We start from the raw sequence: 72,089 nt of genomic DNA, 5'->3' as shown, positions 1-72,089 counted from the left end.
CCTGGCTGGGGTTAAGCTGCCAGGTCAGCTTGGAAAAATTTTATTTCCATTAACTGTCTTAACACATTTTCCATTAGGATTTTAATTTATTTTCTAATTCGTTAACTCATTCTTCATAACGGATTAAGTCTGATTCGCTATCTGATTCGTTACTTTGTATTTATGAGCGGATATAAATGTACGTGAACATACATCTTAAGCTAGCTTCATTTACGCGAACATAACTTAAGCGAACTTAGCGTTAAGCAAATTTAGTATTAAGCGAACTTAGTATTAAGTGAAGTTAACATTCAGCGAGCTTAGTGTTCGGCGAACTTAGTGTCTTGCGAACATAGGGTCCGGCAAACTTAGTATTCAGCGAACTTGGTGTCCGGCGAACTTAAAGTGGCGAACTTGCTCAGCAGCGAACTTATACAGCAAGCTTGCTGTTGCGAGCTGCTGCTGCCAGGGTTCGTTTTATCAATTCAAACATGCATTTCGTGCCCCTAATTCGCTTATTATGGTTCGGTCTCAGTCCCACCCACTTCCTAGACTGATTGCGGACCAAACTTGACCCGAATGAATCATAAAGTTTGATCTTTTAAGCTAAAACGTTCCAACTAGGTTCAAGGGTTTATTACACTCATGTTTATTATCAAGTTTACAACTTTATGTTTCGTTTATACCCGATCTATTCTAGACTCAAGTTTCAAGGCTAAACGTTTATAAAAACGTTAAGATCAAAACATAACTTTTCGTATTTTTTTGGCTTAGTTATAGACTTTAGATCTTGTATTTATCTTGTGTATTAATGGATCTATCAAGAATCACGTTTGCTTGGCCTTGGATCTCACTCTCTCTCTCTCTCTCTCGGCCGTGTATACATTGTAGGTGTATGTGTGTGTAGGCAATATGAAAAGATGGTATGAGGATTAGGGTTTTAGGTTGGTATAGAAGGTATTTATATCCCTTAAAGCCCATGAACCTAAGGCACATTACCCTTTAATCCACCATAATTAACCAAGTCCATGATCTTTCTTTATTTAATATTTATTAACTATTAACACACGATAACTAAATGCGACTGTCTTTAATTATTTAATATTAGAATATTCTAGGATGTTACACAAGCTACATGGTATTTTACCCATTACACGTATGTGTTGGAATTAAGTTAACCACAGGTAGTTATTTGTTCCTCAAATAACTTGGTTTCTAAGATTCTCTTTAAACAAATATCATAAAACTCTATACGAGTCTCCACCGTGTAGCTCATATTAAAGGGGTGTTAGACTTGGAATAATAAAACTTTATACAAGCCAGCCAACTTGTATAGCCTTTGTTACGGGGAATCCTAACGTCGTAGACGGTGAAGTCATTTCAACAAACAATTCCACAACTGATCAACATATTTGTTATATCGTATATAACTTGCATACTCACATTTATCTTGTACTTCTATACGTATAGTTCTGAAATGGCATATACCATGTGTATAGATAGTGTACTAGACCAGTAGACCAAACCATATTTTGGATCAACACTCTAAACAAGTCGATTTGGTTTAACTAATGCTCATTTTGCGTTTTGAAGAATCGGCTCATAAGTTATATATATAACTTGACTAGTTTGAATGCTTGTCTCACGCTCACTTTGTTCGTTTGCTTTTTTTTCTATTGTTTTTCTTTTTTTTTCTTTTTTAACCAAATATTTCTAATAAGTCAGTTTCAGTAATTCTCACTTCAATTTGTGACAATGTAACAAGAACACATAATGGAAAACGTAATATTCATGCTTTTCGATTGACAAATACGTTACGAAGACTGAACCATTTCTAATTTTAGATTTCAAACTCATATATAGTTAGCTAAAAATGTCTTTTCCTTTCTACCATTTTTCTTTACAAGTATGAATCCCCTATAAATATCCTAGAAGTTCACAAATCATACATGATAACGTCATACTTATGGAGATGAAGCTAATATCTATAACATTGGCCAAGAAATCCTAATCACTGTTATGTTTGGTTGAAAGGAATGGAATTGGAGAAGGAATGGAATGGACAAAGGAATGAAATGGATCATTACCATTCCTTTGTCTTGTTTGGTTAATATATGAAAATGAAATGAATAATTACGTTATGTTGTTTGGTATTCGAAAAAAATTTTATGAATGAAATAGAAATAATTAAAATATTCCTATCTCAAAATATATAAATTTTTTATAAAAAAACCCCCCTGAAATGATGACGGTGGTGGTAGCTCTGGAGATGAAAATGGTGGTGGCGGTGGCGGTGGCGACGGTGATGGTGGTGGCGGTCAGGCGGGGGGGGGGGGGGGGAGGGGGGTGGTGGTGGTCAAGCGATTGTAGCATTAGTAGTGATGACGGTGGTAGGGTGGTGATGACGGTGGTAGTGGCCAGGCAGTGATAGTGGTGGTGGCGGTTATGGTCGGTGGCGACGGTGACAATGTTTGTTGTGGTTATGGCGACGATGGTGGCGGTGGTAGCTTGAGTGGTAAGGTGGTGTAGGTGGTGATGGCGACGGTGGCGGCCAGGTGGTGGTGGCGGCGGAGGTGGTGGTGGTGGTGACAGTGGCGGTGGTGGTCAGATGATGATGGTGGCTATGTTAGTGGTGGTGGTGGTGGTGGCGGTCAGGCGGCCGGGGTGGTGGTTGTGGTGGTGGCGGTCAAGCGATGGTAGCATTAGTAGTGATGGCGGTGGTAGGGTGGTGATGACGGTGGTGGTGGCTAGGCAGTGATAGTGGTGGTGGCGGTTATGGTCGGGTGGCGACAGTGACAATGGTTGTTGTGGTTATGGCGACGATGGTGGCCGTGGTAGCTTGGGTGGTAAGGTGGTGGTGGTGTAGGTGGTGATGGCGACGGTGGCGGTCAGGTGGTGGTGGTGACGGTGGCGGCGGAGGTGGTGGTGGTGACGGTGGCGGTGGTGGTCAGATGATGGTGGTGGCTATGGTAGTGGTGGTGGTGGTGGTGGCGGTGGTTGTTGTTCGATGATGGCGTTGTTGAGAAAGTTGGTTGAAGGAGGAATGGAATGAAAAAAAAAGAAGGGCGTAGGAAGGAATGGTTTTGATGGAATGAGATTCCATGTGTAATGGATGATTCCATTCCATTGTGCAACCAAACACCTATTATTTCATTCCCACGTAATGAATCATTCCATTCCGCCTGTCATTACTGCATAACAAACGCTACCTATATGTAACCGGGAATGGAATAAAGTAAACATCAAATAATTGAAAGTTATTACAAATACGCGTGTACGTATAAATCATATGCACGTTTTCTTCTGTCATCATCTGGTCATTGACAGGAGGCTACATTCTATGGCCAGCAAGTAACATTCGCTAATTCTCTTGCAACAACATAAATACCAATTGTGATCTTTGATGTTTACCTTAATTTGAACTATTGTTTACGAATTGATGGAGAGTAGCTGTGCATTTAAGCCGACGTTAATATGTAGAGAATTTCGGAGTTGTCATGATAAATAAGTTATTGAACGTACTTAATCGTTTTGGTCTATGAAGAAACACTAAGTGACCCCGGGCAGATTACGGATAATCTAGGGGCTAAGTAATGTTTCCCACGAGGGTTAGGTCCGGAAAAGGTGGATGTTCTTCAGATGACCTGCAAAACAGACACCGTGAGCTCGTCACTGAGAAGTGGGGGGTTCCTCCTTGTGACCACCCTCCGACGTGAGAATCAGACTAGATTGCTCTGAATATAAGTGTATATTGAGAGAAATAGCTAGTGAAGGTAAGATGATGATACCGTTCCAAGGTGTTGGAGTATTTATAGCCGAAGGTAGGTTTCCAAGCAGGTACAGCCAGCTGTATAATATTCCTTTTCTACCAACTGTGGGCTACTCACGTGCCATGCTGGTTGGTGGGTAGGCAGCGGCTGATAGTGACAAGGCCGGCTGTGTACTGTTCCTTTTCCGCCGGCTATGTACTATTCCTTTTCCGCCGGCTGTGTACTGTTCCTTTTCCACCAACTGCAGGCTATGTACGTGCCACGACAAGGGTTGGTGAGTAGGCAGCGGCTGATAGTGACATTTTGTACTAGAGCGTGCTCCTCCTCATACTGTTGTCGATGAGCTGTCACCCTGTGATTGGTTCATGGGCTGCTCTGGTCAGATCTTGTCTATTTTGTCCATACCTTGGCAGGTATAGTACAAAAGACCTTCCAGAAGCGTACGGACTGGCTCATTTGGGCGGGAGTATTCCCGCCTTGCTCATTCCTTCAGGTGACACTGAATTATTGAGTTAGTGCCTTGTGCGTGTAGCCTTGCTATTAGTGCGGGTAGCCTTCCTTGATGGCTTGTATCCGCAGCTGCGGGAACAGGCGGGGTACTTCACCATTGGGAGGCTTTTCCTGCGGGAACAGCTGGCGTACTGCGCGTAAGGTCTTCATCTCTGAGCATGGTGGGTCCTGCGGGACCAGTTGGTCCTTGCGCAGATGTCCCTCTTCAAGGTGAGTCTTGCGGGTCCAACTGGGCTCTGCTAGGACCTACCTCTTCAGTCTAGAAGAAACTTATACTTGCGGCTAGTTTTGAAGTATTAATTTGATAAATATGCATTGGAGAAGTGGTCCAATGGACCCTTTATTTGGATTCAATTTGTTGTGAGGGTTCTCAAGTCCATACTACAACTTCATTGCATTACAAATCCATTTATTTCTGTAAAAAGTTTATATTATGTGTTACTTATTACTTATTATGATATTAAATAATAAAATTAATGATATACAATTAATAGGATCACCATGCAATGATACCTAACATTGTGATTATATTTGTAAATTGATTGTAGTTTAAGCACATATTTGACTAAATTTAAACCCACGGCAGTGATAAGAAGAAAGTTACGTCTATATTCAAATATATTAGTTATATATAGTTTTAGGGGTTGTTTGTTTGTTTGGTTCCATTAAGATATTATATAGGTCAAAGGTAAAGTGTGTTTGATTCACTAAAAAGAGACATTTAGTTCTATTAAGGCTTTTAATAGGTAAGTTTTAGAAACATGCTGAGTGATTCTAAGACTACTTCTTAATCGGTCAGGCTTTTTAATGATTTACACTATATTGCCAAACTGAATTAGGGGTTGTCTACCTGTTTGGTTCCATTATATGACTATATCTGAATTGGTCAGAGATAGAGTGTGTCTTGTTCACTAAAAAGACACATCTAATGGTTCATTGAGACTCTTAATGAGTAAGTTTTAAAAACATGCTGAATTATTATGAGTCTTCTTTTAATCGGTCAAACCTCTTAATGATTCAGCACAAGATTGTTAAACAGCTTGCTTAGTAGTGTATATATCAAGTGCAAATTCAATCTACTTGTCGGTCGGGTGTAAATACAGCCCCATATAATGTATAGTTTTAATGGATAACAAACATCTATGTAGACATTTATGTACATGTTTCTTGTGTACGAGTGTATGTCTTTTGGTTGAATGGTTTCATCGACATGGGCCTAATTTCTCTTATTTTATTATGGTAAAATACTACAACCACAAAAATATATAACCATTATCCATATGTTGACCTACATTATTGGATAATATGGAGTTCAATGCATTTGATGGAAGTGACAATACAATTGTTTGGTTTACTAAATAAAAAGCTTGGGAGTATAATATGTATCTCACGAAGAAATCAAAGAAGACAGCCGTAAACGACATACGTAATTAGCATGTTGTAGTTATATGAAGAAACTTATTAAATGATGCACGTATCTCCGAGTTATCAACCCTCTCTTTCTTTTCAACATTTAGTACTCTCAACTTTGACGATACTATTAAGAGAAAATCACTAAAAATCATTAAACGGAATTTTACATTTATATTATAGCCCTAAAACATGTAAACTCATTTAGCATATCTACTTTATGTTCATGTGTGATCATTATAAATGACTTTAAATTTACAAACTTATCTCGCCTTTAAGATTTTTTTTGTTTATACATGCATTTCAAGTGAAGTATTTCCTTTTAAATATCTACTTTGTTAAGTGAAACAAGTTTATAAGACCACCCGTAGTGGCAAAGTTTTCCAGGCGTTTCGGGTTATAACGCCGGGGGCACCCCCCCCCCCCTCCGGCGTTTTGGTATTTTTTTATGCGTTATATATATAATGCGTATATTAGCTCCAAAATCAAGAAAAGTAGCCGTTAAAGTTACCGTTGGGAGAGAGTTTGGAATTTTAAAAAAAAATTATTATTATTATTTCCTATATATAACTAACTCATCTCCAATCAAAACTCATCAAACTTTTAAAAAATTTCTTTCAACTCTATATTTCATCACACAAAATTCACTATATAAATGGATCCTCCATCTATATATAAACGGTTTTTCGGGCCCGACCAACAAGCCGACTACGAGGCGGAGGAACAGGCGGTTACGAGTGCGGTTAAGCTCGCGACAACTTATATGAGTTCCGTTACGAGTGCGATTAGCTCTCCACCACCCCCGTTTCAAAAAGAGCATATATCGAACGAGATCGTACCGAAGCCAACAACCGGTTGATGGCGTATTACTTCTACGACTCGCCGAGATACAAAACCCGAAGACCTTTAGGCGTCGTTTTCGGATGTCTAAAAATTTATTTATGCGCATCACCAATGATTTGGAGCGTGAGCTTGATTACTTTAAGCAAAATCGGGACGGTCGAGGGACGCTAGGATTCACGGCTATTCAGAAGGTTACGTCAGCTGTACGCGTGCTCGCCTATGGAAACACGGCCGACATCAACAACGTGTATTCAAAGATGACCGATAAAACAACTCGGGACACCTTGGAGTATTTTTTGTTACGTTACGTTTTTTTTTTAAATAATTTTATCACTTGTTTACTTTAATCAATTATTTTATAAAAGTTGTGTAAAATATAGAAATATTGAAACTATAAGGACCACATTATCTGAGAGAGCCCAACTGTAACAATCTACAACGTCTTTACGAGGCACATACAAGGGTGCATGGTTTCCCTGGCATGATAGGGAGTGTAGATTGCATGCATTGGGAATGGGCTAATTCTCCAACTGCATGGCGAGGTCAATTCACACGAGGTGACCAAAAGGGACCAACGGTCAGCCTTCAAGCGATTGCTTCATACGACCTTTGGATTTGGTCGGAAATCTTTGGTGTTCCCGGTTCCAACAATGACATAACCGTCTTAGAGCAGTCTCCTGTGATGGAGAGTTACATATCTGGGGCAGTTCCCGTCGCTTCGTTTTGGGCTAACAATAACTTCTACCATCATGGGTACTATATGGGTGATGGAATATATCCAGAGTACACGATAATCGTTAAAACATTCAGAGACCCGATGGATGAAAAAAGACAGTATTTTAAGAAAATGCAAGAGTCTGCGAGAAAGGATATCGAGAGGTATTTTGGTGTTCTTCAACAACGATGACATTTTGTTAAAAATCCTTGTCGTCTATGGTCTTTAGAAAGAATGAAATGTGCTATGTATGTGTGTATCATAATGCATAACATGATCATCGAGGACGAGGGAAGAGCAATATGTCCAACTTTCATACCGGACCCGGATCCATCACGGACTCCGGCAAGTATGGAGCAAAGACTCGAAAACTCGGATTCCGTGCGGTCAAGAGAGATACATAACGCACTAAAGGAGGATTTGGTCCAACATCTTTGGATGTATCGGCCTTTGTCTGGTGAAAACGATAATCAAAACCAGGGCAACAATGAAGACGAGGATGAAGACGACGATGGTGAAGTCGATGAGGACGAAGAGGGCGACGGCGACGAGGACGAAGAGGGCGAAGACGACGAGAACGACAACGATGAAGAGTAGTTTTTTTATTTTAATGTAATATTTATTTAATAAAATATTATTGTTATTTGATTATTCTTATTAAAAAATTAAAAAAAAAACAAAAAGAAAAGTGACTGGGCGCCACGTGACGCATAAAGTCTGGAGGTGAAGAGTTTTGACTACACCCTGTTTTTGTAAAAAACCATAACTCTGACTGGGCATCGTGGCGCATAATGCTATGGATGGAGAGTTGTGACTACTCATGGTCCAAACTTTAAAATGTTTTCAATGGCACGCAAAGACAGTTGATGTACCGAATTCGTTTGCATATTTATTAGCTATAGAGAGAATTAAAAAAAGTGCCTGCATAACTAATAGGCTATTAGCATATAAATCTACTCAAAACTTATTATTTTTGTGATTTTATGTGTTTTTAAATGCATTAAATCAGTATATTGCTTGGAAAATGCTCTACGAGTACTACATTGGGCTATATATCTCAAAGTTTGTATCTATGTGGCACCAAACAAACTTGGGGAGGGTTTAAATCAACCATTGTGGAGCTTTGAAGTTTGTGACAGGTTTGTCTCTTCAAACTTGCAACAAATCTGCCCCCCCCCCCCCATTTTTTAATATGTTTGTGAAGATTTATCTAGCCAGGGACAACTACAACCTACACAACATTCACGACTGAGTTGGGTCCAATTTGGATCGGACTCGGTGAGTTCAATCGGTTGAAGTGGTCCAAGAAATACGAATGTGTGTTTGGAATGCATCAAGGTATTGAAAGGTGTAAAATGAAGTCGAAATTAGTGGGCCACTTTATGCTTAATTGTGTGCAATGTATAAAGTGGTCCTTGGAAATATGTGGGTACGTTCCTAATTAAAATAATGGCTAGAGATTTAAATGCATCAAAAGGTGACCGTATATCCACTTTATGTATCATATTTTTCTATTATTTAAAACAAAAAGATTTTATTAAAACCATCTTCTTATTCTTTTTCTTGTTTTTTTAATCCCCCTTTTTTTGTCAAATAATTAAAACCATCGAGATCGCCTTATAGTTACATCCACTTTTTTTCATCTCCTTTTGAAAATCATGGGTCACATACTTACATTCCATCTAAGTTCTTAAATGGATTGTGTTCACTGGTTTGTGGGCAAATGCTAGAACCTCAATACGAGAAGAGTATTCACGGGTTAACACGAATACTTGTTTAACAAATAACAGATATTTTTATTTTATTTTTAAATTAAAACTCGATCAGTAAAAAAGAAAATAATCCAAACATATTTATAAACAATTTTGTATAAACATAATAACTTAATGTTCATTTATCTTTTTGTTTTGAAATTTAACAATAAATAATCGATAATTTATTTTATAATATTGATTAAATATATTTCCTTAGAATTTATTAGAGTAAACTACGAACTTGTCAGACAGACCGGAGCATGCTTGTAGCTAAATGTGTTCGACACTTACATGTTAGATTTATATATCGTATCTTTTTTGTATTGTATGATTTATATCGTATATTTTATGTATTGTAAGTTTGGTATTGTGTTTTTCCTGTAATGTGACAGTTGATGGCCTTAAATTTCTACATTTAGCATTGATTTTTGTTTTGTAAAAATAAAATTCTTTAATGGGTGTTTTTTACTTGATAACCATTATCACATTTATATAATTTTGATGTATTGGGTTTCATTTGGAAATATGAACATTATTGACGATGATGAATACGCAAAATATTTGGAGAAAATTTAACGATTAAGTATAAAAGTAGAATAATGCTACGCAAAGCGTTCGTAAGAAACTTGATATCTATTTCTAAATCTAAAAGCTCATTTAATAAACAAGTGCTATTGAAGTTTTTAATTGGGCTCGATTCCAAACTTCACTTGTCAAGCTCGAATATGATCACGAGCCTAAACAAGCCAATTATTTAGATAACTTTTATTTAATATATCAAATATAAATATATTATATAAATTATATTAAAATCCTGAAAAATAAATACTGTGTGACATATATATAAACACACAAATATATATAACGCATAAAAATTATAATTATATTTAAAATAGTAACAAATGTATATAAGTTTAATAAGATATATATAATTAATGAATAATATATGAGCACTGCTTGGTGCTTGAGCTTCATAGTATACGTATGAGCCAATCTCGAGCTTGAACTCTCTTAACTTATACTCAAGCTTACAACTCAAACCCAACTCAACTCAACTCGACTACTTTACACCTAATTAACGCTCCTAAAAATCTTTTAATAAAGAAAGATAAGACAATTGTTTGAACTCATGATAACCCACCAAATAATATATTTCTCTACTTCATGTTATGGTGGGGATCTTAATGAGTTGGTTCATCCCCTCTTATGAAGTACGTCTCCACTAGTTCAAGAAGAATGCACCCCGCCCATACCATCACGTTTGTATAAAATTTTATTGTAATAAATAACTACAACTTTAGTACATGTATGGGGATTTATCAGCGTATTCCTGCGTCGCTCATGCGTTAAGTTCAACCCCAATGTACACACGCCCGCCCAACGTACACACGTCCGCTCAACGTATGCATACTTCGACTTGCAGATAAAAAATATGTTAAAACTCAAATGCTAACAAATTTGTTAATACTTAAGATAGATTCATTTTAACAAGGAATTCTCTGATTTGTTATAATTTAAAGAATCTTAAATATATATAAACAGATTTTTTAAAAGCTCTCTGGCTAATTCCAACATCCACTCAAGCCACCAGATTGTTTAATTTGTAAATGGAAGCTTGTCATGCATGCATTGACCCTAATTCACGGATATGAGTCTCACAAAATCCAGATAGCCCTTAAACGGGTTATAACATTTCATTACATTAAAAATTAACTTGACCAAATATTTTATATGAAAATCATATGAAATAAAGATATACTAAAAATTAATATCCAATTTAATTATAAAAAGATCATCATCATCATCGTACTCAGTATATCCCACTAATAGCAAAGCTATGGTAGGGTCTGAGGAGGGTAAGATGTAGACAGCCTTACCTCTACCCCATAAGGATAGAGAGGCTGCTTCCGGTGAGACCCCCGGCTCGATAGTAGTTTTGCATCAAGCCTTGGACATAAGGCACATAGCACTCAATCATCGGGACACCGGCTGATCGGTGCATGTACCCTTGTCTTTCGGCTATCAACGCCACTACATGATGCCTGATTAACCGTCCGTCACTTTTAACGTTTTTTTCACGAGATTAGTAAAATAACGTCAAAATTAGTGCAATTTCACTTTTGCCCACCCGAGGGTTCACACATATAAAAAGATATTACTTATAATTAAAAAACAAATTTACAGTATAAGAAAATAAGCGGGTCATTGGTCTTACCAAACCCAAATGACTTTTAAACGAATTATAACATCTCATTTATTTATAAAACTATTTCGTCATCAAATCATAAGTATATTATTAACTTCATTACAACAAACAAATTTAAAATAAAAAGTATACAAAATATTAGAAACGACAAATGAAAATAACTCCCATAATACAAGGGATAAACCTGGTTGTTCGATAAACAGAAGTCGTGCACTCGTGTAATATGTATATATTTAACAAGGAAATATTTGTTGTATATTTAATGGGCTTAGTAAAATATTTGTTGGGCCATTAACATATATTCAACAAATTGGATAAATGGGCCACAACAAAATTCAAACAGGTGGGCAGGTTCTTGATGCATAAAAATTGGATAGAGACGCTAGTAAAGGTAGAGGTGCATAAAAAATCCGAACCCGGAACCGGACCCGAAACAAAAACCCAGAACCGGACCCGAAACAAAAACCCGAAACCGGTTTTTTAATACCTGGGTTTTTAATACCCGAACCTGTACCCGACCATACCCGTAGGGTACGGATAGGGTATACATTTCGTTACTAAAACCCGAACCCGAACCGGACCCGATTTGCACCCGGTAATACCCGAAAACCCGAACTGGTTCCATACCCGGAACCGGATTTTTCCAATACCCGAAACTGGATATTTCAAATACCCGATGTATACCCGAAAAATACCCCTAAAATGTGCAAACTTTTAAATTTTAAATAATCCAATCTATACAAAAAAAAACCCGGAAAAAAACCCGAAAAACCCGTAAATAGGGTTTTTTCAATACCCGATAATAGGGTATTCAAATACACGGTTTTAGAATACCCTGTTATATACCCGACCCGAACCCGATGCATAGGGTGTGGTTTATAGAGACAATACCCGGCCCGATTATTACCAATACCCGGTCATACCCGAACCCAGTTCTATACCCAAACCCGGGTATTTAAAAAACCCAATTTTTGCACCTCTAAGTAAAGGTGCACTCGTGTCTGACATAGTGACATGTCACATGAGATATCAAGCATTCGATACCATCTTTAGCCCTGTTGCTCTGTAATATGAACCGAATTGTTAATCAATCAAATGGTCCAAGAAATTAAAGAGAATCTAGATAGAAATTAGAGAGATAATTAGATCAATTTTCCATAATATTCATTCATAATTCATTAAATCCACAAAAGATACTTAAATAAGGATTACAAATAAACAACCGCTACCAGAATTGTTAATCAATCAAATGGTCCAAGAAATTAAAGAGAATCTAGATAGAAATTAGAGAGATAATTAGATCAATTTTCCATAATATTCATTCATAATTCATTAAATCCACAAAAGATACTTAAATAAGGATTACAAATAAACAACCGCTACCAGAACTTGACTCCTAAATTGCTAATGAAACATGGCTGAACATGGGAGAGTTTAACCACCCAATTATCCATCCTTAACCAACTCAACAAAACATATTAATTAAAAAGAAACATGACAACTAATAAAAAAACGGATGACTTGGTCCATAAATATATGAGGTTGGCACATTTTGGTATTAGCAAATAGCATTTTATAGCCAATCTTTGTGGTATTGTCTTTAACTAAATAGTGTTCACCTTTAGCTTATATGTAATACTTAATAGTAATAGTAATTAAGTATTATTCGAGCTTTTAGCGAGTCAATCTCAAGTAGCTCACGAGTGGCAAGGCTCTTTTACACCCGTCAATGTGGTGGCCCTTTACCTTTGCTAGCTCAGTCTCACACATTCATCCTTGTTCCGATCCCTCACAAAAACAGTTCCAAATTATAAAATATTATACGAAAGAGCTTGATCGACGAACTATGAAAATGAACACGGTGCACGAGACATATCCGACATTTTTTATTAGGTGTATGCGTGGGAGTGTAAGATTTTAGTTCAAAACCCCACCAATTTTTGTATAAATCGACATCTTGATGAACAAAGGTAATGCATGATCTAACCATGCATGCTAGGTCCTGATCAAAACCAAGCAACTCAAATTTTTCAAGAAATAAAGAAGTGGAGGAAACAAAGAGGATGATCGATGTGCAGTTCGATCGACTAATTCAATCTGGCTAGACATGCTTACCCATTGACATACAAGATTAAATTAAGATAATTATAACTAAGTTGTGTTAAGAATCATTAATGATAACAATATAAACTAGTCATATTATATATATATATATATATAGGTATTGGATCATTTCAGAAGTTTTTTAACAGCGAGAAGTGCGAGAAGTGAATGTGTAACTCCATTAATCCCTAATTTCACTCCCTTTCTTATGTGTAGGTGCGTTGTGTAGGTGCATATGTATGTGTGTAGGTACGTATGTTTGTATATGTGTACGTATGTTTGTATATGTGTATGTATGTTTGTATGTGTGTAGGTACATATGTTTGAATGTGGCTCGGTACATTTATATGTTTGTATGTTGGTTTGAATGTGTAATTAAGACATAAATACAACCAACCTACATATATGTATGTAACATCATATGAAAGGGAGTGAAATTAAGGATTAATGGAGTTATTCATTCACTTCTCGCTGAAATATCACTTCTCGCAAGATTCATCCCCTATATATATATATATATATATATATATATATATATATGGTTAGTATCATTTGAGAACTTCAAAAAATGTTAAGAACTTCTAGGAACTCATAAGAAACAAGCATTTTTTTTTAATTTTTTCATATATTAACATTGTTTAAGACTAGTTTTACCATATTTTATATATAAATTTGTTATTACATATATAAATCACAAGTTTACATATGTGTAAAATTAATGTAATAACAAATTTACATATATGCAGAAAAAAGTTTAGATATGTGCAAAAACTATTTTTCATAATTGTAATCGTAATTATAGATATAAAAAATGATAAAACTACACTCAAATAACACTAACATACAAAAATTTTTGTAAAAAACATTAATTTTCAAGGGTTCATTCAAGTTCTTAAATAATTTAAAAGTTCTGTAAAGATACTAATCCTATATATATATATATATATATTAAACATGAAAGTCAGTGGTAGACTCAACATTAATGTTCATTTTGTTGTACTACTTCTGATACGCGGAGTACAATAAGCATTGCAGGTGTTTAATACTATGTCTTATGCACGGAGTACTACAAGTAGGGCAGGTCTTAAAAAACGTGGCCTTTCATTACTTCTACACGTCTTCATCAACGTGGCTTACAACTGATTACCAACAACCACGAGTTTTAAGGTTTTCTCTTCATCATCCTCTACATTCAAAAGAAATTGCCACTGATTTATTTGATTTTCTCGCCGTTCTACAATTGATTATAATTGTTGATTTCCTTTCAACGATAGGGCTTTTGAGTGGAAGCTTGATTTTGGTGTTTATGAATTGGCGTCTACCATCGCCACTCAATAAACTTGTAATCTTTAGTTAATATATCTATCTTCAATAGACTTTTACCTCCAACAATACCTTGATATCATCTTATCTTTTGGGCTCAATACATGAGTTTAGTAAACCCAGCCCAAAACCTAGATTGTAATTGCAACTTAGATGCCTATAAACAACTTATAAGCTTTCTAGACTTCCATTCCATCCAGATGATTGCCTCATTAAGCTGCTTATCACACTTACTTCCAGGCCCAGACTCAATCAAATGTCAACGTTGACCCAGAATTGGCCAAACATGCTTGACAAGTCAATGCTTCTCCAAATATCATAATTGACCCAGAAAAAGTCAACTGTAACCAAATATTCGAATCTGTCCTTACTTATCTCCTAACTTTGCAAATTGACCAATTTGCCCCCAGTATCACGTATCTTTATATTACATTAATCCTTGGGCCTTCTACACACCAAAGGATCAGTAGCAGACGATCCAGTTATGAAAAACTAAAAGGTTGACTCAAAGAATTGGACTAAGGGATCATGTGCCAGTGCCACTGCATAGAAAGTATTAAAATTCCAAAACTCATTGCCCAACATCAAATACTAAACCACTCGATCAACCTCAATCAAACTTTTAACGATTTGGTCAGAGTTGACCATAAAAGTAGTTCCGCTGCAGACGTTGACTTTGACCTGACTAAAGTCATAATAGAGTGCAGCCCATACCACCACCAATCTGATCAAGACAGTTTATGAGATGCTGACTCCACCAAATGTCAATGTTGACCCGGAATTCGTCAAGCATGCTTGAAAAGTCAATGTTATCAGAAAAGTCAAAATCCTTCAAGGTTTAGAATTGACACTAGAAAAGTCAACTTTGACCAAAACTTTGAAATTGTTCCAAACTATGTAAATTGAACAATTTGCCTCTAGTATAACATATTTTTCATATTCCAATCCTATAATTAAAAGCACTGCAACCAATGGATGGTGTAAAAGTTAGCACTTTTATTATTCAAATTTGATGAGTACCCGCTCCAACCTCCAAATCCAAATGGACATTTGACAACACTAAGGCATGGACATGCAAACGAAAACCTATGATGATTTCGATCCTTTTGTGCCCATGCTATAAAGAACGTACACAATAACAGAATTGGCGATTTAAAGAAGAGGTCCTCAGTAGTGAATAATGGCGGCTGGTGTGGTTACAAAAATGGAGTTTTCAAGTTTACTCACAATGTTGTAATGGTTAATCTTTATATGCTGATTTTTGAATGTATAATAACTCATAATAGATGTGCAAAGTCACCATTAAAACACTTTGAACTATATATATCAACTATATTCAATAGATGGAAACTAAACGAACAACAAGAATTAATATATAAAAAAAAAACATTTGACAGCAGCATTCAAGAATCATATGCATATATTCAATAGGAGTTTGAATAAACAAAACCATAACAATAGTGTAATTAGTTCCTACCTACATACCACCTTAATTACATATATAGACTTCAAACCACATATATATGCTACCTACAAGATACCACGTCATCACGCAACACGATCAATTGCAAAACAAAGTTTCTGCTGAAAGTCCCTAAATGACAAAACCCTTATCACCATCTCTTCCTTGAACCCATTTGTGCACACCACTTGGTTCCAGTTGGTTTTCAGAACATAATATTCTTTACTCATCTTCCACTTGCCAAGATTCAACGCCACTTTTCTCCTTTCTGGATCGAACACGAAGACGCTTATGTTTTGCTTATTTCCGAGTATCAGTTTCTCCTCTCCCGTCAAGAAACCCAGGTTCTTGACTTGTAACACGGGTATCAACAGCCGGCCCAGATTCCCACTCACATCCGACACCGTCAGCCTCTTCTCAACGACCAACTCGGCCTGCGACCCGCCCACGCTCTTTATGAAATCCAATGCATCCTTGGTCTTCTGGTCACTAGAATTTGGGTTTTCTGGAGATACTTTTGTTGGCTGCATGCAACCATTATTATTAATGCTGGTGTTCTTGATCATCGTCATCTTCTGTCGCTTACTAGACACGTTTCTTGAATCTTTTTCAACGGCATCATTAACAGAAGAAACTAGGGTTTCTGAGTGCGGACGCTTATGAAGAACGGATCCACCACGGAACTTGATGATGATCTTTCGAATGGGTTTCTTGAATTGGTTTTGTTGGATTTGAAGGAGTTTGTTTCTCATGATCTTGATGGTGTTTTGAAGATCGGGATCGTGATAGTCCATGGCAGCCAAGAACTGAGCAATGTATTTTCTGTTTTTTTCTTCTTTTGTCATCATCATGGAGTGATCAATCGGAAGAAAATAACAGAAATTAAGACGAATAAGAAGAAGAAGAAAGAAAGAAAGTAATTATAATTGGAAGGCTGCAGGTAGAAATTGGTGTTGAATAAAAATAATAGGGTTTAGGATTATGAACTATCGATCACAACGGCTATAAATCCAACGAATGGAGGTCGGTGGGTGCCAAATTTTAGGGTTTTTTGCATTAATGTTCAGACATTACTAGAAATCTACTTAATGAATATTTAATTAATACTACCGCAAAGTAAAATCTCCATTAATTTCTCTAACAAACTAACTGTTTAACTAATTATAATTATATATTAAAATAAAGGGATTCAATTACAATAAAGAGGCAGGTAAACGGGCAACAAGCTGCACCGCCACCCCTTTTGAATGGCAAAACCGATCCTACTGAAAACAAAGTTATCGTTCTTCGGCGTCGATGAGTTACTGTGCATGACCCGCTGAACTCTTTTTAGAAACGCAGCAGCATCGGGGGCAAGAGACCCAAATGTGTCAAAAGCAAAAGGAATGAAGGCGTGTTGATTCTCCACACACGCCTTCTCGTGTTTAGCAATTTTTCCTGTTTCTGCCTTTAGCACGGCATGCCTAGCAACAAACCCGGTGTCCCTAAGCCCGACAAGAGGGGACACCCCAGTAAGGTCCACACAAGCATGCTTCCCCCCCTCCCCCGACCATCCAAACACAAGAATGTCCGCTGATCTGAGAATAGACCTTCCTTCACGTGAGTGCTACATGTATTTATGTAATTTTAATGTATACTAGATTATTCAAATTAACTATTATCTTTGATTAAAAAGACATAAATTTACGGCTCATGCAAACCGATTTCAAACCTCTATAAACCGTTACATCAATCGTCACCATTAGAGGTGGCAAATGGGTTGGGATGGGTAGAACGAGTCATGGGTTGAAATGAGTCATGGGTCAAAACGAGTTTGGGTCAGAACGGGTCAATTAAAAAAATGTTGTTTTGGTTTGGGTCAGTATAGGTTAGAGTTGAACCGGGTTTTTTTTTTTTTTTTTTTTTTTTTATGAACGAGAATAACAGCGGAAACATTTTGGTTTTTTTAGATATTTCGTTTTTTATTTTAAGTTATGATTTTATTATTATTTTTTTTGAATTTTTTAGGGGTTGATCTAATAAGATCAAAAACTCTAAAAAAGTATTCAAAAATAATAATAAAAAATTATAACTCAAAATATAAATCATAAACAAAAAAAGTAAAAACACTAAAATGTTTCATACGTTGTCCTCGTTCCATAAAAAATAAAAAAAAAACCACCTAGAATCGAATCGAAACTGAAAGAATCGACGAAAATGAAACAAAGAAACAAAAAGCCAAAACTGGACCACATCAATCGAAATCGAAAAAATCAATCAAAACGAAATTAAAAGAATTCAAACCGAACAAAAACATAACTGAAAAAATGAACAAAAACGAGTCCAGAATCGACCAGAAAGAAACAGAAGAAACCAAAACCCAACACGTCACGGGTGAAAACTCGTGTTGGCTTGAAACCTGAACCGAACCCATTCCAATCTGAAACCCGTTTCGTGTCGAAACCTGTCTTGTACGAAAACCCGTTCCGATCCGAAACCTGTCACATTTCCTTAAGACACTAACGCACATCGACCAATTTCTTTGAACTTGTCGACCCATTTTGACCCGAAAATAAAAGGATGGAATTTCAAATGACTCATTTTGACTCATTTAGTTAAAACCTTTTACCAAAATCAACTCATTTAACTTTTAAAACAACTCAAATTGACCCATTTGAAAGGTTTGGGTCAAAATTGCCACCCTTAGTCACCATACGATTTTAAACTTACTTTTAAAATAACTTAGTTCTTCTACAATGGTGCATCCTTTTTTTCAAACACCATATCATCACCTAATTCTACAATTTAATAACTAAGGAATTTGAAGGAATTTAATGTGGGTACGAAACGGGTCAAATAAAACCCAAATGTGTTGCTTGGGAAGAACCATTTCAGCTATTGAGTATGGCGGTCTTATCTAGTTTATTCCCTCTATTAAATTTAGCTATGTTTACCTTCATGGAGTATGGTGATCACCCTGACTCTATCAAACTGAATAGATTTCAACACTTCTTCGAGCTTCCGAGCATTAGCACCTTGTAGAATCTTGCAAATGCATAACAATTGCCACTCATATAATTTTTCCTTGGTATGAATACATCCGCTACCGTTTCAAATTAAGTTCTTAAAATCCACAAAAACAAACCAATATAAACTGACACAACATCCTCATATTCGTTTCCAACTAAAAATGTTTATATATATATATATATATATATATATATATACATAAAAGATCCAATACAATAATCCTTATCGTAAAATAGATACGCGAGTGTCTGGAACGTCGATTTGTGGAATACGCGGTGGCAAGATCGTAAATTTGTTCAAATACGATTTCGTCCCTAATTAAATCCTTCGCTCATCAACCACGATCATACATCGACTCACAAATTGCTGACCAATAACAGAAACCATAATCAAATTTAAATTGAAAATGGAACGGTATTCTCCATCCTTACAATTGATTACCAACAGCCACGAGTTCCAAGGTTTTCCCTTCATCATCCTCTACATTCAAAAGAAATTGCCACTGATTTATTTGATTTTCTCGCCGTTCTACAATTGATTATAATCGTTGATTTCCTTTCAGCGATAGGGCTTTTGCGTGGAAGCTTGATTTTGGTGTTTACGAATTGGCATCCACCATCGCCATTCAATAATTGATTTTCTATGCTCTAATGCTCAAGTTACCCTACGAAAATAATACCCTTTTTGTAGCTTTTTTTTCGTCATGGCTCTACTCTAAGCTTTACTAATTTTTTGGTTGCGATTTTTACGTCGTTGTTTGGATTTGTGTTTTGCAGGTTGGGGTTGCCGAACTGCGGGTTCGTTTTGAAGGTATTGTCAGTTTATGTACGCGGGTAAGTTGTATGATCAAAATGCTTGGCTATTCATATATTTGGTGGAAATGTTTTAAGTCGTCGTTTGGATTTGTATTTTTGCAGGTATCAGTTGCAGAATCATGGGTTCGTTGTCAATTTATTTATGATGCATGTAAGGTGTATGATGAATGCTTGCACTTCTTTCCTTTGAGTTGTGAATCTATTTAAGTGGCTGTTTGGGAGAATATTAAGATGGAGTGTAATTTTTTTTGTTTTTGTTTTTTGTATTTGATGTAATTGATGCTTTAAGTGATAGTTTGGTTTTGATTTAGATGTTAGTGGTTGTTCAACTATGGTTTAAATTTTTTTCAGTGGCATTAGAGGTGATGACCTTTTCAATTTAGGATCGTATTAGCATATTATTTCTCTTTATTAGTTGTTGTACTTGGTTGTCCAGGTGATAATTTTGGTTTTGGTTTGTTGTCACCATAACCTGTATCAGTTTCTTTGAATGTCTTTATTGAATTATTTGGCATACATTAATATTAGTAATATAATTGTTTAGTATTTGTTGAATTATATTTAGCATGTATGATACACTAGCTATTTTAGTTTTACCATACTGCAACTGAGATGCAAAACATGTATCAGTTTCTTTGAACATCTTTGTTGAATTACTTGATATATAGATTTAGCATATTACTCTATTAGTAATATGATTGCTTTGTCTATGTGAAATTATTTAGCATGAACGATACACTAGGTATTCAAGTTTTGGCATCCTGAAAGCGAGATACAAAAAATATACCTGATTATAATATTACGTTGAAAGATAAGATTTTTAAGACAAAAAATTGGACTTTTGTTTTCGTTATATGTTAACTGTTGTTCAGATTTCATTTTCACAATGGTGATTTTGGTTTTCGTTTAGATTTTAGTAGTTGTTTGCATATTTCTTCCTTAAGTGGTTCAATTGTTTTACTTGGTGCTTGAAGTGATCATTTTGGTTTTCATTACATGTTAGTAGGTTTTCAAATTTTGTTTTGGATTTACTGGATGTCATGGCCACCATACTAAACATCAGCTGCAAGCAAATTGTGATTGAAGACAGCAATACTGATCGAAATAACTACACAAATAGGTTAACTGAAACTGTTCAACCTAACAATAAACCTTGATAACTCAGTAATCATCACCAAGGCTACAAACATTATCGAAAATTAAGACAACATCCAACACGATGAGCGAAAAATTCCTCCAGCAACACCCGACCCAAAGACATTAGCCACAAAAATACAACATCTGAAAACACCAGGTATTAGTTAGTTACAGTAAACATATAAAATGAAAAACTCACTAACAAAAGCCTTCTGGAACCGGTTCAAATGAAGCCGACAAAAGAATGAAACGAACTATTACACTGGACTAACGAAGGGTCTAATAAATCTTTAGGTGTATGGATAGAAGGCAACGATTACTAACAAATCTTTTGATGTAATAGCCGTAGCAGAGTTAGGCGAACAACCACATTTTGTAAATAAAAGAGGTAGGTAAAAATACTAGCAAACCTTTTGACAATGCATTATTGAATCATGTGGCTGGTATTGTAATGACTAATATTACAACTTGAAACATAGTGATGATCATCACCCGTCGCGCAACATGGTTTCACAAACCCCCCGCAACGCAGGGGTCGAAACACTAGTTATATATATTATTTATCAACTTCCGTTTGTGAGAGCGTTTCACTATTCGTTGTCCTGGGCGCATTAATCTGTTGTACGTTGTGTATTATATGTGGTATTCTTCCTTTGTCTATACACGTGCATCTCAGATTACTATGTGTCAAGCACATGCTTTGTTTTTCTGACTTTCTGTTCGCGTGTCTTATCTTTTGGTTCCACTTACAGACATTCCACTTCCTTCTTTTATATGTGTTGTGTTTGGTAGACGGAGAAAAAGAGAGAGACAGAGATGGCGAAGCTTTGAGCAGTTTGTTATTGGAGATTTCTGATAATCAGGTTATTGCCTTTTTATTTTGTTTTGAAATTTAGTTTTAGGTTTTGATTCGTCTAATTATATATAATCAATTTTAGGTTTAGGAATGGAATTGAATCGTCATGGTGAAACAGAGACACCTCCTGTTCAACCCACACAGACAACGACGAGTGAATCAGAGGATGAACGTAATCTTCAACGATGGTGTTCGACCCTCTCCGATTTGACATGTACGATTTCTTATTGGCTTAAACTGATTCTTTAACTGGATATTGTTGGGTTTCAACGGTGGTTCGGAGAAAACGGTTAAATCAAATCTAACCCGTTTTAAGTTATATATTTTTGTTTAAGTAATTATTAATCATTTAATAATTAAAACGAACCAAATAAACGCAACGGAAAATACAAACGACCATTGATAACACCAAGAAATGAATTCTAAAATAGAAAAGAATGTACAGAAATTCAAATGAAGCTGTGAAGTTGAAATTTTTAAAAAGAGTCTTTGATTACCAGAAATCACTTTCATACCCCCAATTAGATGTTGTAAGAGACCCTAAGCTAATAAGGTATTTCACCGGAAAGGAAAAAGGATTAAAATCGGGAAATGGGGCGAGCCGGATTTATCACGGCTATTCGATCATTTCAATGTTTGAATTGAAGGTTCATACTGTCAGACTTATTTGATCTTATCAAATGTTATCATTTTTCTCGAATAAATCATGAATTCTATAAGATACTATTAAAGATCTTATCAAAAACTTACAGCAGCTTGCCAAACAAAGGCTAAAAGAAAAAGGAACAGGGGTATGACTGGCATAACATCTACGATTGGATTCAAAAAAGCATAGGCTTCGGGCAATTTGGTGAAGAAAAGACTACTCGGATAAAGGGCAGAATTAAGACAGATCAAACTAAAGATATTAAGCGTAACATACCCGAACTCGGATCCGGTTACAACAATATACGAGTACGACTAATATAAAACACAACCATAGATTAAAATTAAGGTTTTATACCGCGGTTATCGAAACCGGGAAGAGACACCGAGAGCTAACGAAAGGTACTAGATTTGGACACAATAAAAAAACCCAAGAGTTCCGGTGGCTGTTGGTGACGGAAGGCGGAGCTGCGGCGGCGGATGGCGGCGTAGCAGCAATTACGGCGACACAGAGGCAGCAACAATGGAGCTCCGGTAACAGTGTCACGTCGGAAGTGGCGACGGCGCGTTGGAAATACACACAGCAGCCGGCGGCAACCGCAAATGATAGCACGGCGGCCTGAGAAGACCTGCGATGGTGTTTGCGGTGGTTGTCCGGTGGCCTAAAATAGGTCACCGGAAACACGGGTTTACCGGAATAAATGAGCGACAGCTTGTTGCAGCTCCAGACAACAATTCCGGCAGCGTAGGATGACTGCGGAGGTACTGTAGGGGATGGAGGGAACAACGGCGGCGGTAAGGTGGCGACAGCCGGAGATCCGGTGGCCGGAATATAGCTGCCGGCGGCGGTGGGAAGATGAGAGTGTCTAGGGTTTTAATGGAATGCTTGGCCTTAAATGATAAGGATATTATTCTATAAATAGAAGTATCATTAGGGTTTAAACAAGCTTAAACCTATTGGGCTTAAGCCCATTTACCAACTAAAGCCTAATCTACCATCTCGTTATCTTAATTGATCGTGTCGGCCTAGTTAACGATTAAGTGGGTTTAAGAATCGTTACCCTCGGTGTAACTCATACTGGGTCATATTCGGGTCGGTCTGCGTTGACTTGACCCGAACCGACCATATATTCCAACAGTCTCCCACTTGGCCGGATTTGGATCAAGTAGCACAACGCTAACAGCCAGAGGCGTTCTAGCTACACATAGCTGTCCCCAACCGATTATGACATTTTTTTTAAATTCATAACCTAAATATCTTGGAATACATTATTGCAAGATAATGAACTTATAGTAATCGTTGTCATCAATCCTTTCTGTATACGACATCAATTGAACAATGAGACATGGATCAAATCAATCTCATATCGTGTTCAATTATTGTAGTTCTCGATATAGAGTCAAAGTGGTCCAATCAAACACACAGTAAGTTTGGGTGATGCCTCACACTTTACCAGTTTGAATCAACGAGGGTGCCAAGATGTCTAGCTGTTACATTTTCATATAAGAGTACAGAATCCCATCTTGACTACATATAACTCCCATTGAATTTTAGAATATTCCCAATCAATGCCTTTATGGCTGGCAGTTACGCAACAACGGTTAACATGATCAAAGAATATTCCTCGGTAAACGAAAGTTCTAATATGTATCTCAGGTCTAAGGATACTAAATGAGCATACAATTATCAAAACATTTTATGATCAAGATCCATGAAGATGATTTGATGTGAGTTACATACAACGTCATTCATAATGAGTTCTATGAGTTTGGAAGTCAATTCCTTGAGTCCAAAGTCAGAATAGTCTTAATTCAGAAGACCGACTACGGATAATTTAGAATATAATATTCATGGATTAAACATATTAAAAAGAACACGGTTGTATCATTCAATGTTTGCATTTAACCATTAAATCAAAAGTGAACTGAAAAGTACAACTGTTTAAATGTTCATACATCCAAATACTAAATCAAAATAAATCACTAGCAAGTCTAAGCCCGATAGCATCTCTATGCTTGTCCTGAGTCATTGGCTTAGTGAACGAGTCAGCTAGTTTTTTTTTGTTTTTTTTATCTGTGTTTACTTTTCTTATCACGATGTCTTTATGTTCCAGTAATTATCGTACATAGTGGAACTAAAAATGCGCTTGGCAATGTGATGAAAATTGGTCTCTTTGGCTTGAGCAATAGCACCTATGTTATCACATATTACGTCGATCATTTTCCTAAACTTGGAACCAGATCGAGGTTGGTTATGAATTTCTTCATCCAAGCAGATTATGAGTGAGAAACATCTCGGTCATTCTAGAAGTTAGCATCAGTATAACCCTTACAGTGAGCTCCTCTTCCACTCCTCCAAACGCACATACGAGACGTCAGGTATAGTGCATAATACAACGTACATAACAGAGCCAATCACTGAAGCATATGGAATTGCTTGCATGTGCTTTGTCTCAATGTCCGTTGCTGGAGATTGTGATTTGCTAAAACGGTTCCTTTAGCAATGGAACAGCTCATATCTTGGAGTTGTCCATTGAGAAACGTGTCATTACTTTGCTTATGTATATACTTTGACTTAGCCTTAGAAGCCACTTAGATCTATCTCGGTAGATCTTGATTCCCAGAAAATAAGCAGCTTCACCAAGATCTATCATTGCGAAACAAGATCTCAACCAGTGCTTAACTTCCTTAAGCATAGGAATGTTGTTTCCAATTATCAGTATATCATCCACATACATGATGGGGAATGATATAGTGCTCCCACTAGCCTTTCTGTAAACACAAGGCTCATCTTCATTTTTGATAAAACCAAACTCTTTGATTTTCTCATCAAAATGTAGATTACAGCTACAAGATGTTTGTTTGAAAATCCACTTGCTCCCTATTGCCCGACCTTCGGGGGGTAGCTCAATCAAGTTCCAGACTTGATTGTCATGAATAGATTGCATCTTGGCATTCATGGCATCTAGCCATTTCTCAGATTCCGGATCCAAGATTGCAGATTTGTAGTTAGTAGGTTCGTCGCCAGACTCGGCTACTAATAACACTTCTGGACCATCCAGATGCCATAGGTATCTAGGATTTGTTGCGGGAGTCCTACTACTTCTGCGAACGCTTGTGTTCATGTCTGATGTATCAGCAACAAAAACTTGTTGATCAGACGCTCCAGCTTCCTCAGTGGTTATTTGTGGTTCTTGAATTTCTTCAAGATAGACAATGTGATCTCCAGTTACTTGATCGAGAAATTCTTTCTCGAGGAAGTGGCCTTTCCTCTTGATAGAAATCATATTTGTATCAGGATGAAAAAAGTAATATCCGGTTTGGTTGTAGTATTTAATGAATGCGGGAGACGGTCATAAGGGCGAAACTCCAAAGGGACTGAGGCAAGTTAGTTCTACACATCATCGATCGGACCATGTTTAGAAAAGTTCGATTCCTCCTCTCGCTCACGCCATTATGTTAGGGTGTGCCATGTGGAGTGAGCTGTGAAACAATTCCACGCTCTTTTAGATGAGTAATGAACTCTAAGCTGAGATACTCTCCACCTAGATCTGATCGAAGTATCTTAATGGTTTTACCAAGTTGGTTTTCCACTTCGTTTTGAAACTCTTTGAACTTTTCAAAAGTTTCATGCCTGTGTTTCATAAGATACACATAAGATACTTCATGGTTTCTAGACATGGTTCTGAAAGGTCCACACACATCAGTATGTATGAGTCCTAACAGATCTCTTGCTCGTTCACTTTTATGAGTGAATAAGTCCTTGGCGAGTTTGCCAGCTAAGCAAGACTCATAATCGTTAAAAGAATCCGGTCCAGTGGATTCAAGAATCCCTTCGGATTGGAGTCTTTTAACTCTTGCCATGCTTACGTGGCCAAGTCGGCAATGCCCTAGAAATGTATCATTGATGCCAGATCGGATACATTTTGGAAGATTATATACGTTATTGTTAGTTTAAACATCAATCTAATAAACACCATTTCGAGGTTTAGCCTCCAAATAAAAGATATTTAAGTAAGCAGAAATAGCCATGTCATTAAAAACATACTTAAAACCTTGTTCAAACAACGAAACTGAAACGATGTTTCTGGTCAAACCAGTAGCATACAAACAATTATTCACATGAAAACTAGGCCAGATGGACAAGTAAAATGAAAAACTCCAGTTGTCAGAACTGATACTCTCTTCTCATCTCCAACGATGAGTTCCATGCTGCCTTTATTCAGTTTCCTCCACTTCTCAGGTTCCTGCAAGACATTAACAATGTGGAAACCACATCCGGTATCAAATACCCATGTGTTGCTAGAGACAGTGAAAAGTTCAATAACGTATATGGAAATACCTTGAGAAGAGCCTTCGCCATTGGCTTTCTTCATCCCAGCAAGGTATTTGGGACAGTTTCGCATCCAGTGTCCCATTTGGTTGCATCGTTAGCACTGGCGCTCCTCAGGGGGCGGCGGTGGTATCTTTGGAACCCCTTTGTTAGCATTGGTGGCATGAGGGGTATCAATGGTAACATTCTTCTTGCCTTTACCCTTATAACCCCAGTTCTTGGGATTAGGCTTCTTGACACCAGCATATCGGATCATCATAACTTGATTGGTCCTTGAAGGGATGTTAATCTCAACCATCTTGAGCATGTTGTGAAGCTCCGACACTGTCTTCACCCAGGAATTCATATTGAAATTCATTACGAACTGGTCGTAAGAGCTGGGGAGAGAGTTGAGGATGAAATCAGCTACCAATCTCATCGGGCAGGGGATAATCAAGTTTCTTAAGCTGATCGATGCGCCCCTTCATCTTAAGAACAAGCGCACTGACGGGAGACCCTTCTGCCATCTTGCAGCTAATGAGTTGTTTCATGGTGTCGAATCATTCTTGACGGGCTTGTCTCTGGAACATGCCCTTGAGTTGCTCAAGCATCTCATAGGCACCAAAGTCTTCCAAGCCTTTAGCAAGCTTAGAAGTCATGGTGGCTAGCATAATGTAGGAGACATCAGCCGAGTCATCCTTATGCTTCTCAAGAAATTTTCGAGCAGCGGCTGTATTGTTTTCAGGCTCGGTTGGAACAGGTCCATCGAGAACATACAGGCGCTTTGCCATGGTGAGAACAAGTCTCAAGTTGCGGTGTCATTCGATGATTTGGTACCGTTCAGTTTATCCTTCTCAAGGATAGACTTAAGGGCGTAGGGTGAGTTTTCGTTTGACGACATCTGATTAATTAAGCAAAAGTAAATTTAATTAGTATTTTCGACGTTGTAATCCTGTTATTAATGACCCAATAACATTAATAAAATAGGAACTTGAGAATCTGGCTTCCAGTTATTAAAGGCAGCTGTAGCACACAACATTAATAAGTGGTTAGGCAGACTGACAACGATTGCCAATTGTGAATAGAGGACAACTCTCGGTTATGAGGCCTATAAAGACAACGATTGTCTGTATAGATACATTTAGCCTCATCTTTGCTCACTTTAAGTCTCTAGACAGCTATAGCACGTAACAGGAGAGTAAAGTAATAGTTGTCCTGATACAGTGACGTATGAAAGGGCCGGATGTGTCAACGAAACACTTTCACCTTGATGAGATAGGCTAGAAAACAAGTGCGGTGCTGTAGCTCCAAACACTCGAAATTTCGCAGTATGTCTCAAGTGTGACTTGTAGTAGAATTAGCATAACTATTGGTTTTAAATTGGGATTAATTTTATAATTACCAAATAGAGTAAAAGTCAAATTTTACTATATTTATTATCGGGACAAATTGATGAACCCTTTCATCTATCATGACACTTAGTTTTAAATAACCTATTAAAAACTAAGTTTGTCGCGATACGGCTAACCAACTTTAAGTTAATATAAAAACTATTAAGTTATTAGTTTTGGAAATCAAAACGCTTTTAATTTGCAAAACATAATGGGTCAATTAAAATTGTTTATTTTAAATTTATTTGGTATTAGGTCGGTGATATTACAATCCTATTATAATAATCCAAGCAACCACAATAGCAAATAATAATATGTAAATCCTTATGGCCAAAAAAGTGATCGGTCTCGCTAGAGCCAATTAGGGAGACCGATCGGGTCAAGGGGTTCACAACACAAAACAACCACAAGGATGGACTTCTTCGTGCATCCCGTCATCTTGTCCGAACTCCCACTAACTCCAAGAAATCCTTTGAGCTCGTCCTCGGTTATCTTCGCGTCTTCTTTATTACAAATTTATAATACTAACAGTATTATCCTATTACAAATTTGAACCATCCAAATGGCCAAAAGAAAACCGAAAAATAAAATATAACGTTTACAACTTTGAACCATCCATATGGCCAAATAACAAGCTCAACAACCAAACGCAACCAAACAAACATAGGTCGGGGCCGGATTTACATATTCGAAACAAATAATATTCGGGTCATTTTGACTTGGTCAAATAAAATAAACAAAACTTTGACCAAATCTAAAATTACCCGAAATTAAATCTAGATCAAGAAAATTTAAACGATTTAAAGTTTGTGATGTAGATCTGGTTTAAACGAACCGGTATCGACTCGTACGTTGTAACCGCGGATCTGATACCACTGTTGGGTTTCAACGGTGGTTCGGAGAAAACGGTTAAATCAAATCTAACCCGTTTTAAGTTATATATGTTCGTAAGTAATTATTAATCATTTAATAATTAAAACGAACCAAATAAACGCAGCGGAAAATACAAACGACCATTGAACAACTCGGATCCGGTTACAACAATATACGAGTATGATTAATATAAAACACAACCATAGATTAAAGTTAAGGTTTTATACCTCGGTTATCGAAACCAGGAAGAGACACCGAGAGCTAACGAAAGGTACTAGATTTGGACACAATAAAAAAACCAAAGAATTCTGGTGGCTATTGGTGACGGACGACGGAGCTGCGGCGGCGGATGGCGGCGTAGCAGCAATTCCGGCGACACAGAGGCAGCAACAATGGAGCTCCGGTAACAGTGGCACGTCGGAAGTGGCAGCGCGTCGGAAATACACACAGCAGCCGGCGGCAACCGCAAATGATAGCACGGCGGCCTGAGAAGAGCTGCGGTGGTGTTTGTGGTGGTTGTCCGGTGGCCGGAAATAGGTCACCGGAAAAACGAGTTTGCCGGATAAATGAGTGGCAGCTTGTTGCAGCTCCAGACAGCTGTTCTGGCAGCGTAGGATGATTGCGGAGGTACTGTAGAGGATGGAGGGAACAACGGCGGCGGTAAGGTGGCGGCAGCCGGAGATCCGGTGGCCAGAATATGGCTGCCGGCAGCGGTGGGAAGATGAGAGTGGCTAGGGTTTTAATGGAATGCTTGGCCTTAAATGATAAGGATATTATTCTATAAATAGAAGTATCATTAGGGTTTAAACAAGCTTAAACCCATTGGGCTTAAGCCCATTTACCAACTAAAGCCTAATCCACCATCTCATTATCTTAATTGATTGTATCGGCCCAGTTAACGATTAAGTGGTTTAAGAATCGTTACCCTCGGTGTAACTTATACCGGGTCATATTCGGGTCGGTCCGCGTTGACTTGACCCGAACAGACCATATTTTGTTTTGAAATTTAGTTTTAGGTTTTGATTCGTCTGAGTATATATAATCAACTTTAGGTTTAGGAATGGAATTGAATCGCCATGGTGAAACAGAGACGCCTTAGTTCAATCCACGCAGACAACGAAGAGTGAATCAGAGGATGAGCGTAATCTTCAACGATGATGTTCGACCCTCTCCGATTTGACATATACGATTTCTTATTGGCTTCAACTGATACTTTAATTGGATATGTATGCTCATCATGAAGTTTTATAACTGAAGAAGTGAGTTGAGGAATTCAAGCACAAGTATCATCAGGTATAATTTTCTTTTGAATAGTGTTTGTTCCTGATTTACTATTACTTTATTACACTGGACTAGATGGTTCACTTTCTCATAAGCATATCATATATCAAGAGGTTTACTTTATGAAGTCATCAAATTTCTTATTTGTTTTCACCAAGATTGCATGGAAATAAATGCTTTTCATTTACTTTGTGCAGATTTTGATGTTGAGTGGACAAACTAAAGAGGTGTACATCTAAGCATATCTTCTTAATCATAAGGTTTGTTTTTATTTGAAATCTTTGTGAGGGCGACATGTATAGATATAGTCTTAGTAATATGTACGTATTATACTGTAAATAATATCATCATCATTTGATACAGTAACATGGGCTTTTTTGGAATACCACCGCGCACACAATTACACGCCATGCTACCCTGCGTTTTCCCTTCTTCCAGATATCGCCCCCATGCACCTCTTTATTTCGGCTGAGGAATTCAAGTTCATCATCTCTTCCCATGGTTTAACAAACCCTTCGGCCCTCGCTATAGTTCGCCACTCCCTCGCCGCTCCACCATGTAATCAGAACGCTGTCCCCATGTCTACGCAGAAAAGATGTCTCCTACTTACTATTGGATAAATAGTATACTGACCACTACAACATACAAATTTATAGCTTGCTTTTAATAATACACAAGAACGGGAATAGTTTCACATATAAAATGACGCCAACGTTATACAAACAAGATCACACTAACTTAACTATCCACGCAATTGCAGGTGTAAGCAAGATCCACACATTTGTATAAATCAGCAAATTAGATTAAACAAGCAAACAGAGAAGTCTAAGAATACAACACATCAAGGGGTTATTCTTTTGGAACTTATATGAATTAATAGCCACCAGCACTTCTGTTCCTTTCAGTTTGACTTTATTAAAGTCAAAAACATGTTTTTTCTTTATGAAAATTGATGTGATTCCAGTTAATTCTCCTTAGTGTGGGTATATGTAGACACAAAAAATATCTATGTAATATGTTTGACATCAAAAGACAAGATAGATACATGAATTATGTAGCAAAATATTAATGATATAAATGTCAGTGATGTCATAGAGGTCTTTAAAATAAAAACTGAAAAGTAAGAAATGAATTGATTGTTTTCTTATTTAGTTGAAGTCATTGTGGAAGGTTTTTTCTTCTGTGCTGGAAATACATTTTGTTGTCAAACTAGGAATTAAAGGAAACTCATGTTAAATGTGGAATCTGAATAGTGGTGACAAAATATGTATATAGTTAATGGCTGGTGTGATGATGCTGATTGACTCAATGTATATATATGGTGGTTAATCGGTTATGGTTCGACGCTCTTGGGGTTGTTTATGGTTCGACGCTATTGGTTTCACAACCCCCGCAACGCGGGGCCCGAAATACTAGTTTTTTATTTAAATTACACAAGCCAGAATCTTTTATATCATTTTTAAGTTTTTTGTAAAAATAATCAAGTTTTTCATATGGTATAATTGGTGAGATTATACTTGTTATTATAGTCTATGAATTTTAGTCAGTGGGTGTCAAAAGAGGTCGACCTCGAACGGGTCAAGTCAAATTAAAACATGTCAAACCAAACAAGTTGGGTCAAAAAAATTATATTAAATAAACGTTGTATAGAAATGTAAGCAACATATTTCATTAAACATAATAAATAAAAACATATTACAATTAACATATGCGTGATTTCATCTTTGAAAACGATCAGCTTCATTCATAACACTTGCAAATGTTTCCTTTTCAACAACTACAAATTACAAAACATTCCATCTTTCGTATTTTCACCAACTATCAATGTACATACTTGAGATGTAAAACGAAAGGAATATGTTCGTATCCCACCCCCGTATAAGCTGTTTGGAGCATCGTTTCGAGCTAAGTTTTACATCAATAGGCTCGTATCCTCATTCCAATCAAAAGCCCTGAAACATTAGTTTGAAATTTGAAAAAAATAAAATAAATGAAATTAACACCATTAAGTTCTTTTTAATGGGGGACCACTGAGAGCAATTTTTTTTTAATTTGAGACCACCATTGGCAATAAACGACGTTGAGACTATTATCTGCCAATAAAAGTTAGTTGAGATTTTTAAAATCCAATCCGTCTCTCCATCTTAAAAAAAAAACAATCCGTTTTGTTAGAGAACCGGCCACATAAAAAGATTACTTTTTAAGTAAAGAAAAAAATGAGCTGTATTACATACATACTCTAGGGTTCGCTTGAGATTTATGTATACAGTTCATGACCAGCCTGCTGTGTTTATAAATTTAACTAATATATTCTTGAACATAAACCAAACTTATATTATTAATAAGATTATTGAACGGGTCTTTACAAGTTACAACTATCGACTATATTTAAATTTGTGTTAGATATATGTCATGACAATAACCCACATGTAATAAAAAAGGGGAAGATAAGTATCAAAGTCAACTTATACTTATATTCGATTACGTCTCCAAATAAAAGTGATCTAACATGGACTTGAACTCCAGCTTCAATTCATTCGCTTTCACAAATACGCATCTATAAATTGCGTATAACATATATAGAGACGAGCATACTAAATCTATAACTAATTCTATATAGGTAATCATATGACCATTTGTACGTCGTTATTGATCAAATATAGTGTGAGAGAGAAAGCGAGATGATTGTACGCTTACCTAATCAACTAGTCTGTCATAAACAAAGATTCGAAGACAAACAATTTGTAGCAACCTTCCAATATTAGAAGATGGGTTACTATAATCCCGAGAGAAAAAAACATATTGAGACGATGACTTGAAAATATCACAAAATCATATATCATCCATGGTTTCAAAAAAAGGTACGATGATAAGAAATTGTATATCATGTTTACAAGCTTCTAGTATTCACAAATAACCAAACTAAAACTATCTTGCAAGAACTTGGAGTGGTGAAAAGCCATCTTCCGAGAGATCGGTAAACAAGTCATCACTTTTACACAACGCGTATACAATATCCACCATACTAGGTCTCCTTGAAGGATCTCTATGTAAACTAGCGATGGCAATTGACATGACATTCTTAACACTATCAATTGAGCACGGTTCTCTTAAAATGGTGTCATCAATGAACTCTGTAAGTTTATGATTCGGTTTCTCGTCATCCCCATTGAAGTTTTCATAGACTTCTACCCACAAAGCCTTCCCCTCTTCATTAACAGCCTCTCTCCCTGAAACAAGCTCAAGTAAAATAACCGCAAATGAGAAAACATCCATTTTAGTAGATACAATTCCATCAGATATATATTCAGGAGCGACATATCCTTGAGTTCCAACAATATGTCTTGTTATAGCATTGCATCCCGATTTAGCTAGTCCAAAATTAGCAATCTTGGCTCTCATGTGTGCATCCAGAAGGATGCTACTCTTGACATCTTTATGTACGACTCGTGGTATAGTGTCTTCATGGATATACTGAAGCCCGTTAGCTATATCCACTGCGATTCTTAGTCTTTTTCTCCAACTTAACCTCTCCGCCTTGCTATCATGCAATCTTGTATAAAGAGACCCATTTTCAAGATACTCGTAAACTAGATAACAATTTGAATTGTCTGGATCTATACAAAATCCTTCCAACATCACTAAATTGCCATGGTTTACCTTCAAAAGGGAGGAAAATAACATTAAACGTTATAAACAACTTTTGTTTTTTCTTATTAAGTTTATATATTTATACCGCATAATAATACACCAAAAGAAGTGTATCTTAAAATTGAAGAGTTACAACTTTTAATGTTTATTGTGAAAATAATTGAAAGGTTTGTGTATTGATTCAATTCAACTGATTAAAAGTTACCAAGTATTTAAACTGAAAATCTAGCTTGGTGACCTTACAATAAAAATGTAAACCAAATAATATTAAAAAATTAAATATTTTCTTTATATTGTATAATAGTTAAAGCAATTGGTTAATAGTTTAAGGGGGCAAAATAGTTTTGCTACACAATATCTTTAGGTTATTTAAAGACTACTTGGCCTTTTTGTCGCTTATCTTTACCCAAATTTTGGTTATTTAAAGAATAATTACAATTTGCCCACTAATCTTTATTCATATGTTTCTTTTTTTTTTCATTTATTAAACTAACATTCCCCACGATTTATAAACAACAATAACTATTTCATATAGTATTATTTTTAATTTTCACACCATAAAACGAAATTTTATTCTCTTTACTTTTTATTGTATTGTTATAGTTGTTTTTTAGTTAAAAAATTAACATGGTACGTGATTAATAGTGTCTGTATTTCCCGATGTATCACACAAGCACGTATTAGTGTGTGTAATTTATATGAAATATTTTGTAGAAGTGTAGAACTTTACTATGAAATTATTAACTGATTGTACTATAACAATATATTAAGAGGCAATTTCATTGTCATCAAACATGTTTAAAAATTGTATTTAAATATAACCTCTTATGTCACACTCCGGCCTTCACCTCTAAAATAAAATGAGAAAACTTAAAACGCTAGTTTAATTATTTAAATTATAATGGTGCTCATGTATGTGCTTATTAAGAATTATGACTAAAGACCATCCACATCATAATGGAAGATGTTACGGGCATGCATGAAACGAAAACGAACTGAACCCATTGTAACCCAAAAAACTGAATTTTCAGTTTACGCACAAAACCAACACATGAACACCCTTAACAAATGTCATCACTCCACGCCGAAATCTTTAAAGGTGCCCCCTCTCATAGAGCTCACTCGATGTTGCCTAAGAAGACAGATTTCTCACCGTCTCTCTCATCATAACATCCTCTCCTTCCATCTCTCTTCTATAATGGCTCAAGGATCTCCATGGGTGTCCTCGTTAGAGATGGTCTAAGTTTTGTTCAGGATTTTAATTATATTTCCAATAATTCAAATATGGAATAATGGAAATGTGCATAACAAGTCAAACAGTATATTAGGCGCAATGGGTACGTGGATATGCAGAATGATGAACACACTTGGGTTTATATAAGGGTTAAGACAAAAAGCTCTTTATGATTGTAACTATAAATACTTGTAGAGGAACCAAACCTAATCACAATAATTGAAATATTGAATAAGACATCCCAAACTACCTAACCTGTGTTTTATTAATACTCTAATAATATATAGAGTATTAATGGGATGGCCAACAGCTGAGAGTGTAGCGATAATCACCGGCATTCCCCAGGTATGTATCGCATCTGTCTCATCTAAACCCAAACCAAAGATGGCTAAACCAACCATCACCGAACCAGAAAGATGGGCCTTCAATGGCAAGTACCCTGACCAGGCCGTTACCATTGGCCCAACAATTGTTGATCCCACTCGCACCTTACTTAAGCGCTTATTACAAAGAAACGCCGACATCTTCGCGTGGACACCAGCTGACATGACTGGTGTACCCCGGAGTAAGGCAGAGCATAAGCTCAAATGCGATTCGGCTGTCACACCGATCGTACAAAAGCGCAGAGTAATGGGGCCAAAACAAACTAACGCGTGTAGAACCCAAGTCAAGGAACTTCTTGACGCAGACATCTTACGCGTTAGTAGATATCAAACTTGGGTTGCAAATCCCGTAATGGTACCGAAGAATGACAAACAATGGCGCATGTGCATAGATTTCAAAGATTTGAACAAAGCATGCCCCAAAGATTGTTATCCGTTACCTGAAATTGATCTTAAGGTGGATTCGTTGACACCATTCCGCCTTAAATGCTTCCTGGACGCTTACAAGGGGTACCATCAAATCCACATGGCCGTTGATGATCAGGACAAAACCGCTTTTCGGACGCCCGATGGCACATTTTGTTATCAAATGATGCCATTCGGACTTAAGAATGCCGGGTCCACATACCAACGCCTGATGGACAAAGAGTTTCATTCCCAAATTGGGAGGAACTTGGAAGTCTACATGGATGACTTGGTCATCAAAAGCCCTGACCCAGAAGCGATGTTGAAAGACATCGAAGAAACTTTCAATACGCTCAGGAAGATAAACATGAAGCTCAACCCGAGCAAGTGTGCCTTTGGAGCGGAAGAAGGGAAGTTCTTGGGGGTCATCGTCACTAAAGATGGCTTCAGAGCGAACCCTGAAAAGGTCGAAGCCATTATCAAAATGGAATCACCTACTACCATCAAACAGGCTCAGACACTGAACGGACGACTAGTGGCACTTAATCGCTTTTTGGCAAACCACGCGGATAAGTCGTTCCCCTTCGTGTCAACGTTGAGAAACTGTTTGAAAAAAACGCACTTCCGCTGGACACCAGAAGCGGAAGCAGCTTTTCAGGAGATTCGGTCACGCTTGATCGAACTCCCAACACTCACAGCACCAGAAGCGGGAGAGGAGTTAATCCTATACCTTTCCGCAACTGATAGAGCAACCGGGGCAGTCCTGCTAGTGGAGCGAAAAGGCATCCAGATGCCAATCTATTATGTCAGCCGTATCCTAACAGATGTAGAAACCCGGTACTCTACCCTCGAAAAATTAGTCTTAGCACTTTTACACGCCTCACGCAGGTTAAGACGATATTTCCAGGGTCACCCAATCACCATCCTCTCCAACTTCAAACTTGCAAACGTTCTAGGCAAACCCGAGTTATCGGGACGCCTAGCAAAATGGGCAATTGAGTTGGGAGAATACGCGATAAAGTATAAGCCAAGACCAGCCATAAAAGGCCAGGTTCTGGCCGACTTTATTGCAGAAGTGCCTGCATCGCGGGAGAAAGAGTGCCAGGAAGAGGCCCAACCCTCTCCAGCACAAGACATCAATGATGTCTGGCGACTCTACACTGATGGGGCAGCCAATAACGAGGGTTCAGGCGCAGGGCTAAAGCTAACCAACCCAGCGGGCCAAGAATACACCTACGCTATTCGATTGGATTTTCCAAGTACGAATAACGAAGCCGAGTATGAGGCATTCCTGGCTGGGCTGAGAATTGCGCGTAAGATGGGAGTGAAAAACTTGGAAGCCCACGTGGATTCCATGTTAGTAGCCAATCAAATCAACGGGACGTACACGGCCGTGAACGACACAATGGCCCTGTACCTCGCACAAGCAAAATCCCTTATGCGCGATTTCAATGACTGCAAAGTCATACACGTCAAGCGAAGTGAAAACAAATCTGCGGATGCGTTAAGCAAGCTTGCTTCATTAGCCTTTACCCACCTAGGAAAGGATATCCGCATTGAACTCCTCGAGACACCTTCGGTCCCGCACAAGGAAATTTGTGTCATCCAAACCGGCACGGAAACGTGGATGACACCAATAATAAAATACCTTGCGACAGGTACACTACCAGAGTCCAAAACACAGGCAAGAAAACTACGCTGTAAGGCACTGAATTATCAACTCGTCAATGACATCCTTTACAGACGTAACTTTCTTGGCCCACTCTTAAGATGCGTGGACAACCAAGATGCTGACTACCTCCTAAGGGAAGTACACGAAGGCATCTGTGGAGTACACGCAGGTCCCCGCGCTGTTGTAGCCAAGCTAAACAACGCGGGATACTTTTGGCCGGGGATGCATACGGATGCACTGGCATACATCAGAAAATGCAGGTCTTGCCAGCTTTACGCACCCAATACGCACCGCCCGAAGAATGAACTTGTTCCAGTCACTTCTTCATGGCCATTCCAGAAGTGGGCCATCGATGTGACAGGCCCATTTCCTACAGCAGCAGGAAATGTTCAGTTCCTAGTGGTAGCCATCGACTACTTCACCAAGTGGATAGAAGCAAAACCTTTAGCCCAAACAACCGCGAAACATATCAAAAAATTTATTTGGGAATTTATTATTTGTCGTTTTGGACTTCCACAGAATTTGGTGAGCGATAACGGCACCAACTTTGCTGACAAGAAGCTACAACAGTGGCTAAAAGAACTTCAAATCACCCACACCTTTACCTCAGTGGCACACCCGCAAGGTAATGGTGAGGTGGAAAGAGCAAATAAGAGCATCGTCGAAGGCATCAAGAAGAGACTATTGGAACACAGATCCGGCTGGGTGGACGAGCTTCCGTACGTCCTTTGGGCAAACAGAACGCTGAAGAAGGCCAGTACGGGAGAAACCCCGTTCAGCCTCACTTATGGCACTGAAGCCATGGTCCCGGTCGAAATTGGTCTACCCTCACCAAGGGTCTTGATTCAGCCAGAAGACAATGATGCGGAAAGACGGTTGGATCTTATGCTAACCGAGGAACGCAGAGACTTAGCCGCAGTGCGTGAAGAGAACTACAAACGACAAATGCAAAAATACTACAACACGCGGGTAAAACTCTGCAACTTCAATATAGGAGACTACATACTGCGTAACAACGAGGCTTCAAACCAAGAGCGCCCGGGAAAGCTGGCCCGGTCTGGGAAGGGCCATACATTATCAAAGAAGTCCTGGGAAAGGGCGCATACCGGCTCGAAAGGCTCGATGGCACTCCCATCCCAAGAACATGGAATGGAGCTCAATTACGCAAATGTTATATGTAGATCAATTCCAAAACTTGTAAAGAAAAGGCCTAGAGCCACTTCTAATGGAAATGATTCTCCTTTCATAATGTGTTTACCTTTATACTTATGAACTTCCCACTGGTGCCGGTATTCACCGCATAAATGGGGGAAGAAGTAAGTCGTTACGTGTGGAAGGCGGCAAAACCCGCATAAACACAACGATAAAAATAAGGGAAACCTACACGCAGGTCAGATGTAAGTATAGTTTAGCCATCCTTGTAAGTGCAAGTGATGGTCTTACCCGCACAATCACGAACAAGGAAGCAAAACTTCAACCTATCATCTACCACGTTCAAAGGTTATCCTAAAAAAAATAAAAAAAAATAATAATAATAATAATAAAAAAAAGGATAAGGAAAACCTACACGCAGGTCAGATATGGGTAAAGTTTAGCCATCCTACTAAGTGCAAGTGACGGTCATACCCGCACAATCACGAAAGAGGAAGCAAAACTTCACACCTATTATCTACCACGTTCAAAGGTTAACTTATCCTCAAAGATGAGGAAAACCTACACGCAGGTCAGATATGGGTAAAGTTTAGCCATCCTACTAAGTGCAAGTGACGGTCATACCCGCACAATCACGAAAGAGGAAGCAAAACTTCACACCTATTATCTACCACGTTCAAAGGTTAACTTATCCTCAAAGATGAGGAAAACCTACACGCAGGTCAGATGGTAAAGTTTAGCCATCCTACTACGTGCAAGTGACGGTCCTACCCGCACAATCACGGAAGAGGAAGCAAAACTTCACACCTATCTACCACGTTCAAAGGTTAACTTATTCTAAACACTTGGAAAATTGCTAATTTAAACTAAAGTATGTGTCATATAACGTTTATAAAGCAAGGAATCCAATGAATCAAGCGGTCTTAGCCGCACAAAGATTTACATTTCATAAATATTCGTTACAAGAATGGCCGGGTAACTACCCGCCTACAAGAAAGTAAATCTATACAAACAAAATCTATCCTAGCAGCGGGAAGGGATCTTCAGGATCAGGCTTCAGGGCCACTTCCACTTGGACCAGCGCCGTCAGTAGAGCGTGGCTGTTCAAGGAAAGCCTTAAGGATAGGTAGCCCATCATCATCAGCAGCAGCAATTTCATTCACCTTCTCCACCACCGGATGCGGGAAGGCGGCGTATTGATTTACTGCTTGGTCATATATGGCTTCAGTATCTACATTGTACAAAGGGAAGTTGGATGGCGGGACGCCTTTCTCAACAAACCCTAGACCAAGCAGGAAGCCGACCCGTTCCCCATCCTCGTGAGAAGCGTTGAGGGCTGCGCTCATAGCATCGTCGTAAGATGTCTCTGAGAAGACCCGATGCACAACCTACATAAGAAAATATACAAGTGTCAACACCCTATTTACAAAGAAAAGCGTGAAGACATGAAGATAGATTTACCTGAGACAACGCTTCTCGAATAAGCCATTCCTTGGCAACCAGAGCTTCTTGAAGGGCGGCTTGAGCTTGGGTGCAGGTGCGTTCGGCTTCGCTTTTGTTAAGGTTGGCAAGTAGCACTTCCTTTGCGGCAGCCTCTTCGACGCCCTTAAGCTTCCGCTCGGTATGGTCAAGCACGCCCCTCTGGTCCAAGATCTCCTGGAGCTTCTTGGCATCTTCCATCGCCAAGGCATCATGAGCACGTTGGAGAGCCTCTAATTTGGCCTTGAGCTCCTCATTCTCCACGCGTAAAGGCTCAGCAACGGCTTCAGCCTTGGTGGCCCTCTCGGTTGCGTTCCTCGCAGTCTCCTTAGCCAGCCGAAGCTGTTCGTTAACAGCTTGGGCAGCCTTGGAGCGGGCCTCGAGTCGCGCTTGAACCTCAACCTCGAGGGCCTTGAAGGCCTTCTCCTTCTCCGCAGCAGCTGCGGACAGCTGTTGGTTCTCCTCCCGAAGAGCCCGCGCTTGAGATACTTCCTTGGCGCGAGCTGCTTTCAACTTGTCGTTTTCACGACAAAGCAGCTCGACGCGCGGCTGCATCCGGGCCTGGAGAACCCGAAGCTCGTTGGTTAGCCTACCCTCCTGGTAGCTAGCCATGGCTTCCCCCAACGCACCATGGGGAGCAGCGTGGCGAGCCCATTCCACGCACTCCACAGGGGTACGAAGGGTTGTTCCTCGGCGGATGTTCCATCGTGGAACATACACTTCATTGGAATCCGACACTGCAAAAAACAAAAAGCAGTTAGGAAAAGATGATAAAAAATATATGTAGAAAAATGGGCCAAAAGAACCCTACGCACCTGTAGGGTCAATTACAGGCCGATAGCCGCCGAACCCATCACCTGAACCCAATGGAAATCCATCCAAGAGGTCAGGCAGATGGGAAGGTGGCGGAGAGATGCGAGAAGCCCCACGCGTACCTGATGGACCGGCCGTCGTTGCCGATGACGGGGGCATGGTAGCAGCCGCCGTGGTCGCCGCCGCGGTCGCTGCCGCAGAATCCGCGGCAACAGTAACCGCCGGCTCTGTGAAGGATGCTGTAAAAATCGCACTCACAGCCGGCGGTGACGTCATCTTGGCTGGAACAGTCGGCTCAAAGGAGTGAGCAACTGAACCAGCGGAAGCAGGCGCAGGCGCCTGGGTCGACGCCTCAGGTAGGCTGACCAAGCCTACCGTCATTGGCGGAGAGGTACTACTCGGCCCTTCACCCTGGAATGCGCCAACATCCACGCCTGCGTAAAGAAGAAAAGTGTTAAAAGACTGGATTAAACTATGAAGATAAAAGCTAAGGGAAAATTGTACTTACGGGTTTTCTTGAGCCTAAAGGTACGGAGAGGCGGGGACGGACCCGATGGAGCCGGCCTCTTCGCGCCGGTCACCGTCGTCTTTTTTGGCTCTCCGGAGGTGACAGTCGCAACCTCCGGAGCAGTGGTCTTATCACCACCGGGATTCCCCGCCACCTCTTCGCTCTCGGTCTCTGAATCAGACCGAGGCGCTGGATCGGCAGTGGAGGCCTTCTCCTTCCCCTTCCCGCCGGCAGCCATCTTCTTCCGCACCAACGGAGGACCATCTGCGGATTCCTCATCAGAACATACGATTAGAGGAATTCCAGCAGAGGTTTCAGCATTGAGAGGTCGAGGGGCGAAGAGCGCCTTACCTGGCCGACGGGCACTGAGGATCTCATGGCCTAGCGGATAGACCTCCACGAACCGATCCGCCGTTTGTTCTAGGATGGGCAACTCGTTCTCGTCTAGAGCGCGAGTACCCATCCGGGCGGGACCGTCAGCCTCCCGCGGATTAAGGAGCGACTGTAGGTCGTTCCCCTCTGAAATAAACAAGAAAAAAGTTAGAAGAAATTCAAAATCAACAAAAGGGAAAAAGGCATACCGTAAGGAACAGAGTTCGAACCGTATTCGAGGACGATCGGAATCTTGCGCGCATCAGCCTCCTTCCACACCCGGCTCATCCCCAGCATCACCATCCCGGACTCCGCAAACCGGTAAACCGGAGATTGGACCCGAGATATCTGGGCAAACCATTCCGCCTCCAGGTAGCTGGAAGCGTGAAGGCTGGGAAGTGCCTGCCCATTCTTGAATTTCATAGCAATGGGGATGGCGCGGGCGGATATGAAGAAAAACTCCCTCTTCCACGCGCGAAGACTGCGCTCGGTCGCACAGATCTTCAAACCCTTAATCCGGGTTGTCAACGTGTACCACCCCTGGATGCACCTCCAAGTGTAGAAGGTCATCAGGCGGTCAACATAGGGCTCAATGCCCAGTATCCGGCACACCCACTCAAAATGGCGAATCTTGGCGATCGCCATGGGGTGCAACTCGGTCAAATGAACACCATGCCTCTCAAGGACACGGTAAACAAACTTTGTCAATGGGAACCTAAGATTCCCATAGACAAAGAATGCTGCATAAACCCCGATCTTGCCTCGGGGGGCATCGTACACGGTCTGATGGGGTTCAGGAAACTCAGGCTCGAGAGACTCGAGCATGAACTTCCTGACAACATACCGGTACAGATCGCCAGGAAGAGCACACTGGCACTCACCAGCAGTACTCCTGTCGTCAGCTGTAGAATCGATATCACGAGACATCTTGTAAAAGAAGAAAACGATTTCGGGAGAATGCTTGCCTGAAAAGGATAAGTATTCGCCGGAAATCGCAAAGAAGATGAAGAAGAGTGAAAGTGTGGATTACAAATAACCCTCTCCCCCTTTATATACTAATCGCAATTAATGCGATGAAATTAATGCGGAAGAGAGAGAAAACGAAGGTGCAATGAAACTATGACACGTGGCAAAAAGCAAGCTGGCAACAGCTGTTGACAGGACGCACACCATTAATTTCGCGGCCACGCGCCGGAAAAATCGCGCCCACGCGCCTGAAAAAGCGTCTGGAATGACCATGTACTGTCACGTCGCCATAACTTCCTGCACGTCCTGACACAGTCAGAAGAAACCGTCGCACGACGTTTCAGATGTTTGGACTGTTCCTATCTTTCCACCAACTCTTCGAATTTCAAAAAATTCAAAATTCAAAAAGATTCAAAAGTGAGCGGGAAAATACCCCTTACCTTGGCAACCAAGTAACCGTAAGACGGGTGCGGGTACAGTGTTAAGGCAAAACCCTTCGCATACCTAACACCCGCAGGGAATTGAAGCCAAGAATAACTTGGCAACCAAGTAACCATCAGACGGGTGCGGGTACAGTGTCAAGGCAAAACCCTTCACATACTTAGCACCCGCAGGGAATTGACGCCAAGAATACCTTGGAAGTAAAGTAACCGTAAGGCGAGTGCGGGTACAGTGTCAAGGCAAAACCCTTCACGTACTTAGCACTCTGCAGGAAATTCAAACCAAGAAGGATCTTCTGGGCCATGCTTGCGGAAACGTGAATAACATTCCCGCACGACGGGAACGTCGAGAACTATATTGTTTGAAACTCCAAAATGGAATTGGTGGTTTTAGCATAAATGATCACTATGTCGAAAACCACCAAAACCTCATGGAGAATCCACACAATTGGGACTCAACACTCCTGACGCGCGAGGAGGTTACAAACTTACCCGCTTCACGCCCAAAGGTCAAGCAGAAAAGTCGGGAATTTCTGCGTGACATCAGGAAAACCGCGGGATGAATCACCACGGAAAACCGAAAAACTAAACCCTTTTCAAAACCCCTTGCTAAGTCCAAAAGCTCACCTCACTTATTAATAATTCATGAGAAGAACATTGGACTGGGGGGACTTGAAGAGGTAGGTCCCAGCAGAGCCCAGTTGGACCCGCAAGACTCACCTTGAACAGGGACGTCTGCGCGATGACCAACTGCTCCAGCAGGACCCACCATGCTCAAAGAACCTTACGCGCAGTACGCCAGCTGTACCCGCAGGGAAAGCCTCCCAATGGTGAAGTACCCCGCCGGTTCCCGCAGCTGCGGATACAAGCCATCAGGGAAGGCTACCCGCACTAACAGCAAGGCTACACGCACAAGGCATTCGTTACTTCAGTTGTCACATGAAGGAATGAGCAAGGCGGGAACACTCCCGCCTAAATGAGCCAGTTCGTATGCTTCTGGAAGGTCTTTCGTACTATACCTACTAAGGTATGGACGGAACAGACAGTTTGACCAGAGCAGCCCATGAACTAATCACAGGGTGACAGCTCACCGACAACAATACGAGGAGGAGCACCCTCTAGTACTGTTTGTCACTATTAGCCGCTGCCTACTCACCAACCCTCACGAGGGGACGTGCGCAGCCTACAGTTGGTGGAACAGTGCGTAGCCGGCAGTAAAGGAACAGTATACAGCCGACCTTGTTACTGTTGGCCGTAACCTATCCACCAACCAGCATGGCCTGTGCATACGTCCACTGTTGGTAGAACAGGAATACTATTCAACCGGCTGTACCTGCTTGGAAACCTACCTTCGGCTATAAATACTCCAACACCTTGGAATGGTAAGGACATCATCTGATATCTCAATCTTATCTAGCAATCTCTTAATATACTCTTATATTCAGAGCAATCTAGTCTGATTCTCACGCCGGAGGGTGGTCACAAGGAGGAACCCCCCCCTTCTCAGTGACGAGTTTACGGTGTCTGTTTTGCAGGTCTCCTGAAGAACAACCTTCTCAGCTAGATCTCATCCGTGGGAAACATTACTTAACCCCCAGATTATCTATAATCTGTCCAGGGTTCACTTAGTGTTTCTTCAAATATATTCTCTAATGTTCCTACTTGCAAAAAGGTTTTTGTTGGCTTTCCTTTATTTAAGATTGGTGCCCCACATACTAATTTATTATATAATTCATTAAATTCAAATTACTATAACATGATTACATCATATCTATCCTTTTTTTATTAAAAGAAAATATTCATCAATGGGTAAAGAAGTGACGGTGTATTCAAATTTGTAAAAGAAAAAAACACATAATATCCAAAAAAGTTGTAACATCCTTGTGCAAGGTGCAATTGAGCAAAGTAAAGACCTTTGGAGTGTTTTGAAAAATAGGACATTTTGGAAGTTTAAAGGAAGATATGTCCCCTTTTAAACTTGTAAAATATATGTTTTCTTAGATAATGTAAAGATTGAGTGAGGGATGTACCTTTTGCAAGATCTTAAGTTCTTCACAGGCATTCCACTTCATCTTCTTGATTGCACACCACTTCCCATCAATATAACCCTTAAAAACAGACCCTTGGATCACCCATGTTTCATCAAACCCATTTGTTGCTTCACTCAACTCTTCAATTTTATACACTTTATATCTATCTAAACAATCTGAAACATCAGCCATAAGACTAACTTCCACTTCAAGTTTCTTGCTTTCTACACCATTTTTATTCTTTCCTACCTCCTTCTTCCATGAATATTCTCTATATGCCCACAAACCACCAATCCAAATTAAAAGAACTCCACAAACTCCAAGTCCCATAGCCAATTTAATAACCTCTCCTCTTCTGGCACTCATCTTGTCAGATGAAAGGCTACTAGGAGAAGGTTGTGTGAGCTCAGGAAGCTGCGAAACAGGAACGAAAACAGTGTCCCAAGGGCGAATATCGTCACCGTTTACTTCAACGATTGAAGTTGCGGTTGACCCGAATCTTGAAGCAATGGAAGATATGGTGTCAAATGGTTGAAAAACATATGAAATGAGATAATTTACTTGGTTTTGGAGTTGGGTTTTTGTTGGGCACTTACAAAAGATTGGAAAGATTACATCTTGACCTATGGTGAGGTTTATAGGGACAAGGGTAGGATTGACAGTTTCCACTGATTGATAGGTTGTGAGGTTGTGAAAGAGGTTTGTGGATACAATATAAAAAGTGTCATCTTTCTTGATTGTGTAGTTGAGTTTAGCATAAGAGAGGTTTGTGGTGGTATTGACTGAGTTGCAAGTGCAAGTGAGTGGAATGAAGAGGGCTTGGTTAGGGACAAGAGGTGAAGTTAGAGATGTTAAGTTGCTCGGTTTGGCGATCATTGCACGGCTCACGGAGAAGAGATCGCTTATTGAGGCCAAGTCGAGTTGGTTCGGACCCATGGCTCTAAAGAAGGCATAGGTTTGGCAAGAGGACGCGGTTTGGTTAAGATTGCAAGCATAGCTAGTGGTGTTTCTAGGTAGGCTTTGTGGTGATGAAATTTGAAAGAAGTTGTGAAGGTGCAATATGAAGAAAAAGAAGAGGAGTTTCATTGTTTTTTGGTTTGGGAATTGGGATTTGGAGATGATGTTTTAAGAAGGGGTGCTATCAACTTGAGAGTCAAGTCAATAAGTTGGTTGCTATCAAACAATTTTTCTTTTTAAAATAATTATATCTTGTTTTGAAAGTTAATAAATTCAAATGTATTAAAATACACATTACTTTAATTATGAAGTTTTTATATATATAATACAATATTAGACAAAGTAAATTGATTTTTATATAGATTTATGAGAGAATTAAATTTTATAGTTGACGAATATCTCGGTTTTAGTTTAAGCTATTTATATAGATAATTAACTATAAGAAAAAAGAGTGTCTGAAATTACAAATTACAAATCACAAATATTTATATGCATATAACATACAAAGTATTTAACAAATCATGTACATGTGACGTGTCACATGTATTTTCACAGAAACATGTAATGTGACATGTCATATGTATAGTCACATAGCTAGTAAAAATGACAAACCACGTCATCTATACATCCAATTACTCACCTTAAACCTCAAGTGATTATGATGTACAACTTTTAACACGATTGATCAGCTTTAATTGTCTAAATTTACTTTGTTTTAAATTATTTAATCTTGAAAGTAAATTATTTTTAAATTACCATCCTATCTAGTCTCTTTTATAAAGTCCATATTTATCAACTTCCCACATAATATCAAATTTAACTAAAAGTGGAAACCATGAATTGATATCGACATCTTAGAGTCTAAAAACTCAAAAAAGAGTAAAGGTTATCTATTTTCACTCGATGCACAAGTCCCTTAATTGATGATGAGCTAAATAAGGGCATGTGTTCATAGAATTCAAATATGATCAAAATGATTAACATGGAACCTCATCGATGAACATTTCTCAGTTTGTGTAGGTCATCCTTCCGCGCGCCATCGAGTTTCAGTTAAGCCTTCAAACCAGTTTGGACCGGTTCATTGATAGGACTCAGGTCACTCAGCTAAAAGTCATCCAACACCAACGCTTAAATCACTTTATTAATCAAGTGCCAATATCAATATAGAAACCCAAATATGATGGTTTTGAGAACAAACACTTTATTTTGCACAAACAAAAGATTCAGACTCCAAATATCATGAAGCAGAACAGAGTATGGAGTTAGAACAACGTAACTTTCTTCTTGTAGTCAATATTTAATTGGGGACACCCAAAGCTCCGAACCTTAACAAAAAAAAATATATTTGGAAAAATTATGAATAATCACTAGAATCAAAAGTTAACAAAGGAGTCTTTTTCTTTATCCTTATAAATTATAATTTAACTAAAAAACACATTTATTCCAAAATTTTAAAGATCTATAAAAAAAAACCAACACATCCCATTCGTCGTCCTTATCTCGATGTTATATTTTCTCTTTCTTCTATTTACAATCTCAACTATTAACTATATTTTGTCTTATTATTTTAAACTTCTAATTTTTTTTTAAAAATTTAAGAACGGGTTTGGGTCGGGGTCAAGGCAGGTCTGTTAGTTTGGGTTAGGACGGTCGACTTAAAAACAACAAAATAATGAAACCATACGCTACCTAATTTTGACCACACCAGATCATTCATACATGAAAAGGAAGCGGCATATTAGTAAAAGTTCTGTGTATACAAGTTTGTGTTTGGTGGACTGTGAATGCATATGCACATTATCTCTTAATGCAACTGACAAAAAAGAACATATTTCATTCTATTTAAAATACAAGTTTCATAAATACATGGAATGCCAGTGACTCATAATACAATGTTCAAATGGAATTACAATTTTCAAACATATACAACCGTCATTTATTCCTCCGCATTTTCGTCCTAGTTTCGCCACTGGTTGATAAAGTCACTAGAGACAAGATAATATGCATAAGTCAATAATATACAAGTTTATATCTTAATCTTAACTAAGCAAGAAAAACTAAAGACAGTGAAAGTGATAAGCTTGTAAAAATAAGATTTTCAAAACCATTAACGTTCTAGAGTCTAAAATTTCAAAGAATCCAAAGCTTTTCAATATTCAATAAATATGAACATAAATAAGATTTTCAAAACCATTAACGTTCCAGAGTCTAAAATTTTCAAAAAATCCAAAGCTTTTCAATATTCAATAAATATGAACATACCCGAGTTAAAATTTTTATAAACGACATTCCAGAGTGTAAATTTTCATAAACATTATCAAGTTTCAGATGACGAATATGTTTATAACACAAACCTTAAAACAGTACCTGCGTGTGGATGCAGCTGATGAATAAGAAACAGATTCAAAAAAAAGTTTGAACCGTTTCTCATTTTGTATTTGTCATTCTTACGCAGGGGCTATGCTAATCTTCTCTATATCATTCCAATTTTATCAGATAACACCAGCTCATGCCCCTTGACTTATGAACCAAACCCAAAACCTGTTTTGGTCGATGTGGGCCGAGATACACAATTCTAACTCAAGTAAGTGGTACTTATATTCCAAAATTAAATCTTATCATCCGATCTAAATAGTATGTGCATTATTGTAATCCAGGTGATTTTCAATTTTATAATATAATCTAGAGAAAAAACGATAGACTAACTTTTTATGTGTGTTATTATAAGCTTTAATTTTAATTAGTAAAACTGTTCTACTATGATCCCAAGTCTATGTAGCAGAGTTTCATATTCTAATTTTGCTATATAGTTTCCTACCATAACCTTCTAAAGACCACATATCTAGCACAAGCTGCGATTTACATGATTAGTTGGGTAATGGCGGTGTCCCGTGAGAATTCTGGCAACATGTTCTCGTTGTTACAAAAAGAACAGTGCATTGTTAACTTAACTCGTACTACCCTTGCTTATGTTTTCCCCAATATGTCCTCCATATTCTTCATCGGTCCTAATTACTACATACACACGTGAGCCAACTCGCACGTGACATATACTTTATTTCATAACACATTATCACCGTCTAGTTAAGACTGGCAGTGATATTGTACCTTGGTGACACATGGTTATTCTTTCTACCCTTTTCATCCTCCTTCTTTGCGATTTTAATAACTCGTGTTTGTAATCAAATAATCAAACTTCTAATTCCAGTTCGTAAGTTTAGTACTCATATCTGGAATTCTGTCGAAGCTGGTCATTTTGGTTTCACTGTGATGGGGTATTTTAAACATGTTTACCACTTCAACAACACCGGTGAGTCGGTGACGTATACCTCATTTTTCCTCCCACCTCATTTTCACCTTGGGTGCATGTCAGTATAGGTTGATCTAACGAACCGGACCTGAAACTCTTGCAAAACTAAAAGTGAAGGTTGTATCAGTATAGGGTGGTCTTGGTCTTTTAGGATTGGTTCAGTCTCGAGTTGGGCCAAGACCGGATATGAATTTCTTAGGCTAAGATGTTCCATATTTCAGTTTTTACATGGACTGACGAATTCACCCAAAAACTAAGACCAAAGACCGGATCGAACCAAATATATAAGAAACTTAAACCTAACATATAAGTTAATCTACGGGATGTCGCCGTTTTTGCACTCTAAACATATCAACCTCATTTTTCAATTAAACTTATTATTAACGGTGCACAAAAAACCCGAACCCGAAAAAAAACCTGGAACCTGTTTTTTAATACTCAGGTTTTTAATACCCGACTCTACTTGTAGGGTACGGATAGGGTATGCAATTCGGTACTAAAACCCGAACCTGAACCGGACCCGATTTGTACTTGGCAACACCCAAAAACCCGAACCGGTTCCATACCCGAAACCAGGTTTTTCCAATACCTAAAACCGGGTATTTCAAATACCCAATCTATACCCGAAAAATACCTTAAAAATGCCTGAAAATAACCCTAAAAAGTGCAACCTCTTAAAAAACTCACTCTATACCTGGAAATAAAAGCCAAGAAAAACCTGAAGAATGGATTTTTTTTCAATACCCGGACATAGGGTATTCAAATACCTAGTTTTAGAATACTCGATTCTATACCCGACTCGAACCGTATGCATAGGGTATGGTTTTTAGAGACAATACTCGGACCCAACCCGACCGGGGTATTACCAATACCCGATTTTCCAGTACTCGGTCATACCCGAACCCGGTTTCATAACAGGAATCGGGTATTTGAAAAACCCGATTTGTGCACCTCTGCTTATTATCTATGTTGCACGGGAACGGGAAACGGGCACGGGAACGGGAAACGACAAAACTCAAAAAATCAAGAAACAGGTACGGCACGGGTACGACAATAAATACATATAATATATATATATATATATATATATATATATATAGGTAATTAATTACTAGTAAATAGATAAATATATAATTTTTATTTATATATAATGTCATTTAAACATTTTATGTATAAATTTATAAATTAAGGACCAATTGTAAGCTAGTCTAAATAGTGAGGATTAAATGTTAAAATGCATAACCTAATTTAATACTATTTATGCAAAAACAAACAAAGTTTATGGACTAAATGTAAACAATTGAAAGATCAAGGGAGTTTATTGTTTAAACCTAACCCTACTTTAATAAGCAGCCGCCGCCGCCTTCTTCTTCCTTCATCCTCTTCATCCATTTTCCGGCGCCGAAATACTATATGTGGCGCCGGAATTCATCGGATACGGTCTGGAAACACCCTTTAACTTCCGGAAGCGTTTAATAATGGTCCTTTACGTTCCAGAAACGTTTCGAAGTATGATTTAAATTTTGGAAACGGTCAACGACTGTCCCCCATATCCCGGAATCAGTCAAGATACGTTCCCAGCCGTCCCAGGTCGCGTTTCTGTCCCTAGCGAGTTTCCAGGACGTGGTACGGCACTCCAGCGGCGTTTCCGTGCAACAGAGCTTATTATCTTTTCATATAGTTTAGTCCCATCAAACATTTAAACATCAGTTTTCGATTGAACCCATTAGGGCCCAAAATTACGTTATTGGAAGAAATTTGTGGCAATATCAGGCTGTGGACAAATTATACCCATATCAAAATATTTAATAGACCCCACTCCTGCAACAATAAAATAGGTACAAATAGTTTGTCCAATTTTCTTGTAAATCATTCGAATTGATAATTTTTTGTGAGAAATCCAAGAGACAGGCCGTTTAATTAATAATTGTATGTTATTTATTACCAAGACTTTCTAATTGTAAAACCGACTCGTATAGGAACTGTCTTGTTGGATCACTCATATCACATATGTTTCTCACTGAATTTGTTGTATTATATTCAGTTTCTTTTTTTCTCGAAAGTATATTTGGAATAATCTTACATGGAAATTAAATACATATTTTAGGATAGTATATTTACAAAATCAAAAAACGTATTTGATATATATGGTACATGTAATCTAAAAATATAATGCACAATTATATAATCTGGTAGTAACCATCTATAAAGATTATATGATCATCATCTTTAGTTACATATCAGGATATTTTATGCTCCTTTATCTCCGTTTTCTTCACGCAAAAGCTTCAAAGGTTTTTAATGGTGGACCCTTTAAATATTATATATTTCATCATCTTCTAGTCGTTGTATACCCTTTTGTCTCTTCTTTTGACTATTTGTTAATAATTTACAATTCAACAATCTTCCCCTGCAAGTTTTGCACCATCAGCTTCTTAGTTATAAACTTACCTCTGATCACTTGATTGAATTCTTTAATGAGGCATCATAAGCGTTTTTTTGTCGGTATTCTATGGGTTCTCGTGTTGCTTTCGCGCAGCGTGGACTCGTTAGGTTGGAGGTTATTCTCTAGTGGAAAACCATCAGAATTTATTGAAACTTCTAATGATATTATTGCTGAATTCTCCATGGAGTCATCAAACAGCAACAAGGGAATGATGTTGATTGAAAAGGCGAAGAGAAAGGCCGCTTTGTCGAATACTTGTTGGCAAAACGCGTATCAAAATCTGTTTGCGGGATGCTCGGAGATTCTAGCAGCCGAAGAACAACGATCCAGGCTGGCATGGCATCTTAGTGATTGCTTTCAGAAGGACACTGGGAGGCCTCAGTTTCCGTATTGTGATGTGAAGTATCCGATGGTGAATTGTCTCAAGAAGTTGGATGAAGATGCTCATAGGGTTTATCTCGAGTTCTACCTTGAGACCAATGCCATCTGTCATCAGTTACAGTAAACATTTAAAAATTTTATGAAATTTTATAATATGATATATTTGTTTGTTAAGTTTGAGTTATAATTTGGCTTGTAGGAGTGATGCATTCAAGAGACAAACGGAAAGATTGGTGAATGAACTCAAAAGATCAGCTGAATATGCGGAGGACAAGTTAGATAACATAGAAGAACAAGCACAACGCGTGTTGCATACTTCAGATGATATTCATAACTCTTTATCTTCTATCGATGTCCAAACTCAACAACTGGCTCAGACATCAAAGAATGTTGAAGAAAGTGTTAATACTGTGTTAGTGCGTTCACAGTCGGTTTATGAGCAATCCATGAAGATAGCAGGTGCTCAAACGGAGCTACAAATTGGACAAATGAATATGAATGTGAGGCTGGATGAAGGGATGGCAATGCTCAATGAATCTGCAAATAAGTTGGGTGAAGAAATGAGTAAGTTACGGAATGAAGCGGTTGAGATTGAGAAAGAAGTCGGTAAAGTTGGAGACGCGATATTTATGAAGATGGATGCTTTACAAAGTAAAGCCGACGATATTGAAAACATAACAGAAACTTCTTTAGACCGACAAAAGGAACTTGTTGAAAGCCAGAGAGCGTTTCTTGAGGTTCTCCGGGATGTCACAACTTTTCAATCCCAAGCACTAGAAGAAAGCAGGTAAGATATATAAGATATATGTATATATCTATGTATGCTTATATATGTATATTTATCATTTATAGACTTATATAGTAACATGATGTTTTGAGTGCAGGGGAAATTTGCAACAGTTGATTTTACTTGGTCAAAGTCAACAACAGGAACTCATAGAAAGACAAGAACAACTTAAACAAGCTCATGACCATCTAATCGAGAATTCGAAAACAATATTGGTTGCTCAGGTTCGCCTTTTTATTTTTATGTTTTTCTTGTATTTAAATAGTCGTGCGTTTTATTATTCTAAATTTATTCCTTCATATTGGATAGGAAAGTTTTGAGTCAAAGCAAGCTAGCATGTTTGTTGCTATTGAGAAGCTTTTCAATCTGCACAATGCGATCTTTCTTGAATCGCAAGTTGTTAAAGCTCTCCTTGTATATTGTATGCTAATCTTCATTCTCTACATGTTTACAAGCACAAAGCAAACCTACAGTATGAGACCCAGGCTAAATATAGGTAAGTAAACACTCTTTTTTTTTTCATTTTTATGTTATTTTGTTTGATATTTATCTTACATTAAGCAATTTGTTTTTGATGCAGGGTTATGTGTGACATTCTTGATTGAATTTACGGTGCTTCGATATGGAAACGACATTGAACAACAATCATGGATCATCAGCATTGTGAGGTTAACATTCGTGATTCTTGCGTCATGCCAACTTTTATATGCCATCTTCACTTACAGGTAAATATAAAACTGATTCCATTTTTTTTTTCAAATTACATATTTTTTTACAAACTTTGCATTATACTTATTACATTTTGAACTTATGCAGGGACTATGAGACATTGAACCACCAGATGTTACAATCACTAATTGATAAAGTTAATGGAATGCAAGGAAATAAACAAATGGTTTACCGTAATGATGATGAAGATGATGATGATGTTGACTGGTCTTCATGGGTTTACTTAGATTTACCTGAAGATGAACCAGAAGACCTTGACTATACACTCTCTGAAGGAGTCATGGTGGCTTCAGTTTCTGCTTCGGGTTCTGGAGGATATAATCTTCGTCGCCGCAACTAATAGGTTTAACATTATGCTAATTTTGATGCTAGGAGCATGTTAATCTGTTCTTTTGAGATTATTCAGTTTCATATATAATTTGCATACACATACATGGATATATATGTTCAGTATTAATTGTATTTAGTCAACAACAAACTTGTCATTCATGCTGGCGTGTATATTATCATTATAAAACTCTCATATTTTCAAGGTTCTTCATTTGTGAAACTAGAACTGATTACCTCTGAAAGTTCACCTAAAGTTGCAGCTATTGTTTAACTAGCAGTTGTATTTTCATAATAACACCCAATACACAATTTGTACAAAATAGTTATATTTTTATCATCAGTGTGTCAAGTTTTACAACAATACAAAATCGCAATACCATAAGTTAGAACAGTTACATACCCTCTAAACAAAATTCATAACCCCTAACCTTTGGACCGAAACTCTAAGCCGATAACGCAAGAACTTGATGATCCTGGTTGATTGACTTCTTTAATCTTTACTACACTGAATTGTGGACGCAGAAAAAAAGTTTAGTAGTTAAAATTATAGTTTTTAATAAACCGTTTCAAATCATAAAAATCTCAAAAAAAAAAGTTAAATGTATATTTTTGTCCAAATAATACTTTTAAGCTGACAAAGATCACTCAAAAAAAATAATACATATAATCGACCTACGATATATCATTAATAGTTGTTTTGAGTTTTATGATTTAAAAAAAAAACAATTATACATATATGAAAAAGATAAAAATAATATAGAGATTTACTTGTTTAGTTGGGTTAGAATAATGTAGCTCATACCACATCGACCAGAAATAGGTTTTGGGTTTGGTACATAACACGGACAATGATTGTTCCTTTGGGGACATCTAATAAAATTGGAATGACACAGAGAAGATTAGAATGGCCCCTGCGCAAATTTACACTAATGTCGATTCAGCATTTCAGCTTGTATTTGTTATTTGTGCAGAAAACTGGATAATGTTTAGACCACTATGGCATGTTTGGTTTATTGAAAATGGAAAACGTTATGATTTTTTGAAAATTTTAGACCTCTGGAACCTTAATAGTCACTAATGTCGATTCAGCATTTCAGCTTGTATTTGTTATTTGTGCAGAAAACTGGATAATGTTTAGACCACTATGGCATGTTTGGTTTATTGAAAATGGAAAACGTTATGATTTTTTGAAAATTTTAGACCTCTGGAACCTTAATAGTTTTAATGGTTTTGTGACTGCATAATGTGTTGGTGATCATCTTATTTTGTAAGCCTATCACTTTCATTGTCTGTAACTTTTAGGGGTGTGCACAAAACCGAAAAAACCGAATCAAAACCAAACAAACCGTTCCGAGTTAGAAACTGGCGGTTCGGTTTTGAAATTTAGCAAAAAACCGAAATAGGTTTTGGTTCGGAATTTGTATTTTGTTAAAAATTGAACCGAAATAAAAAAAAATCAAAATAACCATAACATCTTATCCTTAACCATTAAAAGAAAATCTATCGATGACTATTTGTTTAGTTTTAACATATGGTTAATAACAAATATATTTGGTTTCTACATATGATTACTAAATAATAATACTGGTATTGTTAGTTTTGATTTTAAATCTATCTTTTATAAGCTTTTAATAATATTTGAGGTTCAAATATTCAATATTCTATTAATCATTAGTTTAAATAAAAAAACAAATATCATGCCCAATTTCAATATCTTGGCCAAGTTTATTTTGGCCCAAAACGTTTTGCCTCGATTAGCAAAACCGAAAAAACCGCATCCAAAACCCCGAACCGAAACCAAAAAACCGAAACCGAACGGTTTTAAAAAGTCATAAACCGAATGTTTGGTTTTCGGTCGGTTTCAGTCAAAAACCGCACCAACATTGTCCGCTCTGCCCACGAAGAGCTCACAGATTTGTTTTTGGTTGCCCAGATGGAGACTTCCCAGGAGGTCACCCCTCCTAGTCTTACTTCCACCTAAGCACGCTTAACCGTGGAGTTTTCATGTGCTCCACAGCCAACTAAGCCCAAAACGCGTTGATGATTGAAGAGGCATGACTTTTACTTATGAACCAAGGATCTCTCTTGTCCACGGCCGATGTGGGATTTGCCTAAGAATTGGACGATGTTGTGTTTGCCAAGGGTGTTACAAACAACCCCCTTTTTCAAAGGTTACTATCATGCAAATATTCAAAGGGGCGAACTGATTGCTCAACGCTTTTCAAAGGTTACTATCATGCAACATAATTTAAATGACAATATCTATTTAATTCGATTTAATAATTCAAGTACAAACTACAACTTATTAAACAAACAATTACAAATTTAATCCTTGATTGTATCATTCCTAACTTAAATTCTTCACTAAGTCTTCATCAATCTGCATTAAATTTCTACGATAACCTGCATATGCGTGTAAAATAGAATTTTATCAACAACACATGTTGAGTGAGCAACACACCAGTTTAGTTGTACATATAGTATATATAACAAAATACGTAGCTGCAACAAGTCATATGAGAATAACAAATTAACCAAATGAGCAAGTATAACTGATGTTGAGGATTACAAAGGCTATAACGACGAGCGTATGATCATACTAGACTAAGATTATGTTGGACATTTCCGAATGCGGAAGCATACAAAGCAAGTAAGCACATAACAAGTAAGGTATAATTGTTAATACATAAGACAATAGTTGCAGTTTTGAGTATAAGTATTTATGAGAAATATATTTATGCATATATCCCCAAAACGTGGAAAACAAGTAAAATAGAGGAATGTGGTACTCACATCGATGGACGAACAAGAGTGAATAGATTACAATAAGAACGACGAAAGCGGATCATACGTGTTGGCGATAAGGCCTAATAAGGAAAATAAAATGTTGATACGCTAAGTTATTGAACTAGATTGATAAGAAAGCTCGGTGTTTATTATTATTATTAAGTCATATTATTCTTTTTTCTCATAATTATTAGAATATTTTATTTTATATAAAGAACTTATATGTAAAATTATTAGTTTATTAATCCGTTTAAAAAAATATTATATGAACAAATTACATATTTAAAAACTATAAGTTTGTTAAAGTATATAAATATATTTATAAAGTTTACTCGTGGTATATATATATAGGGGTGGGATCTAGAGAGAACTCTTCTAAATGAGAGAACTAGAGAACTCTATTATTTCCATTGATTTCACCTAATCAAAATTGAAAAAAAAAGAATCTGATATCAAGACCCGTTTTTATTAGAAAAGGGCAATTAAGGAATTAACAAAAATAACAAAAACCCGCCCAAAACCATCACTTTCTATCTCTCCCCTCTCTCTCCAGATCTCACGCATCAATCGTTCATCCCAAAACCTAGGGTTTCTTCAAACAAACCAGACGAACACAATTAAATCCAGACGATTAAACGCGAAGAACAAATAATCGAAGCCGAATAACACACCAGGTAATCATCCAATAGCCGATTCTCTATTTTTTCGTGATTTATATCTCAAAATCGGGTAACAATACGTGGTTAACAGCTCGTATACGTGTGACTGCACATATGTATTACATGATTCATTAGTATATTACTGATGACCGTCGTTTGAGTCAATCAAAAACCTAGTTAAACTATATAGATAGGATAAGTAAGGTATCGTATCCACCAAGAGTATGTGGTCAATGTATTCGTGTAACAGATTTAATATTATGAAGTACTGGTTTTTAGTGCTGATCACACAAGCAATAGTTTGAATTAAGAGAACTAAGCAACGAGCAAGCAAACAAGTATTAAGCAGTTAACAAAGCAAACCACACCCGGGAATTCAAGTAAGCAACCAATCAGTATCTCATTCAACCTAACAGATTGATTATCAACGATTAACTGAAAACTGATCAACCAGACAAAACCTTAGACGTCAACAATTACTTTACACACGACACTGGTTATCAAACAGTCCTTGCCAGTGTGACTCAATTAAGGGTAATTGTACGTTTTATCGTATTCAATCTAACCAAACGGTTATATGACTAATTATCTAGCAACTGGTAACAGATCGTTCAGACCAACGTAAACCTAAACCGACCGAACACACAGAAATACTAAATATAAATAATCATATATCAATCATCAATAACAAAACATAAGTATTCTTAATCACATGAGAAAAACTGTAAATGGTTACAAACTATACATCCCGGGTGCGATTCTAAGAGATTAGCCGAGCCTAGATATCATCAAATCTTCGATACGAGTGATATGAATCATGCGGAGGGTCTTGGCACAAGCTATGATGGTGGAAATCGCCTCTTGGAGCTGTTGGAATCGCCTTTGGTTCGTAAAAACGGAGTTAGGGTTCTTTAGAATGAAAAATATTATTTAACCCTAAATTTCCCGTCTGAGCATCCCATCGCGATACGCGATGGGGTCTTCAACGGTCCATCGCGTATCGCGATGGACCAGGAAATTCAACGAACAATTTAAACCCATAGCGATACGCTATGGGCCTTCAGCCAAGCCCATCGCGTATCGCGATGGGCCGTGTCATCAGCAAACTTCTTACTTTGTCTAGTTTCGCGTGCTGGACATCCCGGGTCTTCATACCGTGTCACCACAGGTCCAAATTATGCACTTTAACGCCTGTGACCGAAAATCCAATAATACACGTATGAAGTATCGATAGTTCTAGAATAAACAGTTGAAACTAAACAATAAAAGAACTAAAACATATACAAATTAACCAACCATCACATCCCCACACTTATCTTTTGCTTGCCCTCAAGCAAAACTCTAAAGCAAACATCGACCTACATAATAGGTATGTAGATTATCGCCATTAATACTAGTAAGGTTTAAGGCCATACCCAGTTTCCCATACTGACACTGTTTTTAGATTGACATCTCACAAATACGGTTAAATGCTATAATAAAAACAATAGAGCCGCCCAGACATGTGTACTTTGTTTCCGGTTAAGGCACACATGCTCATACCATTCGTAATATAACATATCTCTTCTCGGTTTAATATAAGGACTAGCAAAAGATGTGCCAGTATCACTCAGCTCTCAATATCACTCATAAGTACATATTAATCCATCAAGCTGCTTTGGCACAAATGCAAATCAAGAGATCATAAAAAGGGTTGTAGCGGGGCCAGGTGTAAGGGTATGGAAGGGAAATATTTAAGTAGCTCAAACGATCCAACCCGGCTTATTACAAAACATCTAAATAAACGAAACTAATGTAAAACTAATTGACTGATTATATACATCTAAATAAACAAACTATCAACATCCTGATTTCACAATTTTTTTTTGACATAAACGACTTCAACGAACTACAGAATACATAACTGAATGTAAACAGACATCTTTTTGTCTTTTTCTCAATTGTTTTTATTATTATTGCTTTTTTAAGCATAATAATGTGATGCTTAACAATGGAACAAATACAAAAACAATTACAAAAATAAATACAATTACAGTTACAAATAAACCTAGTAAGCCGGATCGTCTCGTAACATAATGCCGGGGTTAAACAATTGAAAAATAAGTCCAAGAAAGGTTTTCTAAGGGACTCAACCCCCCGCCCCTCACATAAACCATCCTCATATGTATAATGTATGAGGCCCCAACCCCCCAGTACCCACACTCACGCTCATCCAGACGAGGCTTAACCTAGTTGCCTCTATCACTTTTGCATTTTGCCAATTACGATCTCGTAATCCATGAACATCAGTGAAAGCACTCAAATGACATGTGTGTATTATATATTATATGTGTATTATATATATTTGGGTCAACTCACACACGTACCGGAGGAATAGGGTTGACGATATAAACATGTGTACCTGTCCCCATGACTCGTTATCCCTGCCTAAACGACCCCATTTTCAACTTCTTGTTATAAAAACATTTGTGAGCAAGACTAATGAGACGCTGAAAAACCAACCATGACCAGAAACCTATGACTTGGTGATGTGTGTAATATGATGCTCTCACAACTAAGCTTTAAATTTATTAAACAAGACTCCTAAAGAAACCACACAAAACCGGCAAGTGTACCGATCACTAATAGTATAGCACTATGGAAGTCCGAGTATCGAACACAAGGACACTTGAAAACGTTAATGATACTTAACCCTAACCAAGACTCACCTAAGAATATTTAAATGATTTTTAATAATTAACTACTTAACCTAACTTACTTTAACTAAATTAATTAGCTAGACTTAACTTAACTTAACTAAACACTTAACAAAACTTGGAAACTTAACTGCAATTGGAGAAAACGTCTACCTAGGTAAGAATCATATTGAAGGTATAATAAGCTAATGGATTGAAGACTCTCACGACACCGGTTCTAAAGGATGACACAACTAAAGTTCGCTCAAGAAGGTCAGATCACCTCTCGGTCTCACTAACAAACTCTAACTTATCTTAGTTGATTTTAAGAACAAACCGGGAAACGAATTGTTAAAGTGCTCTAATGTCGATTCTCCTCTCGGTCTCAACGACACACTACCCTAATGGAGACGAATACTACCCAACCAAGGATAGAGGAACAATTTAGTTTAACTTAAATTAGATCAACTAATCGCTCAAAACCCAAACCCGACAAGAACCAAACCCGCTCTCGCGCGATCCTAATTCTAACAAGCAAAAGCTATGAGACGAGTTTACTTCCTATCACCTCTCGGTCTCTAAGAAGGTGTTCACCCGCTGATTATATTCAATTAATACACTCACTTAAACCCTACGGTTGATCACCCCGCAAACAATCTCTAGACACAAAGTAAAGAGTTCAAACAAGCTAAAATCAATCAAAACCTATTCAATTAATCAAAGCAAGAGGTATATGAGTATAACTAATAAAATTCACAGCCACTAAACACAACCTAATTCAATGTTAAACCAAACTTTTCATTAACAATTCAAGTCATGATAATCAACAATCCATATTACTCATTAAAACCTAACAATAAACATCTAACCTAGGTAGAACTAACAAGTTTAGCCAATCATAATCAATGAACAATAGATGAAATAGATATAAATGATAAACATGTTCATATAAATCTGATTACAAAAGGTTTGAATGCTTAAAAACCAAAAACGAACTCACAAACGTTAAAATAGTCAAAACCGACAACCGAAGGATAAAAGATGTAACCGTAAGCTTGTCCTCCTTGATTTCTCCTCTAGAGCAGGTGTGGGATGGCTGGAAACTTGAATAAAATCGTTCATAGGTTTTTAGTGTTTATATATATGTTTAATCACCTTCTTCCTAATATAAAATAGGTTAAAACAAGCCCACTAGAAGACAAAATAGACGTGGTAGCTGATTGTTGAACATTCTTGGTAGCCTTGGGACATGTTGGAATCTACCACATGCTTCTTGAATGGTATGACCTGGTCGCGTAGCTCGAACATGACATTTTCTGACGTTTTTCGACTTTTAGCTCGTTTATCTTCGTTTTTGCGTACCGGCTTCATCCGAGCTCCGTTTTAGCTTATTCCTTTTCCATTTGACTCGTTTTCTCCCTCTCTTCAACAAGGGACCTATCACATACACAAACAAGTAATTTAATTCAAGAAAAAGTTATATTCGTTAACAGTTTACGCACAAAACGACACAAAATCGGAATAAAACTCTATGTGTTTTGCAACACATCACTTGGCATTAATGGAAATAATTAACAGTTAACAACTTTGGTTTCTGAACACTCTTCGAGGTACTATCGGGCTAAAATTTTTCAAATTTCCCCCATCCCCACACTTGAGGTTTACATTGTCCTCAATGTAAGAACACTTAACATTGTGCTCAAAATTAAAAATGATTAAACAATTAATGAACATTTGAGAGACGGGGTTGAAATTGACTTTTTGACTATTAAGCATTTTTAAAATTTCGGGGCTCCTATGTGGCGGTTCTACTAACAATTATACAATTACACTTTTAACGTCTAAAATAATAAGCAAAATTATATTATGAAACTGAAATCACCTAATATCAACGTGACTGGAGAAGGACCAGTCGGCTCGTGAACTCTCAAAAACACTTGTGTACTCTCGTCTCATCCAATTACCAAACTGACAATCGAACCTGCAAAATCTCGAGATGTGTAGAAGCAAGCTTCTCACAAATGTAAGACATAGGTCTTTTAAGAGTTATGAAAAATTTTATTAAAACAATTACCGAGCCAAATTAATTCGTTTCATAATAAATTCTGTTAAATTAGTTAAAAACGTTAAAAGACCTAACTCACATTCGTAGGAATCACGATTGCATTTAGCATATGTAACAAGCCCTGTAAACCCCCCGGTAGCCCAGGAGGACGAGTGGGGTCTCGTGAGGGTTTATAGTGAACTACACCCACAAAGTTTCAAATACAACAAAATATACACATACCTGGATTAACCACAACAAAATGAACATGAAAGCACTCTGGGTAGTTTAACTGTAACCTCGTTTTCTGATGGTGCGGATTCCCACACTTAGCTTTTGCTATGATGGTACGCTTGAAATAAAATTAGTAATATAAAAACTAAAACAAAATGGAAACTAAAAATATACAAAATGTACAATTACCACCCTTTTGAAACTTGTATGTCATTCAAGGTGGGCGTGTGGCCCGCTCCCGTGCAACCTTCTCATTATAAGCACGCTTTTCTTCAATCATTTGTTGCCAGTCTTCCGATATGCCAGAATCTGTCCCGAACATCATCAATCTCCATTCTCGATCATTTTGTTTGGGTGGCTGTCTCACTTTCTTCTTCCTTGGTCGGTTACCTTTCTCTTCCACCTTCCCACTTTGTAGTTTCTCAAATCTCTTCTTATCTGTCCTGTCAATCACAAAACATTCCTCTTTTCTACGATCCTTGTCCAAGGATACACACTTGTCAACAATAGGGTTAGTAGAATTTTAAAACAATAATAACCGTTTATCACGGTCTCCGCACTTGATTCCCAAAACCCCCTTAGCACAATCAATTATCGCATGTGTTGTGGCGAGGAATGGCCTACCCAATATAACTTGTGGTTGTGTATTATTCCCACGTTTAGCATAGTCAAGTACAAGAAAGTCAACTGGGTAGAAAAATTCCTCCACCTGAACCATTACATTAGTCACCATGCCCCGGGGAAGTGTATGAGTTTGGTCCGCCAACACCACGGTGGTGTTTACCATTTCTAATGGGCTAAATTCATATTGATCATATAAACTACCGGGCATGATACTAACACATGCTCCAAGATCTAGAAGTGCCCGATCAGTTTTAAATTTCCCGATTTGAATTGATAAAAGCGGCACTCCTGGGTCTTAGAGTTTACCTGAGGTGGTATTATTCTCCACCTCCACATCTCTCATGTTGGTCAATTTACCATTTAAACATTTTTCACATGTGCAATTTTCACAAAAAGACATTTCATATGTTTTTGGTTCTGATTCATTTTGGAAAATTGATTCATTTTGACCGACACAATCACTCTCACCACTAATATCTTCCACCACCTCCTCAACAAACTGTGGTGGTGAATCCACTTCAACACTAGAAATTTCAAAATGAGGTAAAAGACTTACATCATTGATGTGCACATTGTTTCCTTTCTTGGAGCTTGAGCAGTAATGGTTCGGGTTGACTGTAGTATCACTCGAGAGTTGACCTGCACTCTTTTGCCACTTTGCCATATCTGCTGCGAGCTGACCAATTTGCTTTGACATTACCCCTGCTGACTTATCATGTAACTCAAACTGTTTCTTCGTTTCAGCCTTATGATATGTCATAAACTTCATCAATGCATCCAACTTTGAGTGCACCGACTCATCCGCATTTACCGAGGACCCCCTCTGCTGGTCCTGATTACCTGATGAATTTCCACCCCAGTTACCGTCTCTGTTATACCCCGATTCTGATCATACAAACCTTGCTGCTGCTGATAACCGCCCTGGCGGTAATTACCCTGCGACCTGTTCTGGCTCGATCCCTGAAAGTTCGGGTTCAACTGTATAGACGCGTTCCCGTAACGAAAGTTCGGGTGATTCCTCATGCCCGGGTGATATGTGTTCGAATTGAACCCTTGGCCTTTGGAATCCCCGTGAGTGTAATTAACTTCATCGGTTTCATCCTCCTCATCATCACAATACTCGGGGCAATTTTTTGCCTTATGCCCGAGTTCACCACAATCTTCACAAACCGGGAATTTAACACTAACTTTCCCGACTTCTTTCTTCTTACCCTATCTATACCCAGCCAGTTCACGTTCTAACCCAGCAATTCTTTCAGATTCACTCGTGACTGACTTAACTGACCAGGAGGAATTACCACGTCTTCGTCTTTCAGCTATTGCTTCTGCCTTGGAATCTTCACACATAAATTCCAAAAAATCCCAATCATCTTCCTCAGGCTGATTCAGCAACAGACCATTACACGAGGCCTTAAGATGCTTTCAGTCCTCGTATGTCAACCCATCAATAAAGCACTTAACCAGTTCCCATAGTTCGATCTAGTGATGTGGGCATTTCCTGATCACGTCTTTATACCTGGTAAAGGGTTCGTGAAATAACTCACCAGGTAACTGTGAAAAGTGACGAATGTCGGAACGGGCCTCGGTAGTCTTCGACTGTGAATAAAACTCATTTAGAAAAACTTGTTGCATCTCGGCCCAGTTTCTGATACTGTGCATCGGTAGCGAGTTAAACCAAAGTTTCGCTTTGTCTTTTAAGGAAAATTGGAATAACCGCAACCGGACTTCATCTTGATCAAACATACCGTCACCAATAGACCCGCAAATAGCCGAAAAATCAGTTAAGTGTGAATACGGGGTCTTCCGAAGCCATCCCATTGAAGTGAGGAACGATGTTGATGTAGGATGGCCGGGACTTGAAAGTTTGTTGTCCCTGCACTTGTTCCTGTGGAACTAACGGGGATGCTCCGTCTGAGATAGCTAGTCTGAACCGACTGTTAACACCATGAGCCGGGGCTATGTAATTTCTCCTAAGCCTCCCCCGGGTTTTCCCATACCACCCCGGTTAACCGGAATACCACGAACTCTTTCCGTCCGTTTCGCCCGATTAACCCTTTCTCGACCACTTCCATTTCTGTTGACTGGTTCAGCCCGTCTTCGATTAACCGGCTCTTCTACCTCTTCATCCCAATTACTATATCCCACATCTTCCTGCTCAAAACCCTCGTTCTCGGGCTCAACTGCCCGATTATCTCAAACCCATCTGTCTACCTCATTCTCGATCTCCAAGCCTTCGTTTCCATTATTATTTTCCCTTTCGTCTTCATCTTCTGTCGGAACACTCGGTTGAACATCATCGATGTTTATCCGAACTCGCCGGTTGGGGTTATTATTTGGAGCGGATGGTCCGGCTCGGTCAAAGTTGAGGTTTAGGTTTCGTCTTGGATTTTGGTTTCGGGTTCTGGAAGCACGAGCTGAGTGATTTTGGTCATTTTGGTTATTGAAGTCTGGTGGGTTAGGTATGTTGTCTGGGTGAAATGCGTTAGTTTGTGGGAGTGGGTCTTGGTTTTGGTTATTGTTCTGGTTCTGGTTTTCGTGTTGGTTCTGGTTCTGGTCTGCATTTCTGTTTTGCACTCGGTTCTGCCGAGCTAACCTCTTTATTTCGGGCTCGTAAATTAACGGAGACTGTCGGCCCGAATGCGCGGGTGTGCATAAACCTGTAATCTGCACAACTAACACAACCCGCGTAAAATACAGATAAATAACATTTAAACTAAAAATTGAAAAAAAATTTAAACTAAAATTAAAATTAAAATTAAACACAAAAAATCAAATAACACAAAAAAAAAAAACACTAAGTGCACTAACTCCCCGGCAACGTATCCACCAGTTAAACTATATAGATAGGATAAGTAAGGTATCGTATCCACCAGGAGTATGTGGTCAATGTATTCGTGTAACAGATTTAATATTATGAAGTACTGGTTTTTAGTGCTGATCACACAAGCAACAGTTTGAATTAAGAGAACTAAGCAACGAGCAAGCAAACAAGTATTAAGCAGTTAACAAAGCAAACCACACACGGGAATTCAAGTAAGCAACCAAACAGTATCTCATGCAACCTAACAGATTGATTATCAACGATTAACTGAAAACTGATCAACCAGACAAAACCTTAGACGTCAACAATTACTTTACACACGACACTGGTTATCAAACAGTCCTTGCCAGTGTGACTCAATTAAGGGTAATTGTACGTTTTATCATATTCAATCTAACCAAACAGTTATATGACTAATTATCTAGCAACTGGTAACAGATCGTTCAGACCAACGTAAACCTCCCGACCGAACACACATAAATACTAAATATCAATAATCATATATCAATCATCAATAACAAAATATAAGTATTCTTAATCACATGAGAAAAACTGTAAATGGTTACAAACTATACATCTCGGGTGAGATTCTAAGAGATTAGCCGAGCCTAGACATCATCAAATCTTCGATACAGGTGATATGAATCATGTGGAGGGTCTTGGCACAAGCTATGATGGTGGAAATCGCCTCTTGGAGTTGCTGGAATCGCCTTTGGTTCGTAAAAACGGAGTTAGGGTTCTTTAGAATGAAAAATATTATTTAACCCTAAATTTCCCGTCTGAGCATCCCATCGCGATACGCGATGGGGTCTTCAACGGTCCATCGCGTATCTAGATGGACCAGGAAAGTCAACGAACAATTTAAACCCATAGCGATACGCTATGGGCCTTCAGCCAAGCCCATCGTGTATCGCGATGGGCCGTGTCATCAGCAAACTTCTTACTTTGTCTAGTTTCGCGTGCTGGACATCCCGGGTCTTCATACCGTGTCACCACAGGTCCAAATTATGCACTTTAACGTCTGTGACCTGAAATCCAATAATACACGTATGAAGTATCGATAGTTCTAGAATAAACAGTTAAAACTAAACAATAAAAGAACTAAAACATATACAAATTAACCGACCATCAATTACACATAATCGAAGCGAACATATGATATTACTGTGCGTTTTGGTTGTGAGTCAAACATTATTTTGTGTATACCACTACACATACGCATTATTCTCTGTTTTTCGTGTTTTATATCTCAAAATCGGGTAACAATACGTGGTTAACAGCTCGTATACGTGTGACTGCACATATGTATTACATTATTCATTAGTAGATTACACATAATCGAAGCGAACATATGATATTATTGTGCGTTTTTGGTTGTGAGTCAAACATTAGTTTGTGTATACCACTACACATACGCATTATTCTCTGTTTTTTTGTGTTTTATATATTAAAATCGAGTAACAATATGTTGATAATAGATCGTATACGGGTGATTGCACATATGTATTACATGATTCATTAGTATATTACATATAATCGAAGCAAACATACGATATTACTGTGCGTTTTTTGGTTGTGAATCAAACATTATTTTGTGTACACCACTACACATACGCATTATTAGCTGTTTTTCATGTTTTATATCTCAAAATCGGGTAACAATATGTTGATAATAGCTCGTATACGCGTGATTGCGCATATGTATTACATGAGTCATTAGTATATTACACAAAGTCGATGCAAACACATGATATTATTGTGCGTTTTTTGTTGTGAATCAAACATTATTTTGTGTACACCACTACACATACGCATCATACTCTGTTTTTCATGCCCTCTCTATGAAAATTGAGTAACATTATGTTTTTAATAACTCGTATACGTGTGACTACACATATGTATTACATGAGTCATTAGTATATTACACATAATCGAAACAAACATATGATATTATTGTGCGTTTTCGGTTGTTACATGAGTCATTAGTAGATTGAACATTATTTTGCATATACCGTTTCACATACGCATTGTACTCTGTTATACATGTATATATATTTTTAACCAAGTAATAAAACGTTGATGAAAATTTACTATTTTTTTCGATTGCATATACGCAGCACATAATTATCGTGATTGATTGAGCATTTTATAGATAAGTTTGTAAATATACTTTAATGTTGTCTTACATGGTCATAAAATGTATATAAATGCATAGGTGTGTTACATTATAACATGAATAGAGTAAGGAATTTTATGGTGTTTGTTTAGGTATATGTACATGTCACACCCGCACTTAGGGCCTAGGCGTGTGACCAATAGTTGGTACCAGCTTTGAAAATATATCAGAGTTTTAGCGGAAGTCTTTAGTTTATAATAAAATATTAATTTATGTTTTGAAACATTAGTTTATTTGTAAAATATAACAAAATATTTAATTTAATATAAAGCTTCTTGAATAATAAATATTCAAGAGTTTGATTTTCAACCTTTGTTTTATTTATAAAACTTTGTTTAAATATTGTTTGCAATATTTTAATAATTTAAAATATTGAGCCATCTCTACCTTGCGAGCATCTATCTCCATTAGTTGGCTATAATTCCATGCTACCTGTGCTAACTTTATTTCCTGTAATATTTGGGGGGAAAATACGTCAGCGATATGCTGGTGAATCGTTGACTCTAAAAGTATTTTATAAATCTTTCTTTGACTAACAAGATAGATTTCATGAAACAATCTCAGCAGAAACGTCTATTATTTCTGGGATTTGTACCATTGCCATACACACACAATTACGGTTCTCCGGGAGTTGACACCCATTGGAGAACTTTTACTATGACCTCTAGTCTGCGGCCACGTAGCCTTGACTGATAGACTAGATTGATTATGTTTGGATCCAGACACATGTGTACTCGGTCTGAGTTGTTTTTATTTTCTATCTTGTATTTTAATAGGGAACACGTAATCTCATAAATCTTTATTTGACTGTCTTTGTTTAAGATAAACAACCCATTTATCTTGACTGAAAAAGGTTTAACGTATTCACCTGTGATTGTCTGTTCTGAATGATGTGGTGATCTCGTTTGAAAACCTTTGTGAATGAATGAATGATTGACTGATTGTATGATTGACCTATAATAAAATAGGTTTATGTAAATACTCGGATCGTCTCTTAATCCGGCTACAGACCTTTAGTCTGGTTTTGACAGCTTAAACCTTGATTGATCTTTTGTTTGAATAAAATATGTTTGATATGAATTCCTTCTCTTTATTTGCTAACCATGTGCTACGTTTCTTCTTCAAGAAGAAATGTCTATGATATGTTTCTTCTTTAAGAAGAAACGTCATTTATCTATAACCTTTGTTTGTTAAGTCTTATGTTTCTTAAAAATAAAGAAACACTATCTTAACTATAACCTTAAGTTTCTCAATCATGAAGAAGCTATATATTTACTATAATCTTTGTTTAGACCAATTTGTATATCTTAATTATAAAGAAATTTTATTTAGTTGTTATACTTTGATCAAGGTCTAGGCTATACCCCCGACTAGGGTCTAAGCCTTTGGAATAATAATATTTTATTTGGGCAGAACCCATACCTTGCTTAGGTTATTATTTTCGAGATTCTCGAGCAGCACTTCGACGCTTGCACGCACTTTGAGAATCTTGATCAACAACTCCTCATCACGCAAATCGAGGCAACGTTCGGGAGTCAACGGGTCGTGCATGTACTTCGAGGCAGAATGTTGGGTCGTCTCGAGTCGACACGGTTTACGAGGTCGTTCCGCGTTTTAAGGTTGGCACGCAAAACGAGGTGCACCGGTCGTCGGGATTGTCATTACGAACTTCGAGGTGTCGTCGGTATATGGTGCGGATTAAGAGGTTATAGTTTTCGGGTCGGTGGCACGAAAATCGAGGTAGAGAGAGAAAGTTTCTAGAGAGAGAGTGGGGTGGGGTGATGGAAATGAGACATGGGACGTCATATTTATAGCTGAAATTTGGTCCCATCGCGGTACGCAATGGAACCTTTCTTTTTGGTCATCGCTTATCGCGATGACAAACGTTTCTCATAGAGTGCCACGTGGGGGAACCTTTCTTTTTGGTCATCGCTTATCGCGATGACAAACGTTTCTCATAGAGTGCCACGTGTCGCCACGTGGCGGACACGTGTCACCGTCTTAACCACCCTCTGCCACGTGTTGACACTTGGCCTGCCACGTGTCACGTCGTCTGCCACGTGTCACCTCCGGGTGACACGTGTTGATGTGTCATCAAGGACCATCACGTACCGCGATGGCCTCTTTGGCTATGCCCATCGCGTACCGCGATGGGTCAAAAATCAGGATTTTTATTTTTTAATCCCCTTTAGTTTTGCTAACTTGCCATTTTTGGATCGAACTTTTGGGGATGTTACATCCTCCCCACCTTGGAATGAATCTCGTCCTCGAGATTCGTGGTGAGTGATTTCTTGCTTATCGATTTATCATCAGACTTTTTCTAATCCGCCGTTTGGGTTTAACTTGAACTATTTGAATAGTTGCAATCTATGATTTGTTGTTAACTCATATCTTCGGATGACATATTCAGTCAATAGTTCAGAATATCATCAGTAATTGTAAATTGCTAAGCACAGTGGCCAGTTGTGTTTAACTATTTACCTTTCCTTTTGTATTCTAAACATTTACTGATGTTAACAAGATTGCTTCTTGGATTCTGTTTATCGAATTCTTTTATTTTACTCATCTTGATACCTATCAAGATATTCATACTTGAGTAATGATATTCCTTTTTTTCTTGATCTTGACGGATTCCTTCCGTTTATTTCTATCAATTATACTCTTGAACTTTAAATGTTCGGATAACTGATTTTCCTTGAGTAGACATGTTCTTATGTCTTAGTTTAATTTATCCATTTCATTTTTAACTCATCTTTCTATAGATGATGAAGTATGATATAGTCTAAATTTAACTATCTCTTTTCATAGGTATTAGCATTCTTGTGTAAGACACGATCTATATGCTAATATCTTTCTTTATATACATTAGGGATTTAAATACCCTTATATGATTACAAAATATCTCATTTAAACGAGATTACAAACACTTTGCAACAGCTAACAAAACTATTAGTTATTTCTAATGCCTTTAGATCTTGACTTTCGTTGGCATACTCTTGTCTACTTCTATTCTTGGTTGGGTGCATCTTGTATGTTTAACATATTAGCCTTTCCTTTCTTAGCACCACTTCCAATAACGTTGTTTATCTTATTCGGACATTCTGAGCTGAAGTGTCCGTTTTCCCCACAACTAAAACATACAACTGTTTTCCTTTTGCAATCGTCTTCCGAATGACCGAGTTTATTGCAAAAGTTGCATGTGATTAATGGAATATCTTTGGGGAAGTTTGTTGGTCTTAAACATTTCCCGTGATGCCTCTTGCCACAGCTTTGGCAGATTGGTCTTGTATATTTAAAAGACCCTTCCTCCTTTTCTTTGCCTTTCTTTGTTTTCCTTTTCTCGATTTCATCTCTCTTTCCTTTGTCATTCTTATCCTCTTCTTGATTTCTGATAAGACTATTCATAAGATAACCGACTAATTCCATGGCTAAATCAGCGGTTTGAGGCAAATGAGATCTTACCATATCTCTAATTTCCCGAGGTAAACCCCATATGTAGCGGGTTACTTTGTTGGATTCGGGTATTATCAAATGTGGTACCAATCTAAAATACTCATGAAACTTAGTATTGTATTCTCTGATATTAGTGTCTTCCACCCTGAGGTTCAAACAGCTTAGTTTGAATAAGAT

The 72,089-nt window shown here is 38.0% G+C and overlaps 2 protein-coding genes, 1 long non-coding RNA gene and 2 other non-coding genes across 5 annotated transcripts; 3 read left to right on the top strand and 2 right to left on the bottom strand.

The window, feature by feature from the left end:
• The first annotated feature begins 21,812 nt into the window (after nt 1-21,812).
• LOC143613793 (uncharacterized) lies at nt 21,813-31,432 on the top strand. The gene is made up of 3 exons (XR_013150179.1): nt 21,813-21,899; nt 21,975-22,106; nt 30,357-31,432. It is a non-coding gene; the product is annotated as an uncharacterized LOC143613793 (long non-coding RNA).
• Nucleotides 31,433-33,208: 1,776 nt separating this feature from the next.
• Nucleotides 33,209-46,649, bottom strand: LOC143613788 (serine/threonine receptor-like kinase NFP). The gene is made up of 2 exons (XM_077087408.1): nt 45,500-46,649; nt 33,209-34,054 (listed from the first exon to the last, which is right to left on the bottom strand). Exons 1-2 carry the CDS (start codon nt 46,583-46,585, stop codon nt 33,323-33,325), a joined length of 1,818 nt encoding a protein of 605 aa, XP_076943523.1. The 5' UTR covers nt 46,586-46,649; the 3' UTR covers nt 33,209-33,322.
• A 2,216-nt stretch (nt 46,650-48,865) lies between these two features.
• LOC143614649 (U6 spliceosomal RNA) lies at nt 48,866-48,970 on the bottom strand. Its single transcript, XR_013150324.1, has one exon. It is a non-coding gene; the product is annotated as a U6 spliceosomal RNA (small nuclear RNA).
• A 3,273-nt stretch (nt 48,971-52,243) lies between these two features.
• On the top strand, nt 52,244-54,547 carry LOC143613780 (protein GAMETE EXPRESSED 1-like). Its single transcript, XM_077087400.1, has 6 exons — nt 52,244-52,713; nt 52,769-53,380; nt 53,478-53,604; nt 53,690-53,876; nt 53,961-54,105; nt 54,197-54,547. The coding sequence occupies exons 1-6, from the start codon at nt 52,244-52,246 to the stop codon at nt 54,447-54,449; spliced, it is 1,794 nt and encodes a 597-aa protein (XP_076943515.1). The 3' UTR covers nt 54,450-54,547.
• Nucleotides 54,548-55,293: 746 nt separating this feature from the next.
• Nucleotides 55,294-55,395, top strand: LOC143614654 (U6 spliceosomal RNA). Its single transcript, XR_013150325.1, has one exon. It is a non-coding gene; the product is annotated as a U6 spliceosomal RNA (small nuclear RNA).
• The last annotated feature ends 16,694 nt before the right edge of the window (nt 55,396-72,089 follow it).

This window comes from Bidens hawaiensis, unplaced genomic scaffold, assembly GCF_021521415.1.
Source record: "Bidens hawaiensis isolate Kalapana, Puna unplaced genomic scaffold, B.hawaiensis_p1.1 tig00002273_1, whole genome shotgun sequence".
Classification (NCBI taxonomy): domain Eukaryota; kingdom Viridiplantae; phylum Streptophyta; class Magnoliopsida; order Asterales; family Asteraceae; genus Bidens; species Bidens hawaiensis.
The sequence above is the reverse complement of the archived record's forward strand: the minus strand, read 5'-3'. Positions and strand labels throughout refer to the sequence as shown.

What these genes read in the sequence shown, in the direction of transcription:
- LOC143613788 (XM_077087408.1), bottom strand. Translation starts at nt 46,585, where the DNA reads ATGAAACTCCTCTTCTTTTTCTTCATATTGCACCTTCACAACTTCTTT. An exon ending in AACTTAAGATCTTGCAAAAG is followed by an intron (nt 34,055 to 45,499) that starts GTACATCCCTCA and finishes TCCCTTTTGAAG; the next exon opens with GTAAACCATGGCAATTTAGT.
- LOC143613780 (XM_077087400.1), top strand. Translation starts at nt 52,244, where the DNA reads ATGAGGCATCATAAGCGTTTTTTTGTCGGTATTCTATGGGTTCTCGTG. An exon ending in GCCATCTGTCATCAGTTACA is followed by an intron (nt 52,714 to 52,768) that starts GTAAACATTTAA and finishes TTGTTTGTTAAG; the next exon opens with TTTGAGTTATAATTTGGCTT. An exon ending in CAAGCACTAGAAGAAAGCAG is followed by an intron (nt 53,381 to 53,477) that starts GTAAGATATATA and finishes TTTTGAGTGCAG; the next exon opens with GGGAAATTTGCAACAGTTGA.